This window comes from Saccopteryx bilineata, chromosome 4 (genome assembly GCF_036850765.1).
Source record: "Saccopteryx bilineata isolate mSacBil1 chromosome 4, mSacBil1_pri_phased_curated, whole genome shotgun sequence".
In the NCBI taxonomy this organism is placed as follows: Eukaryota; Metazoa; Chordata; class Mammalia; order Chiroptera; family Emballonuridae; genus Saccopteryx; species Saccopteryx bilineata.
This window is the reverse complement of record NC_089493.1, coordinates 252,109,422-252,181,510: the sequence shown is the minus strand read 5'-3', so window position 1 is coordinate 252,181,510 and position 72,089 is coordinate 252,109,422.

Genomic DNA, 72,089 nt, shown 5'->3' with positions numbered 1-72,089 from the left:
CAAGTGACATCTAGAGAAAAGTGAGTGTAGCTATACTTATATCTGACAAAACAGATTTCAAAGTGAAAAAGTTAACAAGACATAAATATGGACAATTTATAATTATAAAGGAATAATATATCAAAAAGACATAATATTTTTGAATATATATGCATATAGTCAGGGAGCACCAACATATTTTAAAGCAACTAGACAAAATAAAAAAAAAGGGAGAAAATGGAAAAACACAATTAGAGTAGGGGATTTAACTACCTCATTGACAGTACAGATAGATCACACTGTGGAACAAAATTTTTGTTGTATCCACAAAAACACTTGTTCTTACCTAATTGGAGTGTGCTGATCTCAAATCTGACATTACTTTTTCTCTGTAAGCTACAGTTTTTTTTTTAAATTCAAGACTTTAGGTTTTTATCTTACTGTAAAATTTTCAACATTTAGTTTAACATAATGAAGTAGAATGTCTTCTTGGGCATCATGTTTGTGAAAATATAATAATTTATATAATACATTAAAAACACTAATACACTAAAAGATATGATTGCATCAGAATTCATCTACAATTACAAAATAGAACATATTAAAACACTTATTTTAATTAAAAATTTGCACAAAACTTATTAAAATTCTATTCAGGCAATAATTTGCGTTTATAGCTCTTGTGTTTTTGTACTTGTTGAGGACAATCTCGTTTGATGTTCCAGCAGTAGTCTGCTCATCACTAACATTCCAAGATTTTCCGGGAAACTTATCAAGGTGACTGTTCAGGAAGTGAATCTTAATGCTCATGTTACATCCAGTGTCGCAGAAAACCAACAGCATCCTTTGAACCAGAAGTTTATAGTTTTCTGCTTTTTCATTGCCAAGGAAACTCTTTGTAACTGCCACAAAAGACTGCCATGCTGCTTTCTCCTCCTTATTCGTCTTCCTGGCAAATTCTTCATCATGTAGGAGGGTTCAAATTTGAGGTTCATCAAATATCTCTGCTTTTATCTTCTCTAAAGACAAGGCAGGAAAAGCAGAAATAATATGTTGAAAGCATTCACTTTCTCTATTCAAAGCCTGAACAAACTGCTTCATTAAGCCAAGTTTGATGTGAAGTGGGGGAAAAATGATCCTGTCTCGATTAACTACAGGTTCATTCACAATATTTTGCATCCCTACTTCCAGAGCTTCACGTTTCGGCTACTCCTTCTGTGTCTGGTGTTTCTCCTGAGCTTGGCTGTCCCACAACACAGAAAGCAAGGATACTTCGTGAAACCTTTCTATTGTCCTAGCAGGAAATTTACCATTTTAAGATCCACACAAATGATCCAGTTATGCTCCTCATACTTCAGAAAGTCGAGGACAATTTTTATGTCATTATAATCTTCTCACAAATGAGTTAAATAACCAATTGGAACTGCTCCATGAACATTACTGTTGTGTAGGAGAACACATTTGACTCCATTTAGAGCTGTGAAGAAATAGCTTCCTTTCTGTTGAACTGTAAGTGGTAACACCTAGCTAGCTGAGAAGACTACTGATATCGTAACAGTAAACAAAGTGTTTGTCTTCGGAAAAGATGTTTACAAAAATGTGTTCACGCTTCCTGAAATGGGATACTTTGGCTGATCAGTGAAGTACATTCTTTTCTTGAAGCCTGGAGGCTAATAACTCAGCTGCTTTCTTTGATATGCCCAAATCTCTTACTAAGTCATTCAATTCGGGTTGGCTAAACTGCTGAGGGGTTAATGACTGCTAGGCATCAGAAAAAGACCTTTCAGATTCTACAACCATTTCCTCATGCATCTTATCAAAATACACTTGATTACCATATTCACTTTCTTCATCCTTAAAAGAAAGAAAACCATTGAAAACGGGAACAAAAAAAAAGAAAAGAAAAGAAAACAGGAACCAGGAGTGTCTCAGAGTGTGGGATAGGTCGTATTGCTGAAGGAATATTAGGAAATGCAATATATGCCATTTTTCTTGCCGATGCCCTTTGTATGGATCAAGCAGAAATAACAGTCCCTGCTGTGGTCCTTAGGTTCACGCCAAACCATGGGAATACCAAAAGGCATTCCTTTGCATTTTCCTTTTGTCCAATCACGAAGCATTTCCTCACAGATATGACACACAATATAATGAGCCCAATTCTTGTCTTGATCGCCAAGGGGAACTTGAAAATAGGCAATATATGCACGTGTCACAAATAATGAAATATTGTGCCTTTGACGTTGAAGTATGTAACAGCCACATATATAACAGAAGGTGTCAGGACTATTGTTACATTTACATCTACTCAAAGAAGCCATGATTCAATCTTAAAACAAAATAAGAGGGTGTTTTTATCAGATAATAATTTTTTACATTTAAAAACAACTACAATTATGTAAAAGTGATGTTTGTAAAACATGAATTGCCTTGTGGTTATGTTCAATCCAAGAGTCATTGCCCTTTAACTCCAATTTAAAAACCAATGCATGCCATTAACTGTAACAAAAAGAAATTAAAATTGCATAAAAACTAGAGCATGCACCAAAAAAACGGATTTCAGATTTGGAATCAGCAAAACAGAAATATATAGAAACAGTTCTAAAACCTCATGCAACAGAAAATGAAAAAAAAAATTTGTCCCAGTGCATTCAAACAGAAAATTTAATTTTAAAATTTCCACCTTGAATGATGCATTATACCAAATATATATATAATCAACATTTACAGAACCTTTCATCCCAGAATAGCAGATTACACATTCCTCTTTAGTGCACATGCAACATTCTCTAAAATAAACTACATGTTAAGACACAAAACTAGCCTCAACAAATTTGAGATAAGTTAAATCATACCAAACATTTTCCAACTACAATGCTTTGATATTGGAAATCAACTGCAAAAAAGAAAATGGGAAAGATTACATATACATGGAGACTAAACAACATGGTTCCAAAAAATATTGAGAAAATAAAAGATGAGAACAAAAGATATATACTAACAAAAGAGAAGGACAATCTGACATATCAAGACTTTTGAAATTCAACAAAAGTGGTAATATGAGGTGCATTTATATCATTATAAGCTTATTTCAAGAAAAAAAAAATCCCAAATAAACAACCAAACATTACATCTTTTTTTTTTCATTTCTAAAGTACATAATTTAATAAGTGTGATAGTAAAATCATCATCACAATCAAGATAATGAACTTATATTTACATCTCTCCAATGTTTACTCATGATCTTTTATAAAACCTCTCTTCTGTCCTCCCTCCCTTCAGTCTCTAGGCAATTACTAATTCATTTCTATGTCATTATAGATTAATTTGAAATTGTTCAATGTCTATATAAATGGAATAATACAGTACGCACCCTTATTTTGTCTGATTTCTTTTTTTTTTTATATATAAATAAATTTTTATTTTAATGGGGTGACATCAATAAATCAGGGTACATACATTCAAGGAAAACATTTCCAGGTTATCTTGTCATTTAGTTATGTTGCATACCCATCACCCAAAGAGAGATCGTCCTCTGCCACCCTCCATCCAGTTCTCTCTGTACCCCTCCCCCTCCCCTCCCCCTCTCCCTCCTTCCCTCCCCCCACCCCCCATAGCCACCACACTCCTGTTCATGCCTCTCAGTCTCGCTTTTATGTCCCACTAATGTATGGAATCCTGCAGTTCCTGTTTTTTTCTGATTCGCTTATTTCACTCCGCACAATGCTACCAAGACTCCACCATTCCGCTATAAGTGATCCAATGTCACCATTTCTCCTAGCTGAATAATATACCATGGTGTATATGTGCCCCATCTTCTTCATCTAGTCCTCTATTTTTTTTACAGTGATTAAAAGCCTTTAAGCAAACTCTTGGCCAATACAGCAAGAATCCATAAATGAGTAGTGTCCTTAACATGTTCCCCAAGTCCAAGTTGGCCCCCTCACCCTGCCAAATCCCTGAAAAATGCAACCCAACCACAGTTCAGTCTGTTAGGAGCTGTCACAGGGAGCAGGAGTCCAGGAAAGTTCCCCACAGGAAAAGTCCATTACATCTTAAAAAGCTAGACAAAAAGGAACCAGTGTAGCCTAAAGTCAGCAAAGAAAGGAAATAATACAAATTAGAGAATTAAATAAAATAGAGGACAAAAAGATTATACAAAATAATAATGTAACAGCTCATTCTTTGCTAAGATTATAAAATTAATACCTCTGGCTAGAGTCACTAAAGAAAAAGAAAAAACTTAAAATCATAAATGAAAGGAATCATGACAGACACCATGGAAATATAAAGGATCACACAAGAATACTATGAAAAACTGTCACTGAATTTAACAAACTAGAAGAAATGGAAAAATTCTCAGAAATATAATATATAACCTTCTTAGACTAAATGACAAAAAACTGGAAAATTTAAATAGATCAATCAACAGTAAGAAAATTGAAACAATCATCAAAAATCTATAAAAGTAAAATCCAGAACCAGATAGTTTCACTAGTGAATTCTATTAAATTTCAAAGCAGATTTAATACCTATCCTTCTCAAACTCTCCCACAAAACTGAACAAGAGGCATTTCTTTCTAACACATTTTATGAGGCCAACATTGCCATGATACCAAAACCTAGGAAAATAACATACAAACACATGTATCTCCCCCCCCACACACACAACAATAGTTCAATATCTCTGATGAATACCGATGTAAAAATCCTAAAAAAAAAAAAAATACAAGGAAATCGAATACAACAATACACTAAAAAGATAAGACACAACAATCAAGTGAGGTTTATTCCAGGGATACAAGGATGGTTTAATATATGCATATTTATCAGTGTGATACACCACATTAACAACATAAAGGAAAAAACCATTACCATTATCAATAGATGCAGAAAAAGCATTTGACAAGATACATCCATTTAGATAAAACATTTAATTAAATGGATATAGAAATAAACTACCTCAACAGAGTTAAGGTGATATATGACAAACCCTCAGCTAATATTCTTCTCAATGGTGAAAAACTGAAAGCTTTTCCTCTAATATCAGGAACAAGAAAAGGATGCCAACTCTCACCACTGTTATTCAACATAGTACTGGAAGTGGTAGTCAGAACAATCAGGCAAGAGAAAGAAGAAAAAGGTATCCAAATTGGGAAAGAAGGAGTAAAATAGTCACTTTTTGCAAATGAAATGATTCTTTATGTAGAAAACCTTAAAGACTCCACAAAAAACTGTTAGAAACAATTAGCAAATACAGTAAAATCTCAGGATACAAAACCAATGTACAAAAATCCAGTGTGTTCTTATGCAGTATACTAACAGTAAAATTATAGAAAAAAATGAAAATAATGATTTCTTTTGCAATTACAATAAAAACAGTAAAATATATACTTAGGAATAAATTTAAGAAAGGATGTAAAGGACTTATACACTGAAAGCTGCAAGACAATTAAAAGAAATTAAAGAAGACAGAAAGAAATGGAAAGATTTCATATTCATAAATTGGAAGAATCAACATAGTTAAAATGGCTATGTTATCCAATTAAATACACAGATTTCACGCAATATCCATCAAGATGCCACTGACATTTTAAAAAGAAACAGAACCAAAATGGAAATCACATAATTTATATGGAACCACAAAAGACCCTGTATAGCCAAAGCGATACTGAGGAAAAAAGAAGAAACCCAGTTATATCATACTCCATGACTTTAAATTGTACTACAAAGTGACAATAATCAAAAGAATACAGTATTATCAGATAAATAGACACACAGACCAATAGACCAGAATTGAGAGCCCAAAAATAAATCCACATGTACATGGTCAAATAATTTTTGACAAAGGAGCCAAAAACATACAATGGGGAAAAGAAAGCCTCAACCGGTGTTGGCAAAATTGGAAAGTCACATGCAAAAGAATAAAATTAGTACGCTATCTGTTGACATACACAAAAACTAATTCAAAATGGGTCAAAGAACTGAATATTAAATCTAAAACAATAAATTACAGAAAAGATAATATAGGTACTAAACTTGGTTTTAGAGAGGATTTTAGGAATTTGACCTCAAAGGCAAGGAAAGTAAAAGCAAAAATAAATGAGACTCTACTAAACTAAAAGGTTTCTGCACAGCAAAAGAAACTTAACAAAATAGAAAGACAACTGACTGAATGGGAGAACATAGTTGCCAACAGCAGCTCCAACAAGGAATTAATATTCAAAATACATTAAAAAAAAACTTATACAACTCAACAACAAAAACCCCAAACAATCCAATTTTTAAAATGGGCAGGGGGCTAAGCAGGTACTTCTACCAAAAAGACATACATGTGGCCAACAGTTTGTGAAAAGATGCTCAACTTCACTAGCTATTTGGGAAATGCAGTTCAAAACTACAGTGAGATACCACCCCATACTCGACAGAATGGCTGTTATCCACAAGTGTTGGAGAGGTTGTGGAGAAAAAGGGACACTCATTCATTGCTGGTGGGAATATCAACTGGTACAGCCACTATGGAAAACAGTATGGAGGATCCTCAAAAACTTAAGAGTTACCATATGACCCAGAAACCGCATTTCTGAGTATCTTCCCAAAAAATTTTGAAACAATTTATTTGACAAAATATATGTACCCCTACATTCATTGTGGCATTATTCATGGTGGCCAAGACATGAAAACTAAAGTGCCCTTCAATAAAATGATTGGATAAAGAAGATGTGGTACATATAGACATTGGATACTACTCATTCATAAGAAAAGATGAAATACTACCATTTGAGGTAACATTGATGGACCTTAAATGTGTCATGCTAAGCAAAATAAATCAACAGAAAAAGTCGAGAACCATATGATTTCACTCATATGTGGGATATAAAACAAACTCACAGAAACAGACAACAGTATGGTAGCTACCAGAAGGGAAAGGGGTGGAGAGGTAGTAAAGTTGAAGGGGTCAAATATATGGTGACAGAAGCAGAGTTGACTTTGGTGGTGGATATGCCATGCAATATACAGATGATGTATCATAGAATTTTATACTTGAAACCTGTATAATTTTATTAAGAAATGTCACCCCAATACATTTAATAAAATTAAAAAAAATTTAGAAAGTTGTTGAAAACAAAAGATAGATTAGATTACTAGATGATATATAATAGGTAGAAAGGTGAAAATCAGACATTTTTAATTAATATTTTCAGACCTAAAAATCAACTGTTATTAATAATAAATTAAAATATAAATAGTATAAGGTATACATATAGCTACAAAATTAAGTGCTCCAAATTTCAGGTAAGGAATCATGCACCTGAGTTAAGGTAGAGAAGCTGTGCAAAAATGGAGACATCTCATTGGTGGGAGAGCAAGGTCCTATGCCTATTTAAATGTGTTAAGCAGAAATTGAAATAAAAATATTTTTTGGTTTTCATAAAATTAGAAATATGTATGTCAAAGTACGCATGCATATATATTTATGTATGTGTTCATGTATATTTTTGTCTGACCTACATTACCACCTCTCTGTTTATGATGACCTAAAGACTCACTGATAAATTCCAGAAAAAATTGGCTTTGTAAATGTAGTAATATAGTTATGGTTTTTACATAATATATTCTCCCAAATTACATACTGAAGCCTTTAGTTTAATAGTAAGTAAAGAGATTATCCAGAGTCCAAAACCACATTTATGTTTAATTTGGAAAGGCCATGTGTCATATTCAAATACCACATGAGATGCTATTAGATAGTTTTCTCATTACCAAATTACCATTGTGTTTCATATTTGTAAAATACACAGAGGAAAAAATGATTAAGGGAGAAACCTAGAGTATAAGAAACAGACAATGAGTGTTTTCCCAAAGCTGTGTAGCCTCTGTAGGATTACTAAAACTAAAATTTGACATTGTTCCTAGACATGGAGGTGTGACTAGTAATAGCCCAATCCTCCAAAAATAAAATAGAAAATTATATGAGGCAACTACCCATAAACAATGGACAAAAGGGACACAAGATTTCAACCCTGGAGAGACTGGGAGTACATTGAATAAACCCCACAATAGGCCTGGCTTTCTGACTGGTGGTACTTTCTAGAACACAGGAAGCAAAGGATAAGGAGAGCACCATTGTCTCATTAAACTGAGGAAACACAGCTTAGAGATAAAAGCTACTAAACTGACTATAATTATAGTGTAGGATTCTATATACAAAGAGCTGAATAGAGAGAGTGTTAGAAATGTTCATGGAGGTCCCCTTAATTTGATTATATACCCAAAAGACACGAAAGCAGAGCTCAAACAGGTATTTGTACATTCGTGTTCACAGCAGCATCACTTACAGTAATCAAAAAGTGAAAGCAACACAAGATGCTCTTGATATCCAAGCATTCATTAAAAAAATAAATGGATAAACAAAATGTGATACAAACATATAATAGAATATTATTCAGTCTTAAAATACAGTGTGTCCGTAAAGTCATGGTGCACTTTTGACAGGTCACAGGAAAGCAACAAAAGACGATAGAAATGTGAAATCTGCACCAAATAAAAGGAAAACCCTCCCAGTTTCTGTAGGATGATGTGGCAGCATGTGCGCATGCGCAGATGATGACATAACACCGTGTACACAGAGGAGCAGCCCACGGCCATGCCAGTCGAGATACAGACGACACAGAGGAAAGTTCAGTGTGTTCTGTGGCTCGCTAAATTCAAATCCGTGACCAAAGTGCAACGTGAATATCGACACATTTATAACTAAGCGACACCACATAGGAATAACATTACTCGGTGGGATAAGCAGTTGAAGAAAACCGGCAGTTTGGTAGAGAAACCTGTTCTGGTAGGCCATCAGTCAGGGACGAGTCTGTAGAGGCTATACGGGATAGCTACATAAGGAGCCCTAAAAAATCTGTGCGTGACCCCACATCAAACTGCACTTAATAGGTATGAAACTGGGAGAGTTTTCCTTTTCTTTGGTGCAGATTTCACATTTCTATCGTCTTTTGTTGCTTTCCTGTGACCAGTCAAAAGTGCACCATGACTTTACGGACACACTATAGAAGAAAATTCTGACACATGCTGCAACACGAATGAAAGTTAAGACATTACATTAAATGAAATAAGCCAATCACATAAGGACAAAAACTTTATGATTCCATTTATATGCCTGACCTGTGGTGGTGCAGTGGATAATGTGTTGACCTGGATTGCTGAGGTCACCGGTTTGAGGCTGTGGCTTGACTGGTCAGGGCATATATAGGAAGGAACTACTATGAGTTGATGGGTCCTGCTTTTCCCCTGTCTTTCTCTCTTTCTCTCTCTTTCATTCTATCTCTAAAAATAAATAAATAAATAATGAGATGATTCTATGTACATGAATTATCTAGAGTACACAAATTTATAGAGACGGTAAGTAGAATGAGGGAGGGGTAAATGGGGAGTAAGTGTTTAGCGGATACAGAGTTTCACTTAGGGAACTTGGAAAAGTTGATGAACAGTGGTGATACTTGCATAGCAATATGAATGAACTAAATGAGTATGACCTATACATTTACTAGTTAAACAACTAGTTTAATATAATAATTTATTAATATTTATTAAGTTTTATTAATAATCTATTATTTAATGATAATAAGAATAACTATACATTACAACTAGTAAAACATCTTGTTATATATATTTTTAAATGACATAAAATATAAGTTTCTTTAAAAGGAAAAGTATACTACAGTCATAGAAGTTTTGGAGAGGGAAAATTTAAGTTATAGAAAGGGGTTTCCCAGGCTGAAATGTATAGGGGTAGGCAAAAGTAGATTTATAGTTGTAATATAAATAATACAATATAAATAAATAATAATACAAGATTAATCAGTTTCACATACAACTGTACAGTTACTTTTGCCCACCCTACATACACTTTCATGATAAGGATGGAGAAACTGCAGTTCCCTGGTGAGGCATCGGCATTTCCTATTGAGAATCAAACACAATTACCTAAACTGAAAAAAAAGCTCAAATATAATTGACAAGGAAGACCATGCGGAATACCAAAAGACAGTTTTATACATCTAAAACCGTTTTTCAGTATGCAACATTGTAAGAGATGAATATTAGAAGTCATTGAAAAATTAAAGTCATAAGTCTTTCATTCCATGAATTTCTTCTTTAAACAAGCATATGTTAAATACTTATGTTGTGTCATGCATCATTTCGGGGGGCTAGGAATACAGAAGTGGAGAATTGAAAGAAAAGAGTGCATGTGAGAAAGGAGTGAGGTGTGAGAAAGAGAATTTCTGGTAATAAGCTCTGGAGATAAAGGAGCAAAGTGGTGAGAGAGGGCTCTGAGTGGCTTATCGTCTTCAGAGTCACAGCAACCCTCTTATGGATAGTGATCTGTGGGCAAAGATCTGAAGATGATGAGGGAAAGAGCCATGTAAATAACTGAGGAAAAGATATTGCTGGCTGAGGGCAGGAATTGCTAGGCAGGAATTTGTCTGCTGTGTTCCATAAACACCAACAGACTAGAGGAATTGGAAAGTAGTTTGTAAGAAACCGAAAGATTAGAAACGAAGCCAGATAGACAGTAGGGAAGCCAGGACTTTTTTGACCATTGAAAGGACTTTTTAAAATTATCTTTGGTCGCAATTATTTTGGGGGTAGATTTTTAAAATCAAACTAGGGCAAAATTAGGTAAGAACTTAGGGAGTTATACTAAAATTCCCTGAACAGTTAGTCAATGGTGAGTTTTGGGCTAATTTGATATGTGTAGACTTTTTAAAATTTACTATTATGTCAAAAAGAGCATGTGACGGGAGGGGGTGGGCCATGGAGAACAGTCAGGAGACTATTATAACATCCAGGTGAAACACAATGGTGAATTGAATCATGAGGGTAGAAGCAGTAAACTGTGATTGCCTTCAGGGTATGTATTTAAGGTGGAATCTATAGGATATATATATATATATATATATAGACTTGCTGTGGAATGTGACAGATAAAAGGAATCAAGGACAACTCCAAGGTTATAATCTGTGCAACTGGAAATATACATTCACCATCAAATGAGTTGAAGAGGAATGTGAGATAAGTAGATTTGTGGAGGTAATATCAAGAACATTTATTTGGACTCACAGTTTGATATATAAAGTACACAGTTGTATTTACGTGTCCTGAAATCATGGGAGGGGTCTGAACTAGTCACATAAATTTGGGAGCTGTCAGTGTACAAATAGCACTCAAAGCTCTAAGAGCATGAAATCACTGAGCAATGGCTGGAGAGGGAGAGAGACGGGGGGCAGAAAGAGAGAACAAGAATAAAAAATAAAAATAAACAGAAACTGAGCACTGAAGCAGTTTAAAGTTGCAAAATATGAGAAATTTACTTGTTTTTAAGTCAAAAGAATTCAATTTACTTGTTTTTAAGTCAAAAGAATTTAATTTAGGATGAACTGTGAGAAAGCAAAAACGTTATATGCAAAATTTCCTGAACAGTTATGGAAAGCAGACATACTACAATAAAGAATTGCACTTCGAGAGGATGATGCTGTGATTTTAAGGAAATTCTTAGAAAAGCTGAAGTTGGTTATCATCCCAAAATAAACAAAATTTCAGAGTTTATATCAATTTAGCAAATATTTATATGTGTCTACTAAATAAAATGCAGAGGAATGTGCTGAGTGAAATAACAGGTTTACAGTCTCCATACCTAGGAAATTTACACACTAATATAAGAGGTAAGAGATATATTCAGGGCTCCGGCCTGCTGGCTCAGCAGTAGAGTGTCAGTCTGGCATGTGGAACTCTCAGGTTCGATCCCCGCCCAGGACACACAGGAGAAGCGCCCATCTGCTTCCCCACCCTTACCCCTCTGCTTTCTCTCTATCTCTCTTACAGCCAAGGTTTCATTGGAGCAAAGGTGGCCCAGGCGATGAGGATGGCTCCATGGCCTCCACCTCAAGTATTAGAATAGCTCCGATTACCGCAAAGCAGTGCCCCAGAGGGGCTGGGCATCGCCCCATCTTGGGCATGCTGGGTAGATCCCGGTTGGTGTACCCAGATAGCTATTGTTTAATTCAGTGTGTAAAAAGTGACTAACAGGCCTACTGTTACAGGGAGGTTGGATCTCTTTTAATCAAATATAATTTAAGTCTACTTAACATAAAAAAAAAATGAACTCACTTAACTGAAAAAGATTTCATGGTGTCACTGACTTTGATCTCAACATTGTTGTAAGAATCCAATCTTCTTTACAACTCTACTTTCTGTTTAGGCATTCCTTGTAAATAGGATGGTTGATTATGGTGGCTTCCAGAAATCCAGATTTATTTCTTCTTTGATAAAATTTTAACAGAAAAAAAAGAGATTTCACCCCCAAAAAATATTCCAACTAGTAATCTGGGACTTAGTCTAATGCTACCTATGGGACTTAAGTTTATGCTACCTATGAAGAAATCATTATGTCTGGGTCAAGGGTGGGAAAGCATGGAGTGTATTGCTTGATTTAATCATCTGTCACATACACATGAACTGGAGTGGTTTCAAAAGAATGTCGGATTACTATTATGAGAAATAAGGAGAATAAATGCTAAATGGCCAAAAAAAAAATCCCATTTATACATGCACACACACTTATGTATAAAAATTACACCTATATATATTATGTGTGAGTTAGTGTGTTTGTGTGTGTGTGGATGTAGATACATAGGCACACACATATCTCCAGTAGCAGCAATTTCAAAGGATATCAAGAAACTTGTAGAATTTGAGATAAGACCTTAAGAATTTAGGTAGATAAATGCACCAGGAAAAAAAGAAGACACTCCACGTGGAAGGAATTATAAAGCAAAGGGACAATGGCAAAAAGTCTGAAAACATGTTCAAAAATGATCAAGAGGAAAAACTGATTAGGGGTTGGAAATATCTATATCTATATATCTAATATAGATAGCTGATAGATAGATAGATAGATAGATAGATGATAAATAGATAGATGATAGATAGATAGATGATAGATAATTGATAGATGATAGATAGATAGATGATAGATGATAGATAATTGATAGATGATAGATAGATAGATAGATGATAGATAGATGATAATTGATAGATGATAGATAGATGATAGATAGATAGATAGATAGATAGATAGATAGATAGATAGATAGATCTCATATAAAATGATGCTAAAAAGCCTTGACTGCCAAAGTGGAGGGTTGGCACTTCATTTATTAATGGAAACCCCTTGACATTTAGGGAGAAGTAACATGATGTATTATTTAGAATACATTTGCAATGAATAACAATAACAACAACAAAAACAATTAATAGCAGCTTATGTCATAAAACACTTATTGTTTACTTTAGAAGTCCAAAGGAAGGCATTTCCAAGTTTTAAGATTAAAGGTACCATGATGTGAATAGAGAAAATGCACAGTGGTTTCAAATGTGAGTCTCCCAACAAAACTCACTAGAACAGATGCTCCAAGTTGCTGGACTGATTTATAACAGAGCTGCTTCTCACAGGTGGGATTCTAAGTACCAGGCTCCAGGGCAAGTTGCTGTGGGCATTTATTTATTTAATAGTTAATAATCTACCTAAGCATTGGTAGGGCAGCCAGCTAGGGATAACAGTGAGTGTACCAGGCTGTTTTGGAACAAAGCAGACCAGATTGTTTCCCGTTTCCTAAATAAACTAACTAACTAAATAAATAATAACTACTTTCTCTATCATCTTTTATATGGTGAACTTTAGGATATGGCTTCAGTTTCTTATATCTCAGAAAAAGTAACTCCCCCTTATGAAGCTTTGTCTTTCTCAGGGAGAAAAATGTATTCCAATCCCATCATAAATCTGTCGACAATCTATTTGGCCAAAAGTGAGCTGCATGCCCACCCTAGACAAATCATTAGAAGGGGTAAATAGGTTGCCATTATTAGACTAGACTTATCATGATTCATACTCTGCTTGGGCATTTTGCTCCTCTAAGTCAATCACAGTTCTATTAGCAGAGAGAGAGAGAGACAGAGAGAGAGAGAGAGAGAAAGAAAATCAATGGCTACTAAACAGGTAACCAATAGAATGCAACACGTTTGGAAAGATAAAATTAACCTGGAATTTGTGTGCAGAATGGACAAGGAAGTGAGTTTAAAAAGACAGAGATGGAGTGCCTATTGGGACAGGGTATCAACCAGAGCCTTTGGAAGAGAGTAACTGTCTAAATGCGCATAATGTATAACCTTGGAGGACATAGACCACCATTTAATGTGAAGTTATAAAAGAGAGAGAGAGACGCACACACACACAGATTGTTTGATTCCTTTACTTTCCTCATATCCCCAGGAGACCACTTACAATTGTCTAACGTGTCTCCCGATTTAATTCCTATAGAACACTTCTGAACCTTCCTTCTCTACTGTTCACCTTCCCTCTGGCTTCCCTGGCAAAGCTAGTGCAAAAGCAGTCCTATTTCCATCTTTCGCTTTCTAAAATTTATCTTCACTTTCGCCAGCTTAAGGCAACATTCAGCACTTGGCATTTTGCCACCTTGGTTATTCTTTTCTGCCTGAGTTTTTAATTCTTTCTTTAAAATAAATTAATACCCATTGGGCAATATGGAGATTTCAAGTGGTAAATGACTGACATGGCAAAAATACTGTTAAGAACAATATTGTGGAGTATGAGTAGTGAGCAAAGTAAACACAGATAATAAACACTCGGCTCCATTCTGCTCTCTATTGTCACATACATTATTTTTTAAATAAATGATCATGGTTATGCCCAGATCCTGTGTGCCTATCTAACGTTGTCCATCCACAGAGTTACAGTGCATAGAACACTCACACAGGCCCCATGTGGTTTTTTAACAAATGGGAATAAGGCTTCTGAAACTAGTGCTTACTGACTGATCCAATAATTTGAATCATATGTCTATACTGCAGCACAATCAATCCATTTACTTTGCAAACTCTTCCACATGTATTCAAACACAGTTTTCTTTTTTTTTAACAAACGAATCTTTGATCAAAACTTGATTCATAGAAGCAATCAGATTTCACCATTAAGTTTACTGAGCAAGTAATTTATGTGCACAAACCACAGCCAACTTTATAGGGTGTGGCAAAATGGCTTTCAATGATCAAAGATTAATGACCCTAGGTTAAAATGTGCAATGGGTAGCAGTCACATAACCGTAAATTGTAGCATACATATCTCAGTTAATATTTTAAAAATGTGAGTGCTCATATATTTCTTTGAAGTAATACCTGATATTATTTTATTTTTAATTGAAAAGTTTCTTCTTAATTTTATGACAAATGAGACTGACCAAAGCACTCATAGCTACTCTGCAATGTTAATTTCAAAAGAAGGCAATAAATTCTCCAAAGGGAATCCTCAGATCTTTAACTTCCTATTGCTTTATTACTATAAGGCCCAAACCAAATAACATAGGTTTATTATTGAGGTATCTTTCTACAGTGTGTCCATAAAGTCATGGTGCACTTTTGACCGGTCACAGGAAAGCAACAAAAGACAATAGAAATGTGAAATCTGCACCAAATAAAAGGAAAACTCTCCCAGTTTCATACCAATTTAATGCAGTTCGATGTGGGCTCACGCACAAATTTTTTAGGGCTCCTTAGGTAGCTATCCCGTATAGCCTCTACAGCCTCGTCACTGACTGATGGTCTACCAGAACGGGGTTTCTCCAACAAACTGCTGGTTTCCTTCAACTGCTTATCTCACTGAGTAATGTTATTCATATGTGGTGGCGCTTCGTTATAAACGTGCCAATATTCACATTGCACTTTGGTCACGGATTTGAATTTAGTGAGCCACAGAACACACTGAACTTTCCTCTGTACCGTCCACATCTTGACTGGCATGGCCATGGGCTGCTCCGCTGTATACACGGTGTTATATCATCATCTGCGTATGTGCACATGCTGCCACATCATCCTACAGAAACTGGGAGGGTTTTCCTTTTATTTGGTGCAGATTTCACATTTCTATTGTCTTCTGTTGCTTTCCTGTGACCTGTCAAAAGTGCACCATGACTTTATGGACACACTGTATTATTTAAAAATATATATATCTCCTTTGTTTTAGTTTTAGTTTTATTGTCCTGAGAACATAAAAATAAGCTCTGAAAAAAATATATAACAAATATTAATTTTAAATATGGATTGTCTCATGGACTAATATATTTAATATAATTTCCTTTGCTATCTGACTTTAATATATAATAAATATATATTTTATATGACTTTAATATATTTCATTTAATGTTTTACTTCTTGGAATTAAAAGATACTGTGTCCCTAAGTTGCTGCATTAATAAATCTTTCTGCCAACAAATAAAAACGAGATGAAGACTAAAACATGCCTTATGTAGCCGCTTTTAGCTATATCTTGGATTGAAATACTAGTCATATTTTATTAAAGCAGTATGATGACTAATATAGAGCTTTTTAAATTATCAACCAGTTAGAAAACCAAAGCTTTTGTCAAGTTATTTCTTCCCAATGACAATTAAAATATACAAAAATACAGCAAATATATATTTTATAATATACAAATTAAAATGCTTTTTATGCAAAAAGAATATCTGTTTCTAAATATATAGCACTGAGATTAAATATCTAACATTTATTAAGTTTAAGGAGGTATCTTTTGTTTTGTTTTATCCCTGTTGACAAAATACTCAATATGCTAGTTTATATAACATATACAGTTTAAAGACAATTCATCAGAAAAACAAAATACACCAAGCTGAACTAATTATGTTTACAAATATACTTGTTCTTTCAGCACAATGTCCCTGGATACCAAAACATTACTGAAGTTCTTTATGTTGTACATGTTTAACCAAAGACATATACTGATCTAATCCATTTCCCATCAGAATTAACAAACCATTTTATTGCATCAATTACAAAATAAAACAAAAGAGCAATTAAAGGCATTACCCATGTAATCTTCCAAGACACAGTAAAAGATGAAGAACTTTGACTACTGAGCTTTCAAGTAAAAAAGAAAGCTAAATCCTTTTGTTCAGACTACAAAGAATAAGCAATAGAACAAAGAAAAATAACTGAAAAATGGACCTTCAAATACATTGCTTATAATTTTGTTTTGCTTCCTTTAAAATAACAAAATCCTATTTTTAAAACTGAATACAATAGCCTGACCAGGAGGTGGCGCAGTGGATAGAGCGTCGAATTGGGATGCGGAGGACCCAGGTTTGAGACCCCGAGGTCGCCAGCTTGAGCGCGGGCTCATCTGATTTGAGCAAAGCTCACCAGCTTGGACCCAAGGTTACTGGCTCGAGCAAGGGGTTACTCAGTCTGCTGTAGCCCCACGGTCATGGCACATATGAGAAAGCAATCAATGAACAACTAAGGTGTTGCAACGAAAAACTGATAATTGATGCTTCTCATCTCTCTCCGTTCCTGTCTGTCTATTCCTATCTATTCCTCTCTCTGACTCTCTCTCTGTCTCTGTAAAAAAAAAAAAAAAGAAAGAAAAACTGAATACAATAAAAATAAATAGAAGGGCAAGCTTAATTGAACCAAAGCACAATTGGCAACCTACACTTTTTAATAGGCCTGATTCTCAGGTGGTAGTAGCTACTATTTGTCTTTTGGATATAGTATTCCAGTTAAAAATCTCTTAAGAATTTTTTCTCTACCCATGACCTTTAACATGAAGTGATTTAAGACAATGAAGGGTCGGTTTACTTTCCCTATCTACACATATTTTATATTTATGAAAAGAAGAATCAAACTCAATCTACAGTCAACATACTAAAGGAACTTTAACATATAAAATATGTTCAATTACTTCAACTCAGGGCTAAGCATAGATAATGAACAGGAGCATACTTCTATTCACATTTGTTCATTTATTCAATAGATACTTATTGTGTAACAAACACAGAAAATTACAGGCTTAGAAGAATATACTGATAAATAGGCATGACAGGTGCCCTCTAAAAACTTTTAATTTTACCCTCAATTTTATACAGGCCCCTTTCACACATTCTTTTGTGCAGTTTAAAGTCCTTGAAGCAATAGCCAGAAATTCTATTAGGATAAATAAATGTTTCTTAGCAAAAAAAAAATAGCAATTATTAATTTTTTTAAATTAGCTCTGACTTCTTCTTAGGTGACCAGAGAATAAGGAATCAATCCACTTATTGCTTTTTTTATGGTTCCCTCAAGCCTCCAAAACAACTTCTTAGTTCTTATTCTATTTTTGTGATAGTACTTCTTAAACCCCTACCTCAGCTTCCATATTCCAAACCCACTCCTCAAATATTGCTGTCCAAGGGACTCAAAATTGATTTTCTTCACTTTTAATGAGAACTAATACTTGAAATTCAAAGAGTCAAGGCTCTTAAACCAAATTACTGTCAACACACCTGCTGTACTGGGAAGTAGGACAATTTTCTAGAAACGTGGTTATTGTTACTTCCAAAATAATCTAATACTTATTTATCTTAAGAGTGATAGCTCTCAATTTTAAATAAGTTGAGTGACAGACTTCACATACATAATATCAGATATATGATTCTAATAAAAACGCATTTCAGTAGAATGATAATCCATACAGAAAATAAGCAAACATGAAGTTCTTGTAGCAACTGAGTGAACTTTCTCTGATAAATAAAAACATTTTAAACTGTTCAGATTTATTTTGAGTCGGCTTTGGAATCATTTAAAAATCATGAAATATGCAAGTCCTGTGCTAGTCCAGCTGCTTGATTTTTCTGGATTATTTATAAATCACTTTTGTTCAAGTAAAATTACCTTCCTTGCTAAATTTAAATTTCTAGATACTTCCAAAATATTTTTAAAACCAGCAACTGTTTTTCTCATTTGGTACTTGGCATATCTTCAAAAACTTATCTAACACTTGTAGCAATGTCTCAGAGATTTGATCAAGCATGTTTTGGTGATTTGCTTTCCCACTATAGTAGCCTCTGATTTCTAGCAGACAGTATGTCTGCAAATAAGCTTCACAAATATGAATGCCTAGTTATGCACAAATGTGCCCAAATCCAAGAATCACGAAGTGGTTAAACGGCAAAGTCCTAAGCAGCTGCAGCCAACAGTGGTAAATATAGTAGAAAGAATAACCTTAGAGAAATTTCTTTGATTAATGGGCTGAGAGATATTGAAGTAGTGCTCTTTCTGCCAAAAGTCAGAGTGGTCTAATACTGGTGATCAAACTTAGTTGTTCATCAGAATTACCTGAGCATTTTAAATCTAGAGATTCCTGGGCTCCATGCCCAGCAATTTGTTCCATAGGCCTTGGGACTAAAAATCTGTGGGGCTCTTTTTTATAAAATTCCCCAGTTAGGAAAGTTTCTTCAATTTCCTGCTAAGACAGAATTAGAACAAATATAGATATTGGGCTCAGTACTTGGGTTCAGTATGGTGATGCTACTTATAAACTTGTGACTTGGACTATGTATTTAACCTCTCTTTGCTCTTGTTCCCCTGTTTAGAAAACTGGTTAATTTTAATATCTATCTCATTAGGTAATTTTGAATATTCAGTGATTACTATCTTATTACTTGAAGAGTGGCCAGCAGATCAGACATATATACTATATTTACTTTCACATGTGGCATGTTACCATATGAGAAGCACTGATTTAAGACATGTGAACATCTTAGAATAATAAAAACCTTATAAATTTGCTATTATTAATTATACACAATTATTAATTATACACAATCACATAATACTACATACAAATACAAATTATTATATAAAGTAATAACATTAATTATATATAATTTTTATATTTAATTCATAATACATTGCTATTAATTATATATACTTAATGATATATAATTATATACAATTATATATAATTAATAGCAAAATCATAAAGTCCTCGCCATTCTAAGATGTTCACATATCTTAGATCAGTGCTTTAAATTTACTATTATTAATTACATATAATTATATAATTGTTAATAGAATGAATTTATAAGTACTATTATTATGCTAAGTAAAGAAGCCAGTCAGAGAAAAACAAATACCATATAATTTCACTTACATGTGGAATCTAATGAACAAAACAAACTAACAAAATAGAAACAGAGAACAGTCTGACAGCTGTCAGAGGGTAAGAGAGTTGGATGCTGGGTGAAAACAGTGAAGCAATTAAGCAAAGAGAAAACAACCTTACAGAAACCGACAACAGAATGGTGATTACAGGAGGCAAAGGCAGGTAGTGGGAGGTAGAAGAGCGTCAAGGGGGATAAATGGTGATGGCAGGAGACCTGAGTGGGGCTGGTGGATGTATGGTGCAGTATGCAGATGAGGTAGTAAGGAATGGAACACCTGAAACCTATGTAATGTTATTAACCAATGTCACCTCAATAAGTTCAATTTAAAAATTAAATGTTGTTAAACATTAACAGTTTTAAGGTCTAAAAACTTGGCCAATAGGTATAAAAACCTGACACAGGCAGTGTCCAGATGAACTCGTGGGGGACAAAAGAGAATGAAATGGAGACTAGCTTTGACCAGAGAAGAATGTGACTGCCTGATGCAAAACTAGGAACGGAAGAGAAGATGGAGAAAGAATGGCAACGGAAACGTAGCTCTAAGTAAGTTTCCCTCACAATTGTCTCTCTGCTGTGGGATATAGAAAATCCAATAAATAATCACACTGTGGTAAAGGTTTCTTTTTTATTTTTTAATTAAATGTATTGGGGTGACATTGGCTAATAAAGTTATATAGGTTTAAAGTGTACAATCTGTGATATAACATATATTATACTGTATATCCACCACCCAAAGTCAAGTGTCCTTCCATCACTCGATACTTGACCCCCATTACCTTTTACTAGCCCTTCATACTGCTGTTGTGTAAATCAATTTAGACAAGATTTAAATCAAACAAATCCTATCAATTTTATTTTCAATATAGTTAAGTTAGAACAGTAATAGTTGGTACACTTAAAAGTGTTTAAGCAATCTTTTAAGTGACTGTGCTTAAACTGTTTCCACGGCATAGGGAATAAAAAACCCTGTGGGTCCTGTCAGATAACAGAAAACTAAGTTGTATATTTGAAGAAAATATTTCAGGCTTACTTCAATTGAACCAAACTTTTGACAATCAATCAAATCAAAAACAATTTTTAGTTGTAGCTAAAAAGCTTTGAAAGAATTCTTTCCTACCTAGCATCTCTTCACTCCTTTATATATACTGATGTTCATTTTAACAGAAAGCAAAGGCTAAGTATGGCAAGCAGGTTCTTCACCACAGTGTCAAGACTCCACTTGACTTATTCCTCTGTCATCTCATCTATAAGCAGACGTCTCCAAACACCTATACTAAAATCTTTAAAGGAGATGTTGAATGGTTGGAACAACACACACACACACACACACACACACACACACACACACACCACAACACATTATTTTTTCTTACAGAAGGCAGCAAAGTAGGTAAATATAAAGAATTAAAGTCCTGCCTAACCAGGCGGTGGCACAGTGTATAGAGTGTCGGACTGGGATGAGGAAGGGCCCAGGTTCGAGACCCCAAGGTTGCCAGCTTGAGCGGGGGCTCATCTGGTTTGAGCAAAAAGCTCACCAGCTTGGACCCAAGGTTGCTGGCTCAAGCAAGGGGTTAATCAGCCTGCTGAAGGCCCGTGGTCAAGGCACATATGAGAAAGCCATCAATGAACAACTAAGGTATCACAACGCGCAACGAAAAAGTCATGATTGATGCTTCTCATCTCTCCGTTCCTGTCTGTCTGTCCCTATCTATCCCTCTCTCTGACTCTCTCTCTGTCTCTGTAAAAAAAAAAAAAAAAAAAAAAAAAAAAAAAAAAAAATTAAAGTCCTGACAACTGGGGTTTTTAGCATGCTAGTCTCCTACTTCCAGCTTGGGAAGAGGGCTCCGTGAACTGCTAGTACTCAGAGACAGGCAAAAGAGGCACAAATCAGCACTTAAAAAAAAAAAAATTCATATGCAAATTTTATTTTAGTTATTTCTTTTGTTCTTTAAATTTTTTACTTTTCAACTACAGTGTACATTTAATATTCTTTTGTATTAGGTTCAATAATATACTTTACAAAGTGATCCCCTCAACATTTCTAGTATCCATCTAGCACCATACATAGTTATTACAATAATATTGACTATATTCTCCATACTGTACTTTACATCCCCATGACGATTTTGTAACAATTAATTTGTTCTTCTTAATCCCCTCACTTTTCACCCAGCTCCCTCACCCCTTCCTCTTTGGCAACCAGAAGTTCATTTATATCCAGAACTCAGGAGTTTGTGAGGCTATATGCTTAACTTTCTTAAACAAGCTTGCCTATTTCAAGAGGACTGTGACAGAGTCTAATTATTTAGGGAAAAATGCTAGAAACTCAGGCTCTGAAGGTCAACAATTGCTTTAGAATATTTTAAATGTGCTACTTTATAACAAATACAATGAAAATAAACATTTAAATCATTACTCCTTTAGGAAGAAAGCATATTCTTTTTTGAAATTTTTATTGATTGATTTTAGAGAGAGAGGAAGGGAGAAGGGAGAGGGAATGACAGGAAGAGAGAAATAGGGAGAAAGGGAGGGAGAGAGAGACATCAATATGTTGTTCCACCATTTATGCAATCTTTGGTTGATTCTTACATGTGCCCTGATCAGAGAACAGATCCACAATCTTGATATATCAGGACAATATTCTAATCAAGTGAGATACCCTTCCTGGGCTGAAAAAAACATTCTTAAACTAATCAATTAGAATCAGTACTTTCCAAAGACAATTTCAACCACCGGTTCAAAAGTTGTTTGGGTTAATTATACTGATATTAACTCCCAGATCCAAAAATCTCTGGGAAAGCACCACAAAGTCTCCGAAGACACTGCAGAAGGAATTTTCTAGAACAGCCCAACTACAGGCACCCAGAATTTGAAGTCAAAGTCCATCAAAAATTGGGAAAATAAAGTATCAGTTTGGGAACAGAAATCTCTAAAAAGTCCTTAAATTGTAAGGTACAATCAGTGTGCTTGAAAGACTAAATGCCAGTATTGAGGATATTTTTCTGGAGTTCTAACCCAGCTCTTGCCTCTAATACCTTGTAGCTTCAGGCAAGTCTCTTGAGCTCTCTAAGCTTCAATTTTGTCAAATGTAAAATGATGATAACAAGGCCTAACCCACAAAATTGTGAAAATTAAAACACATTACACACTTTAAAATTTTTTTTAAAAAAACATTAAATCCTCATGTTGTGAGCTATTACTTATTAAATTGGATTGGAAAAAGAAGAAAACTTAAGTGATCATGAAATGCCCTATAATTTGTCATAAGGTAGCCAGATATACTTCCAAAAAAAGCAGAATGCCATTCTCTATATCTATTAAGCAAATAGTCCTGAGGATAGCCTATACCAGAGAGAAGAAATCGGGTTTATGATGAGGATAAATATAAACCCTGTTGTCAAAAAGCATTTATTATGAAATAACTACTCACGGAAATCAAAATGAAGATAACATTTATAAGAATTGGACAGAGAAATCTGGTTCTTTCCAGATTTGTTTCTTGCCTTAAGCCCTCATAGCTACTGCCAGTCAAAACACTTATTTATAAACCTAAAGATCTTACTTTCTTAGATCTCAGTACATTTTTATCTGTATATTCAAATAGAAACTCAGACTTCTGTAACTTAAATTTTAAGCAATAAATATATAGACCAGAAGTCCATAGGCAGATTGAATAATAAATGTTTTATCTTCTGTTTCCTGTTTACCTAAACATATTAATATTTTTTAACCCAAAGTTCATTATAAAATAAAAGCAGTGCAATGTCACTCCTCAAAAAAGTAGAAGTAGCTTTTTGTCATCAAAGTTAATATTCCAAAGTTAAATTCAGAAAATAAAACTTTGAAATAGTGTCATCTACATAGAAGAACTTTTTAAATCACAATGTTTATACAAGCCTGGTATAAAAATGTATTTGACTCTACCTCCTGCAGACTTGATAAGAAATACATGATTAAAGCTCATATTTGTATAATAAAGATCTTATTAAGATCTTTGTGTACAAATGAGTCTTGTGTTATCTCCTGGCTCTCCTGACCTAGACAGCCCCTGTCCCCATTATTTCACAGTGTATAGTACATGGTCTTCAAGAGCATCCCTGGCAATTCGCCCTCAACTCTCCTAATTACAGGATTCTTCAGGGACAGAGCTGACTCTGTCCCTCCACCTGCTCATGTTCTCTTTCAGTCCCACTAAGGAAGGTCTTTTACACAGCAGGTCAACTTCTTGAGGTATCCAGACCGCTAGTGCTTGTACCTCCTTCTTCTGCCTGGTTTAAAATCATGGGAAACCCTGGCATCCACCTCCCTCGCTTTCGCTCCACAGGAAATTGGAGAAAGAAGGAAGATGTTTTTATGCCATTCTGCAATTTCTTGACATTTCTTTCTCCACTGGCACAAAGATGGGTCCAGAGAATCTGGACCTCAACAAAAACCCACCCTGAAAGGAAATAAGATTTCACTCCCTGAATCTTGCAAACATAAGGCGAGAAAAGGAAAAATAATAAAGAAATAATGCCTTTTGATAATCATTTTTTTAAACCTTTTTTTCATAAAATTATTTATCTCTGCATTTCTGGTATTTGTCCCTCTTAACAAAAGGGGAAAAACATATAGGCTTTCTTCAAAGCTTGATGCAATTTGAAGGGTCTGAACTATGAATCAGATTGATTTTGATTTTTCCCTTCTTTTCATCATGAGCTGTCCCCACACTATTCCCTATCAGATGTAGACAAGAGGCCAATTCTTTTGATTCCATATAAACGTTCAGAGAAGAACTGAACAATTGATGATAAATGAAAATCTTTTTATTAACCTACTTAGTGCAAAATAAAGTCAAGTGAAAAAAGTGTCCTGGGGTCCTAAATGTTGAGAAAAGTGTAATCTTAGAGAAGCAAGCCTCTACAATTCCCAAATTAATTTTGTTCTGAATTATACAAATTACTCATTATAGAGGCTCAGACGGATTCAGTCAGAGGACCAATTTTGGGACTACACTGAAGGCACTGGTATCCAGAAGATGGAGTACAAATGGACAAGGAAGAGCCTCAGCATTAGTGAGTGCTACAGCTCAACATGGAGAGCTGGTGAGACTCTGAAAGAAGAGACCAGGAGGTAAGGGTTAACATATCCCAATTACTTGCAGGCTGGGCTTCCACAAAATTCCATGGAAGCCAGTCACTGCCAAATTTTCAAGATAATCCTAATAAAAGCTGAGGTGGCAGCTTGGACCACAGCTTCTGTAAAGCTATAAGTCTCAAACCTCATTTCCTTAATCATTCAAGCAGGAAGGCCCAATGAATAAATGTTGAGGTTGAAAAGGGATGGAGGACAGGCTCTGGCACATCATACTGCTGCTGTGACACAGGGCTTGGACCAAGGCTTTGAATATGGCTAAAGAAAGGCTGGCACTTCTTTAAATATGTTGCTTAAAAGCTCCACTACACAAGGGCCAGATTCCTGTATCAGAATCTGAAGACCAGCCTTGCTAGATTCTTGCCCAAGATTTTGATGGGCAACTGAGTACCAGTAACCCAAATAAATGTCATTCCTCTTAGATAATAACATGGTCTTGCTATTCAGCTATTCACTCTTTTGTGTTCAACACAATTTGTTCATTGTTGGTAGAAGTATAAATGAGTACAAATAGAACAAACTTCATGTAAAGTAAGTTAACATTATATATCAAAATGGTATATATTTTGATCCAGAATTTCAACTTGTACAAATTTATTATATATACGTATTGGCCAATATGCAAAATGATGTCTGTACAAAGTATTCACAGTAACACTTTTTTTTTTTAATTTATTGATTGATTTTAGAGATAGAGTAAGGGAGAGGGAGAGATATAGACAGGGAGAAACACTGATCTGTAAATGTTCATCACAAGGGATTGTTTAAATACGTAATGCTACACATACACATATACATACACACACACAATGTAATACCTTGCATCTGTAAAAATTTGAGCTTGGGCTCACCTGCTTAATAATGGGATCACAGACATGACCCCATGATTACTGGCTGGAGCCCAAAGGTCACTGTCTTGAGCTCAAGGTCACTGGGTTGAGCAAGGGGTCACTGGCTGAGCTGGAGCCCCCTGGTCAAAGCACATATGAGAAAGCAATCAATGAACAACTAAGGTGCTGCAACAACAATTTTATGCTTCTCATCTCTCTCCCTTACTGTTTGTCTGTCCCCTACACCTTCTCTCCTTCACTTAAAAAAAAATAAGTCTCAGTGATGAAGTGATGAGGAAATCAAGCCATGTATTTTCCCAAAGCTGTTTAATGATGCCAAGTGAATTTTACAACTTTTGCAGATTAACTGTGAGACTAAAGTTTCAAGACTCATGTTTATAATTTTGAATGAGCTATTGAGGCCCCAGAGAGTTCCATCTCTTAAGATAAATTATTCAGGAAATTTTAGCTGCCTGGTATATATGACATTTTGAACTCAAATCTTTAAGGACAAAGAAGAATGAGATAAACATCACTTGTTTTGGCCAAGTTTTTTAAAGTCATGATGCTGTGCTAGAATTACATCCTGTGTTATAACCACATTCACCAAAAACATGGTAAAACACAATGTTAAACAAAGGAGAATGGAAAAAGAACCCCCCAAATCAAACAAAAACAATAAAATTAAAAACAAAAACCCACAATGGAAAAGTGAACTAAGAGTTAAATGGTGTGAAAACAAGAAGCCTTGGGCAAATGCCATAGGAGGGTCAGAAACCTGAAGCTAACTAAGTCTTGGGTCCTACCAGGTAGGGTGGCCGAGATTTAGTCTGTCTTAAGACAAGATCATATAATAGGAGTGATTTGAAATTTTAAATAAACAAATTTCTTAAAATGTAATTTACCAAAAATGGTTCAAGACTAAAAATCTTAACTATATCTATAAACATTAAAGAAATTGGATCAACAATGAAAATATTTTCATAAAAACATTTGACTAAATAATAGTGTCTATTCAAAGAGTATCTATTCAGTGAAATGTGAAATAATACTATATATTCAATGAATAAATCATTTTAATACTTTATAAAATTTTCTAGACATTTAGAAAATTAATATATGTGACATGTTCACACAGCAAAAGTTTTATCTAGTGAATATACATAGGAGAGGGATTTTGGACCATACATTTTTGATTGAGATAATTGTTTTCCAAAATACTTGCGCTTATTTATGTTCTACCCAGTAGTATGAAAGAATTCCAATTCCATTATCTTCTTAGAAAGATATCACATCATCAGATGTCCTCATTTTGCCAATCTTTTGCATTTAAGTTATTCATTTTGAACCTCATTTTCTTTGGTTTCCTAGGCCCCACGTTTAGAGGTATGTGCAAAGCTTTTGTATTTAATCCACTACCACCTGAGTGGCCAGCAGCTCTGCCTTAAACCTCTTCCTTTTTCTTTCTCACAAAAACCAGCTACCCTTCAATTTAAAGCTTTTTTACAAAAATAATAACATGAAAAGTTATTACTGTTAGGACCTAAATTTTTGGTGTTATTTGTAACTAAGAAATTTATTTGCCGGCCTGACCTGTGGTGGCGCAGTGGATAAAGCGTTGACCTGGAAATGCTGAGGTCGCCGGTTCGAAACCCTGGGCTTGCCTGGTCAAGGCACATATGGGAGTTGATGCTTCCAGCTCCTCCCCACTTTCTCTCTCTGTCTCTCTCTCCTCTCTCTCTCCCATTCTGTCTCTCTCTCTCCTCTCTAAAATGAATTTAAAAAAATTAAAATAAAAAAAATAAAAAATAAATAAAAAAAATACTGAAATTTATTTGCCATTATATAGACCTGGTAAGTCTCTAATATAACCTATTAAAACCAAGCATCAGCAACCATGTAATAAAATTATACAATCAGTTCGGCCATAATGCTTATTTGGAAAATGTAAATTTGTTCCAACATGATCAATATATTAGGGAACAATTTGCACATGACACAAGTTTTGCATTTGCTTATGTACAAATTCATTTGTGAGAAATACTAAGTGGACACAAAAAAACTGTATTCATCTAAACTGAGTCATGTAGGAACACACAAATACCATACTCAACTCCAGATCTTTTTCAAAAAAATTTTGTTTCTTAAGTGAGAAGCGGGGAGTTATAAAGACAGACTCCTGCATGTGCCCCAACCAGAATTCACCTGGCAAGCCCTCTACTGGGTGATGCTCTGCACATTTCCGGCCGTTGCTCCATTGCTCCTCAAGAGAGCTATTTTAGTGCCTGGGGCGAGGCCATGGAGCCATCCTCAGCACTGAGGCCAAATTGCTCCAACCAAGCTATAGCTGCAGGAGGGTAAGAGAGATAAAAAGAAGAGGGGGAGGGATAGAGAAGTAGATGGTTGCTTCTCCTGTGTGCCCTGACCAGGAATCAAACCTGGGGCATCCATGTGCCTGGCCAATGCTCTACCACTGAGCCAACTGGTCAGGGCCTCACCCCAGATCTTCAAGCCAGTATTACCCCTCACTCACTACACAATCTATTTTAACATCAAATTTAACAAATAACTGTTATTCTCTTGCTTTGCACCAGGCACTGTGATAGGCACTAGTGATCAAGGGTCCTCTGTGATCATGAAACTCACAAACTAATGCATAAAAATCTCATAATAACTACTTTTATAGTTACAGTAATAATTACTAAGTTATTAGTGCATTAAGTGCTATGAAATAAAAGAGTATGATGCTGTGAGGATATGTTACAGGAACTCTAACCTAGCTTAGGGGATATAGTTTAAGGAGAGTCAGAGAAAGCTGCCTTGAGAAAGTAACCTTTATGCTGAGATGGCAAAGGTGAATAAAAGCCTGACAAAGGTATGAATTCTACAGCAAGAAATGTATATGAAGTCTCTGAGGTATAAAGAAATTTGGCCGTTCTGAGAAATAAAGTGAAGGCCAGTATGGCAGAAGCACAGAGAGTAAGAATTATGGCAAAATGAGAGGAAATAGTAGATTAAATGTACCTCCCAAAAGATACGTCCACGTGGAACTTGTTAATGTGAGCTTACTTGAAAAAAGGGTCTTTGTAATTTAATTATGAACAGGGGTCCCCAAACTTTTTTACACAGGGGACCAGTTCACTGTCCCTCAGACCATTGGAGGGCTGCCACATACAGTGCTCCTCTCACTGACCACCAATGAAAGAGGTGCCCCTTCTGGAAGTGTGGTGGGGGGGCCGGATAAATGGCCTCAGGGGGTCGCATGTGGCCCACGGGCCATAGTTTGGGGAAGCCTGATTATGAAAATAGTCTAAAGAAATCATCCTAGATTAACCCAGTGGACCCTAAATTCAATAACATGTGTCATTAAGTGACAGAAGAAGAGAAAACAGAGACACAGAGGAGAAGGTGATGTGAAAATGTAGTCAGAGATAGAATGATATATCCACATGCCAAAGATACCCAGAAACCGCCAAAAACTAGGAAAGGGACATAAACAGTTTTTCCTTGGAGCCTGCAGAATGAACCAGCTCTGCGGATACCATGATTTTGAACATCTCTCCAGAACCGAGAGAGAATAAATCTCATGACAATTGTTGTGGCAGCCCAGAAACTAATGCAGAGGCTGAATCATTCAAGGGCTTTATAAATCAGGTAACTATGGCAGGTAGCTGCTAGAGGGCTTCCTATAATCTCTGTTTCCAGGTTTTCACACCCATGTGCAACCTGATGCCCTTGAGCTTGCCTTGAGATCAGGTATATTTCTGGGGACTGGAAATTTTGTTTTGTATTTTTCATTATATTATGCCCAGAGCTTATTACAGTGCCTGCCACATAATAAATATCCAATAAGTATTTAAAGAATAAGTAATTAATTACTTTGCTTAGAGAACTGGAGAGCTGAATCGTTATGGCTTTCAAGAGGGAATAAAGAAAGGATCATTAAAATTGCCAATATTTTAAAGAGAGAAAAAATTTTAAATAGAGTATACAAAATTGAATAGCAAAAATTGGCAACAAAATATTAGAAAATAGAATTCAACAGCACATTACAAAAATCATACACCAGCCTGACCAGGAGATGGTGCAATGGATAGAGCATCAAACTGTGACGGGGAGAACCCAGGTTGGAAACCCTGAGGTCGCCAGCTTGAGTGCAGGCTCATTTGGTTTGAGCAAGGCTCACCAGCTTGAGCCCAAGGTCACTGGCTGAGTAGGGGTCACTGTCTCTGCTATAGCCCCTCCCCTCCCCCCCCATCAAGGCACATATGAGAAAGCAATCAAGGAACAACTAAGGTGCCGCAACAAAGAATTGATGCTTCTCATCTCTCTCCCTTCCTGTCTCTCTCTCTGCCTCTGTCTCTGTCACACACACACACACACACAAAAAGCAAACACCACTATCAAGTAGGATTTATCACTAGGATGCGAGGAAGCTTAAGTGTGAGACATATACTAACAGAAATAAAATTAAAATTATAATCATCTCAATAGATATAGAAAAAAAACATTTGACAAAATTCAACATCCTTTCATAACAAAAACAGAAATCTCTAAAAATTGAGTATAGAAGAAACTTATCTCAACATAAAAATGATGGCCATATATAATAAACCCACAGCTAACATTATACTCTAAGATAGAAAGCATCTCCTCAAAGATCAGGAACAATTCAAGGGTACCTATTCTTACCACCTCTATTCATCATATTACCAGAAGTTCTACACAGAACAATTAAGCAAGAAAAAAAAAAAAAAAATAGAAGGCAACCAAGTTGAAAAGTAAGAAGTAAAATTGTCCCTGTTTACAGATAAAAGATATATAGTCAAAACCCCAAAGTCACAAAAAATTGTTAAAACTAATTAATAAATTTAGTCATGTTGCATGGTACAAAATTAACATACAGAAAATAAGTTGCATTTCTATACACTAACAGTGATCTCTTTGAAAAAGAAATTATGAAAATAATCTCATTTAAAATTACAACAAGGCCCTGGCCGGTTGGCTCAGCGGTAGAGCGTCGGCCTAGCGTGCGGAGGACCCGGGTTCGATTCCCGGCCAGGGCACATAGGAGAAGCGCCCATTTGCTTCTCCACCCCTCCGCCACGCCTTCCTCTCTGTCTCTCTCTTCCCCTCCCGCAGCCAGGGCTCCATTGGAGCAAAGATGGCCCGGGCGCTGGGGATGGCTCTGTGGCCTCTGCCCCAGGCGCTAGAGTGGCTCTGGTCGCAACATGGCGACACCCAGGAGGGTCGCAACATGGCGACGCCCAGGATGGGCAGAGCATCGCCCCCTGGTGGACAGAGCGTCGCCCCTGGTGGGCGTGCCGGGTGGATCCCGGTCGGGCGCATGCGGGATTCTGTCTGACTGTCTCTCCCTGTTTCTAGCTTCAGAAAAATGCAAAAAAAAAACAAACAAAAAACAAAACAAAACAAAAAACATAAAATTACAACAAAAATAATAAAATACTTAAGAATTAATTGAACCAAGGAAATAAAAGATCAACACACTAAAAACTATAAGCATCTATGAAAAAATTAAAGAGAAAGATATTTCAAGTTTTAAAGTAAGGATTTAATATTGTTAAAATGTTTATACTACTCAAATAAACTTCAAAGTTAGTCAATCCTTATTAAAGTTCCGATGTCATTTTTTACAAAAGTAGAGCAATCCTAAAATTCATATGAAACCACAAAAGACTCTGAATAGACAAAACATGCTTGAGCAAAAAGAACAAAGCTGGAGGCATCACACTTCCCAATTCAAACTATATTACAAAGCTATAGTAATCAAACAGTATCGTACTGGCATAAACATAGACACAAAGATTAACAGAACACAATAGAGAGTCCAGAACTAAACTCTCTATATATGGTCAACTAATCTGTGACAAGGGCATCAAAAGCACACAATGAAAAAAAATGGTCTTCTTCTGTAATTTGTGCTGATAAAACTAGATACTCACATACAAAAGAATAAAACTGTATCCCTAACTTACACCACTCACAAAAACTAACTACAAAATGTATTTAAAACTTGAAAGTAAGACCTAAAACTGTAATACTCATATATATATATACTGTAATACATATATATATATATATATATATATATATATATGAAAAAAGCTCTTTGACCTTGGCCTTGGTGATAATATTTTTGATATGGCAACAAAAACACAGGCAACAAAAGCTAAAAAAAAATAAATAAATGAGTCAATGTCAAATCAAATGGAATAATGCAGCATTGTTCACAGTGGCCAGGGCATGGAAACAACCAAAAAGCCCGTCAATAGATGACTGGATAAAGAAGATGTGGCACATATACACTATGGAATACTACTCAGCCATAAGAAATGATGACATTGGATCATTTACAGCAAAATGGTGGGATCTTGATAACATTATACGAAGTGAAATAAGTAAATCAGAAAAAAACAGGAACTGCATTATTCCATACAGAGGTGGGACATAAAAGTGAGACTAAGAGACATTGATAAGAGTGTGGTGGTTACGAGGGGAGGGGGGAGAGGGAGAGGGAAAGGGGGAGGGGGAGGGGCACAAAGAAAACTAGATAGAAGGTGACAGAGGACAATCTGACTTCGATTGATGGGTATGCAACATAATTGAAAGACAAGATAACCTGGACATGTTATCTTTGAATATATGTATCCTGATTTATTGATGTCGCCCCATTAAAAAAATAAAATAAAATAAAATAAACAAACAAAAAAAAACAAAAAAAAGAAGTAAAGCAAGAAATAATAGAAAAACATGAGCATGGTGTACGAGTGATTGAACTGGCAAGGCTGTATGACAGCAATACATCTACAATTTGTACCATCCTTAAACAAAAGGATGCCATCAAAAGCACAAATCCAGCCCTGATCGGTTGGCTCGGTGGTAGAGCGTCGGCCTGGCGTGCAGAGGTCCCGGGTTCGATTCCCGGCCAGGGCACACAGGAGAGGCGCCCATCTGCTTCTCCACCCCTCCCCCTCTCCTTCCTCTCTGTATCTCTCTTCCCCTCCCACAGCCGAGGCTCCACTGGAGCAGAAGATGGCCCAGGCACTGGGGATGGCTCCTTGGCCTCTGCCCCAGGTGCTAGAGTGGCTCTGGTCGCGACAGAGCGACTCCCCAGATGAGCAGAACATCACCCCCTGATGGGCATGCCGGGTGGATCCCAGTCGGGCGCATGCAGAAGTCTGTCTGACAGCCTCCCTTTTTCCAGCTTCAGAAAAATACAAAAAAAAAAAAAAAAAAAAAAAAAGCACAAATCCAATGAAAGGAACTATAATTCTGTCCCAATTAAGGACAAATATCCATAAGAAATGGAGAAGCGCCCTGGCCGGTTGGCTCAGTGGTAGAGCGTCGGCCTGGCGTGCGGGGGACCCGGGTTCAATTCCCGGCCAGGGCACATAGGAGAGGCGCCCATTTGCTTCTCCACCCCCTCCCCCTCCTTCCTCTCTGTCTCTCTCTTCCCCTTCTGCAGCCGAGGCTCCATTGGAGCAAAGATGGCCCGGGCGCTGGGGATGGCTCCTTGGCCTCTGCCCCAGGCACTAGAGTGGCTCTGGTCGCGGCAGAGCGACACCCTAGAGGGGCAGAGCATTGCCCCCTGGTGGGCAGAGCATTGCCCCTGGTGGGTGTGCTGGGTGGATCCCGATTGGGCACATGCGGGAGTCTGTCTGACTGTCTCTCCCCGTTTCCAGCTTCAGAAAAATACAATACAAAAACAAACAAACAAAAAAAGAAATGGAGAAGCTTCTGCTGGTGTGAGTGAAAGAGAAAGAGCTGGCAAGAGATACAGTGATGGAGACTGTAATATGCAAAAAGGCACATATTATTTACAGTGACTTGAAGAAGAAAGAACCATCAACCTCAAAAGAGGCAGCAGAAAATATGTTTAAGGCAAGTCACAGCTGGTTTGAAAATTTCAAGAGAGATCTGACATCAATTCGGTGGTGAGGCATGGTGAAGCTGCAAGTGCTGACCTTAAGGCAGCTGAGGAGTACATCACGTTTTGCTGCACTTATCGCAAAGGAAGGCTACATCCTCCAACAAGTGTTCAACTGTGACAAAACAGGATTGTTTTGGAAAAAAATGCTCTGGAGGACTTTCATCACCTCAGAGGAGAAGAAGCTGCCAGGCCATAAACCCATGAAGAACTGTCTGACCCTTGCATTGTGGGCAAATGCTAGCAATGACTGTAAAGTAAAGCCACTGCTAGTGTTTCATTCCAAAAATCCTTGAGCCTTTAAGACTCACAAGATTCTTAAAGAAAAACTGCAGGTTATGTGGCGTGCCAATGCTAGGGCATGGGTTATGCGGCAGTTTTTTATTGAATGGGTAAATCTCTTCTTTGGTCCTGCAGTGAAGAATATCTTCAAGAAAATAAAATCCCAAATGAAAGCATTACTAATCCTTGAAAATGCTCCAGCCCACCCACCTGGTCTTGAAGATGACATTCTCGATGAGTTCAAATTCATGAAAGTCCTTTACCTCCCACCCAACACAACTTTATTCTTGCAACCTATGAGTCAGCAGGTCATTTCCAACTTTAAAAAGCTTTACACAAAGCAATTGTTCCACTGCTGCTTTGAGGTGACTGAGAATACAATTTTAACCCTTTGAGAGTTTTGGAAAGATCACTACAACATCGTGATATGTTTACGCATTATTGACTTAGCATGGCAAGAGGTTACAATAAGAACCTTGAACTTGGCATGGAAAAAGTTATGGCCTGATGTTGTTGCAGACAGGAACTTTGAAGGATTCGAACTAGAGACCGAGACGGAGGTAGAAGTGTTGGAGGAGATTGTGTCCCTCAGAAAATCAATGGGTCTGTGATGTAAACGAGCTCATTGAGGAACATGAGGAGGAACTCTCTACTGAGGAGTTGAAGGAGCTACAGATGATTCAAACATACGGAGCGTCTGCAAGAGATTAGTAGTGAGGGGGAGGTAGAGTCGGAGGAAGTGATTTCTACAAGTGAAATTAAAGACATGCTGGCAATGTGGGAGACGCTTTCAAGTTTCATTGAAAAGAAATACCCAGAAAAAGTTTCAACTGGTCGTGCTTTGGCACTTTTTAATGACACTTGTTTGTCATATTTCCATAATATTTTAAAAGGCAGGCAAAAGCAAACCTCTTTGAATAGATTTTTATTCAAAAGTCCTGCAAGTGAAAGTGCCGAATGTGCAGCCAAAAAGGCAGAAACAGGTGGTGATTAAATAAAAAATATGTAATGTTGAGCTTAGGTTAAGTTTAAAGTTAAGAAAGTGCATTATTTTACAATTAAGTTTTTGTGGTATCATTTTAAGTAAAGAAAGTGCAGCTTTAGTTTTGTTTAGTTTACCTTTAGTGTTAAGAAAGTGAAGTTTTAGTTTACGTGTCTACAGTGCCTGCATCGCCTCCTCCCTCCCTCCTCCTCCACCATTCACCTCCGTTAGCCGCACTCGTCTGTCTCCAAGGTAAGAATATAGTACTAAATAACATATTTTTTTCTTTTATTTCATATAGTGTTATGCATTGGTAAAGTATACATGTGTGTTTCTTAATTAAAAACATGTCTTTTTCATAATTTAGGATGGTTTGGGGATGTTTCACAGGGCTGGAACAGATTAAGTCTATTTCAGTTTTTTTAAATGGGAGAAATTTGTTTGATATATGAGTTGACTGATTTATAAGCTCAGTTACAGAATGAATTAAACTCATATCTCAAGGTACCACTGTAGTGCATTACATACCTGAAATGTGCTTAAAGTGTTTTCACCACACACACACACACACACACACTTGTAACTATGTGAGGTGATGAATGTGTTAATTAACTTGATTGCAGTAATCATTTTACAATGTGTGTGTGTATCTATGTATATATAATCATCATGTATATCTTAAATAAGTACAACTGTATTTGTCATTTATACCTCAAAAAATTGGGAAAAACATTTTTCCCAAAAACTTGGGAAAAACTACTAGGTTTTTTGTTGTTTTATTTTACATGAAATGATGCATATGAAAACCCTTATTAAAAAATAAAAGTTATACACATATTAGAAGTTATTACCAGGAAACTGAACTAAACCAATGATTCCAATTTCCTAAGTTTCAAATACCTATAGATTTTACAAACTGGTTGTCAATCTTCCTCATTCTCCCACACTTCCAACCTCACCCTCTTTTGCTTCCTCAAGCTTGACTCTCAGCAAATGATATGTCTCCTTCAGAATAATAAATAAAAAGACTTTATATGAAATTACCTAACAGGCTACCAAATATATAACCTTATTCAATTTCTCCTCTTTCCTTCTTAATCATAGCCAGTTTCTTCTCCAATTTTCTATTAACAGTTTATGCCTTGTCAGAAATCACATACTTGTGTTTATTCCACCTCTCCTGTATTTTGAAACTTTTGGTGCATGTTGAGTTATCCTTATCAACATTTCAGAATAACTTGGCTCTTAGTCATAAGTACAACCATAACCAAAAGATTAATTACAATCACAATAAATACTGCTCTCCCTGGAACTACTTTTCCTGCCTATTCACCTTATTACCCTTCCCTACACTGCCAAACTTCTCAGAGAGTTGTCTGTACTTATCGTCATCAATTTCTCAATTCTATTTCAGTCCATTTCCTAAACCTATCGTTGGAACTACCACTATTCTCTATGTTACAAGAGTCACCGATGGCCACCATGCTGCCATAAACATTAAACACATAAACAGTAAATCTGGTCAGTTTTCATCTCACTTCATTTCTCAAAATCTTTGACACACACTTTGTCTTCTTTGCTTTTAGGAAGGGGGAAAAAGTAGGTGTCAGCTTCTCTCAATCAGAACACAAAATAATAACAATATTATACTTTGTCATGTAAAAATATTATGGGGCAAAACCAGAACAGACATTTTTACACATAAATAAACTGAGGCTTAGAAATTTTAATTATTTTCCCAAGATGACAAAATGTATGAATAGCTGAGACTCAAGTCCTTTTGAGATTTGAGTGTAACTCAGCTATGGTTTATAAATTGTATAGCATTTTAGATTTACTAAAACTTTAGTATATACTTCTATTCAGCAATCTGCAGAAATCCCACTTCCTCCAAATAATAGCATCATATTTGACTAAAAGGCTGACCACCAATTTGTGTAAACAAATAATGAATAAAAATTTTCAAAAGCTATTTTCATAGTTAACTATAGTAGCACTAATCTTAAAAAGGATACACTCAATAAAGTTACTGCTGGTCAATTAAGCATTGATAGATGTTCCATGAAATAAAAACTATTTCTTCATACAAATTATATGTCTTGTTGCAATGGTAAGCACCAGTTAGCCATGAAATAGAAAGCTACCTGGTATTAAGCTACTTTACAAAATGGCACAAAGAGATTTCAAAGAGATGCATCTGTCAGAAATGTCCTCTCAGCAGGTAAAGGTGGACATTTTTCACAAATTGATCATGCTAGATCCTGGATTACAGTTTTTATACCCATTTATTAGATATGCTTTGAGAGATTTAAAAAATGTCTCAAAGGCCAATCACATCTGTCACAGGCACCAGAAGCTAAAGAGAACTTGACGTGATACATAACAGAGCACGACGTGGACCAGCTACATGAAGAACATGGAATGAAGTCTGAGAAAAATCAATGTCCAGAGAAAAGTGCACACAACTGGTGATACGTGCCAGGCAGAGCACAGGTGTGAAAACAGCTCTATGAATATAACTGAGTCCACGATCCACTGTAGAGCCTTTCGTTTGATCCATTTTCTCAATCTTCACCTTTTATCTTGTTGCATTAGTTGGATGCATTTCCCTTGTAACAGTAATTAAAGGAAAGTTATGTGTGTCCTTTTAAAAAGTCAAGGAATAAATCATTACCCAACTGAACCAATTCTGAACCCCTTCAGAAGACAGAAAGGCGTATAAAGGAGATTAAAATATCAGATTTATTGCTGATAAAGACCAGGTTGCATAAAATAACTGAGGTGTGCAATAAAAAAGGGTTTTCAAAGGTTGAACTTTCATTGGCTGAACCCTAAAAAGAGAAAAACCACATTCAAATGCAATTTTCTGCTTATACTTCATGAACTAAGTACCAACTTACAAATATAACCACATTTCTGCTTTATTTTCATGAGAACACTTAATGAAGGAGCAAAAAGCTTACAGAGTGACCTAGAAATTCACAATGAGCTGAGACAAAGCAGAGCCTTCCTGGCAACTGCGATAACCGCAGGCAGCCCGCACGGTACTGACTGACACCGGCTTCAGTCAGTATTAAAGTGTGTGTGATTTCAGAGACACGAGTAAGATTTATGATGCTCCCCTGGATGCTGCTGGGGTTTGCGGATTCTTGCTTGGAAAGGATAAAGGCAGCCATCGAAAGAGACAGATGCCAATCTCTTCCCATGTCAGTCAGCTTTTCATACAATTTGACATATTTTAACAAGGCATAGTACCGTACTTTTTGTAAAAAGAAGCAGTTACCTTAAAGTAGTGTGGCTTCGAAGGTTATTAAGCCAGAGAGAACTGTCTGTCTACCTCTCAATTCAGTATGGCCCGTCAAAGGTCAAACTTCTGATTTGGATTAGGGCTCCCTATATGGGGGGGTGAGGACAAGTGATAGTTCCTAAAGCCAGCCAAGAGTAAATAAAGCTTCTAATAGATATTCTGGATTCCTTAAATTCACATTAAAAAAATGGAATGAAAAAAACATTACTTTCAAACTCATCTGATCTCACTTTTGTAGCATTTTTATAATTTTCGGGAAAAAATACTTGATACATATCATGAGCTATTTCTGTAATTCTGGCTCCAGATATCTATGAATAGCAGTGGCCACAGATATTTAGCTACTAGTCCTCTGCAAGAGAGTGTGCAGCATCTGCTGACATAAGCCTTTATTCTTGGCTTTTATTTCTTCCTTCTCCTCCCAGAGAACTGTTACCTCCTGGAACCCTGATAAACTCCTTTCTCAAAGAACACCTGTTTTCACGCACCTGTAACCTTGTCTTTCTTTTTACAACTAAATTAATGTCTTAAGAGAATGAAACACTTTCCCCTTTTTATGCACATCACTCTTTGTCACAAAGTTTTATTTATGACTTGCCTCATTCTAAAGGGGCTTTTAGAAATAGTACAACAAAAAGCATAGATATAGAAGTATAATATATATATATATTTAATTCAGAACTAAATTAAAGACAGAAAGAAAAATCAAATCACCTGGGCCAAACCATTTACTTCTAATTGCTGTGATGACGCTATATTTAGCTCAGATTCCTGCCAGACAGGACAGAAATGGAGGAATAAGCGATTAAGTTTCCATTACCAAAATGGAGGCTAAATCCTGACTCTAGGTGGTTTTTCTACTATATACCATTAAATTAACTTAGGCAATCGGAAGTCTGCCTTATTTTGTCCCCTTACAGAATCATTCTCATTAAGATGTACTTTAATGGTCTACTGCTGGTTTTCCTTAAAGTTATTTACAAAAAAGTACCTATATGAAAAGAAAGTCTTCCTTTGAATATGCATTATGTCATTAAATATCTTAGTATTCAAAGATAAATGTAAGAAATTTATTTTACATTTCAGTACCATGAAATTCTTCTATTTATATAAGTACAGTATTAGTGAATTAATATGATTCCTTAAATCTTGAAATCATATAATTAGATACCGATGGTATTCCATTATCTTCATTGTATATATATTGACACACCAGTAACCCCATTTCATAGCCATATTCCATTGTCACTGGACCATCTTGAAAGCTTTTGAAGAGGTTAATAGGCTTCAGTTTGCAAAAGTTAGTTGGCACTGATGAAGTTAGAGTTTCATAAGAAAGGAAAATATTTGCTGTCTTAAAAGAAAACATTTACAAAGGAAGAGAAAAGATAATTCCTAAAGGAGTAAGATTTTAGTACATAGCATGTACAGATTGATGCTAGTTATCTAGAAATTACTAGACTCGGGTAATATTACTGTATAAGGGATCTAAAGATATGCAGATTATCTCCTAAATTTATAATACAGCAGGTAAATTCCATAAGTGACTAGTGGGAAAGTCCAGACTACACCCAAGTCCCTGTACTAAGGGGCAATATCCCTCCCCCTGCGGAGTTCTCAGCTCACCCTAGCTGCCAAATACTTAGAAAACAATATTTCTTCCCATGTAAAGATCTCATGCAGCACAAATCCACACAGAAGAGCCTCCTCGATCATATATTTCTTTCAAGTTTTCAATTGGGTCTGTTTTCTAATAATATAATTTTTTTTTAACTTGGAGATTTGGTTTTGGAGACTCCTAAATTTTATAATTCAATATTGTGAAAAATTAATGTGCTGTATTCTTTGTAGATGGAGAAAAAGAGCTTTATTCTCTTTAATGAGTCAGACAAAGAAACTACAGTGGTAACTTGTTAGGTGATTTTTATCAGTTTAACTAAAGTAATCAATAAATCAGTAATAAAGATGGTTCAATCAATGGGACTGACCAATTTCACTAATCATTGAAGCAACTAAAATGTATTAATCACAATACATATGTAGTCCTTTCTTATATTCCTTTACCTAGTTGTCTCTTGGTATGGTGCACATGCATCTATTATTGTACTTATCATATTAATTTGTGAATTTTTGTTTATCACTAACTATACTAAAAGGAAAATAATCTTTATATGATCAAGTCTTATATAATATTTTTAAATTTGATTTTGCTTAGTAAATATTTCATAATCGCCTACTTCATTTGAGGCACCATTTTAGCTCCTAAATTTATGGGTTTTATGGAGGGGCATCCACGACATTTCAATTTATAATATCATTACTGTTACAGAGGGATGCACAGAAAGTACTGAGAACAACCGTGTAGGGCTTAGGGAGCTTTATAAAAGGCAGTTATATCTCAGCTTAATGTAAGGAAGCAGACAGGTAGCAAGGTAAACAAAGGTATGAGAAGTGGAGAGGAAAGTGTTCTAGGGAAAGAAAATATAGCCACTAAAGAATCATAAAGTGATTTACTTATTTCACTCAGTATAATGTTACCAAGGTCCATCCATGTTGTTGTAAATGATCCGATGTCATCATTTCTTATGGCTGAGTAGTTATCCATAGTATATATGTACCACATCTTCATTATCCAGTCATCTATTAAAGGACTTTTTGGTTGTTTCCATGTCTTGGCCACTGTGAACAATGCTGCAGTGAACATGGGGCTGCATGTGTCTTTACGTACCAATGTTTTTGAGTTTTGGGGGTATATACCCAAGAGAGGGATTGCTGGCTCATATGATAGTTCTATTTTTAGTTTTTTGAGGTACCACCATGCTTTCTTCCATAATGGTTGTACTACTTTACATTCCCACCAACAATGGATGAGGGTTCCTTTTTCTCCACAGCCTCTCCAACACTGTTATTATCTGTCTTGTTGAACTGTATGATTCCATACATAGGTGGGACATAAAAATGAGACTAAGATACATGGACCAAAAGTGTGGTGGTTACTGGAGGGAGGAGAGGGAGGGAGAGGGGGGAGGGGGGGCACAAAGAAAACCAGATAGAAGGTGACAGAAGACAATTTGACTTTGGGTGATGGGTATGCAACATAATTAAATGTCAAAATAACCTGGAGATGTTTTCTCTGAACATATGTACCCTGGTTTATTAATGTTACCCTATTAAAATTAATAAAAAAAGAATCACAAAGTGGGGTAGCTTAGGAAGACAAAACATTGTCAGTAGCATAAGAACAGTAATTCTCAACCTTTCACTATACTAGAATCACCTTGGGAACTAACAACTCGTGTGAAAATCAGAGCCCATCAAAGTAGCATAGGTATTTTATCAAGTCTTCTGGTGATTTTGACACAGTCTAAAATCTGAGAACCATTGTAATAGAACACAAAATGCTAGATGAGGAAGATGTGCAAAAGGACAAGATAGAAAATCAGTTTATATCTACCTGTAGTATAGATAGTAGGTAGGCAACGCAATATGCCTGTATTTAAGATACTGTTAACTATGAACAGAATAGCTTTGAGATGGAAAAAATTCTAAAACAAGAGCAATGAATGTTCAATGACAACAGCACAGGTGAGAGATGGTAAGGGCATACACTAGGGTTTGGATTGTGGGGATGAAGAAATGGTAAAATACTGCAGTGCTACTCAGTCATAAATCTGTATTTAGTAACACCTAGGCGAGGTGTATACAGTACCCATCAGGACTGGGTGGGAGCAAATGAAGAAGAATTCTTCAAGTTTACCAAATCATAGAGGACAACAATGGAAAATAAACCAATAGGAATAATATTTAGTAAAAACTGTTGATTCCGCTATAGTCAGCCTATAAAAGCCAGAGGACTGCAATATAAATTGATCATTTGAGTAGAAACTATTTTTGGAGTTGGATTTATTTTTAAAAAATTTTAATGAACACAAAGAATAGGTCTTGACTGTGTAAAGAACAGTAAAACGAAGATCCCTGACGTCACCATTCCGCTTAAGAAAGAAAACAGGACCAACATATCTGAAGCCTCGGTGCCCCTCCTCAGTCAGAGCCTGTCACTTTCCTAACTGCCTCAAGGTAATCATTCTTCTAAACTTGTGTTTCTCATTTTTTCCTTTTCTTTATGGTATAACTACAATGGATGTATACTATTTGTTATTGCTTAGTTTTCTTTATTGGATTTTATAAAATTACTATCTTATTTAAAGTCTTCTACAGCTTTTTCTTTTCTTTCAACGTATATTTGAGTAGATTAGTTGTGATGCGTAATACCTCATTTCATCAATTTTCATTTTGTTGAGTAGTCTATTGCAGAGTGACACTATTTATTTAATCATTCTCCTACATTAGACATTTGAGTTTTTTCCCATTTGTTAATCATAGCGATGCTATTTTAAAATATTTTTTAGATATTATTTTTAAATTTTTATTTATTCATTTTTATAGAGAGAGAAGAGGAGGGAGAGGGGGAGAGCAAGAGAGAGAGCAAGAAAGAGAGCGAGAGAAGAGGGAGGAGCAGGAAGCATCAATTCCCTTATGTGCCTTGATCAGGGAAGCCTCGGGTTTTGAACTGGTGACTTCAGCATTTCAGGTCAATGCTTTACACACTGTGCCACCGCAGGTCAGGTGCTATTTTGAAATATTCTTGCACATGTCTCTTAAGAAACATATGAAAGAGTTTCTCTAGGATGGTGGCTTTTTAGGGGAGGGCGGCTGGAAATAGAGACCCATTATATGGCAACCTAGTACACATGCATGTGTGCACATACACTCAGAACCTAACCCAGGGGCCCCCAAACTACGGCCCGCAGGCCGCATGCGGCCCCCTGAGGCCATTTATCCGGCCCCCACCACACTTCCGGAAGGGGCACCTCTTTCATTGGGGGTCAGTGAGAGGAGCATAGTTTCCATTGAAATACTGGTCAGTTTGTTGATTTAAATTTACTTGTTCTTTATTTTAAATATTGTATTTGTTCCCGTTTTGTTTTGTTTTTTACTTTAAAATATGTGCAGTGTGCATAGGGATTTGTTTAAAGTTTTTTTTTTTATAGTCCGGCCCTCCAACAGTCTGAGGGACAGTGAACTGGCCCCCTGTGTAAAAAGTTTGGGGACCCCTGACCTAAACAAATGTTTCTTAAAATAATATTTACCCTAAGAACGTAGGTATATTCTAATAATTCCTAACCTATTGTATTCTATTATATGATATACTATATTTCATTTTAACATATTGATATTTAGTTGCTGAATTAATTTTAATACCCCCTTAAAAGGGGGTAGCAACCTATAATTTGAAAAATTACTGCTGTAGAGTATAAACCTAGAAAAGAAATTGCTGGTAAATATACCTCCATATGTCACAGCTTTACACGATAATGCCAAATTGTTTTCCTAAGAGGTTGTAGAAATTTATTCTCTCATTATCAGTGTATGTATGTTCCAAAACTTATTTTAACCAGTCTGTTTAGTGTAAAATAATATTAATTTGTAGTTAGGGCTGAGATTGATTGTGTTTTCACATTTTTCTTAGCAGTTTGCATTTCTTCTTCTGCTTTTAAATTCCTGTCCACGTTTTCTCCTCAGTTTGCACTAGATTGCTTATCTATCTCTTTTGGTCTGCAGAAATTTGTTTTAAATATATAGTTTTATGCAAATCTTTTATTGTTTTTTTCATCTGGTATAACATTTTGTTTATTATAAACTTGGATATAATAAGTCATATTGCAAACTGGTTAAATTTATCTTTTATTATTATCTTTTTTTTCTTTTTATTGAATTTAGTGAGGTGATACTGGTTAATAAAAATATACAGGTTTCAGGTGTACAATTCTATAAGACATCATCTGTACATGGTATTGTGTGTGTGTTCACCACTTTTATTATTAATGCTACTTTTGTCTTTCAAACTACTGAAGGCAAAATTTATTAATCAAAACATGATCCATACATAACCTTAGCTATCTAAAGAAATAATCCTACCTAAGCAAGACTTGGTAAACACCAAGAAATCTGAGAATATAATCATTTGTAATGCTACTAGTCTAAGCTCCCACATATTAACATAAGAATGATCTTTGGCATGTGTGTAGAAAAGTAAATTGATAGTAAGATTTTGTTTGAGCTTATTGAGCACTGTCAGAAAAACAGACTATATCCACAATTACTGGGTCTTTTAGTCATTATAAGTGTAAATTTTATTGTGAGAGATCTGCCTTTCTCACAGCTTGCCTAAAGTAGATTTTATGACAATCCACTAAGCCTAGGTAAATCACTGTTCATTAAAGAAATATAAGCACAACGATTTTGTTCCTTCGGTGCCTCAGTAGCACAGAGAGGTTACCTTATATTACTGACACCAACTGTCTGGTCAGAAAATAAATATATACCTCATTGTAAAGTTATTAGTGTTGTCCACCTATAAGAATTATCTCTTCTGAGTTAATCTGTGTGTGTGCCAAAAGCTTGATCATGTTGTGGTTACACAAAAAAGCTTAGTAAATCTGAGGACCAAAAACTGGATTCACCAAGAATTATCATCCCCATAAAAATACTTTCAGGAGAGCTGCTGACCACTGATTCCTACTCTCTATTGAGGATCACAACTGAATCATCATTTGGGACAAGCATGTGTTTATCTGAGTAAAACTGCAGATATCAGTTATACGAGTTGATGATCTTTTTGTTTGGTTTGGCTTACAATTTTGTACCACAATACCTGCAAGTCTAATTACTCTTCAGGGAAATACACATTTCACATTTATACATACAATTCTCCCTTAATTTCATAGACTGTTTGTTTGTGTATATGTGTTTGTGTGTGTTTTCAAATCAGAATCTTTTAAATAGGTAGAAATAAAAATCTACTCAGGAGTATTTCATTTTTAAGATCTTTATAAATAAACTTTTGAAACTCTTCTTTCTAAGGAGCATTTTTTCTTCACATTCCTCCTCTTCCCATAAGTAATGTGCCGCCACATCCACATTCTGGCACATCTCTAATTATAAGGAAGACTACAGTTCTCTCTCTGCTTCACATTTTAACATTATTTTTAGATGCTGGCTTTCACTTGCATGCCTTTCGTTTTCTAAGTGATTCTCTCATCTAAAATCAGAGATAAAATTTCAATCTAATGTTGCCTAGCTAAAAATACAGGGAATGCAGTACTTTGTATGCACATCATATGAAGTAGCAGAAAATATCTGACTAGATGGAAAGTGACCAGGACCCACGTTAGAAAATCAGAAAAGCAAACACGTGAGACTTTCTGAATATATATTGTCTTCAGATACACTGAACTATTTTCTTTGGGAAATAAAGGTTGTTAAATTCCAAATTTAAATATCCAAGTGAAAATTTGAAATTGAAAGTATGTTTTAACAAAGTTCAGTTTTGCATTTCTGGATTCTAGAATTTATTTCTGGATTCTGGATGTTGACTGCTCTTCTCATTTCCAAATATTTCACTTTATTGAAGGTTTGAGTCATTCCCTACCATCACTGAGGAGTGCTGCTGAAGACATGGATGCCTCAGGATTCAATCAAAGCAAAGACTGTACATGTGGATTAGAACAAGAGGAAGATGAGAATTATCTGTTTGCATCTAAGAACATCTTTAACATAGCTAAATTCCTCTATGATGCAAAAATTAGACTTGCTTTCTAGTTTATACCTGTACTCTAAGCCATTACTTTACATCTTTTAGTTCAATGTCTGGTTTAACTGAATTGATCAAGTGTTTAAACAAAGAAATGAAACTGAGACAAGAAAAATTACCTAAATGTAGTCAGTTCAGTTTAATTTACCAGATGAAGTTTCCAATAGCAATTAAGTTCATATGTATCACTGTCAATGAACTTCAAAAAAGTTCTTCAGGTTCAATATGCAATCTAAGCTTCAAACAAGAACATAAACTACATTAATGTTATTCTTTTCTCATTCCACTAGTTTGATTTAAGTAGGATCTGAAATATGTCTTAGAGTAGATAATTCCAGTTCATCTCCTCAGTGTGCAAACAAAACTGAGTTCTTCATCAACCTACAACGAGTGACATATTTATGGTCACCATACATTATTCAACTTGTGTTTCTTTGTTCAAATATTAAATCATTTTCTATTACCTAGCAAGAAATAGATGTAGGTTTTATTTTGACTGTCGGGTGGCAAATTAATATAAAAACAAGTTAAGTTATCAATTATCCTGACAGGTGTCTTGCTTCTAAAAGAAAGCCAATTATTTTTCAAAACACGTATTTCAAACTTGTTTTATCAGCTTCTGAAGTCACTATGTCCTTAATTTAAAGGCAATTGTTTTAATGACAGCTCTCCTGTTCCTGTGGAAAGTCCAGTGACATGTGCTGGGCCAGTACTGCCTTGTATCCTCCCAGCATATGTTACCCTGACCTCATTCTGTCCTGCCAAAGGCCCCTCAATGGCTGCCCAGCGGGGTGCAGCAATTGAAGAGACAAGTTTAAAGTTAATTGAAACATACACGGACACTGAGAAAAAAATAAAAAAAACATATTCCCTGGAAAAATGATCCTATCCTTTTGTCTCCCACGTATTTTAGGTTTAATTTGAACTAGGAGAAGGAGATGGCTACAACCTAACTAATGATGTTACTTAACATTGAAATGAAAAGGTATGAAATGTTCTCTATCAAGAAAATGAAAATCTAGGACCAGAGGCATAACTGGCATAAAGCAAAGCTAAAACCAGCCTACTTACTACTCAAGACATTCTTTAAAGAAAATATGGATAAGGAATAATCTCTTCTACATTTAATGATATTTTTATTATCCTATAGGAGCTCCTGCAATGAAAACCAAAACAAAACACATTTTCTTTAACATAATCATTTTTTCATCATAGAAAATCATCATGACTGATTTTCTTCAGTTAACTCTTACAATGTTCCACACAGTTCTACAAATACAAAGCTTTATTATTTTTAACTAACATGTATTTCCTTAATGTATAGAAGTTTACCTGACTCGAAGAAGAGAGAAAACAGTGTTAGATGCAGAATTGTTTCTGAACAGGCAAATTTCTGATCCCTTTTCATTCCCACGACCCCATAATCAGAACTACAACATGTACAGAAATGAGCCAGTTAGAATTTTTACTATTAATACTAGCTTGCATCTTACTCATGAAAATGCCATTTTTTCATACTGAATACTGTCCTTCTGTGCAGCTATTATGTTTCTAATAACAAAGTCCAACATACAGATTAAAGGAAAGATTTATATTGATATTGTCTCTTCTCTTCAATTCACAAACTGACCTCAGCAGCATCAACTCCTAACCTAGCCCTCCCTCACTAAAGTTTAGTCAAATCTTCATGATCCCTTTCTTATTCCACTAAATAGTATCTCAAACTGAGATACTTGTTTACTTAACTTGAATTTGTTCTGTCTTCCCTTCATCAAGGGTTAAGATTTTCCTGTAAGGTACCCTTTCTTCCTTTTGTACAAGCCTAAGAATACCCCTACCAAACCTTAGAAAAATCCCTATTCAGGACCACATGATAGATTTCATCAACAGCTATAAATATCTCATGTAATTTGGAGCACATGGCCTGGAAAAAATGGGTCCCCTACTAGGACAACAGAGTCTAGGGCTCATGGTGGGACAAGAAATTTATCAGTTGCCTACATGGTGATATTTGAGAACATTCTAGAAAACTTCCTCCAGCCAAGAATATTCCCATCTAATGCTAGACGTCAGCTGACCAATTCTTCTTGAGAAAAAGAAAGAACTTTGTATCATAAAAAAGCCAGAGATGATACAAAAGATGGCAGCGGAGTAGGTGGACACACAGACGCCCAGCTCTCAACACCAAACTGGAATACAAATCAATTTAGGAAAAATCAGCATGAAAAACCAACACTGAACTGCAAGAACAGCTCTCAAAAACCAAGAAGCAAAGAGGAAGACACAATAATCCTGGTAAGGAGTGCCTGAATCTCCTCTGCTTACAGGAACGGAAGGGGGGGGGGTGAGGCTGAGAGCCCAGAGAGGATTTCACAGAGGAAAAAGAGCAGAAACTACTGCTCACAGCCACTTACCTAGCGACCAGGGAGCAAGGTGGGTTGAAAAGACCAGCTTATCTCCCAAGTGGAAAGGACAGGGAGAGGGACAGACTGTGAGGGGCTAAAGTATGCAAGAAATGAAATAAAAAAGCTGACTCATTTGTGCTGGAGGCGGCCATAGCTGGGGGAGGGACTGAACCCTTCACAAAACAGAGCTGTAGTGCTTCCGGATCAGAGATCTCCAGACATCTATCCAGCTCCAATCAGCGCAACAAGACACAGCTGAAAACAAGAAGTGGGGAGGAGGGGCAGTAACTCAGGTCTCCATGGAGATCTGAGATACACCTCCCCCTACTGAAGCTGAGAAAACACCCTACCCCCAGTGAGATTAGTTGGTGGAAGAGACCTTCAGTGTCTCAGGTTACACCCACAGCATTCCTGGTTACAGTTTCAAGGAAGCCCCCTGCTGAGATCAGTTAACAAGACTATCACCTGTTAAGAAAACAAACAAATCAAGACTTCAAAGCTGCCCAAATCCGAAAGTGGATTACAAATAATAGCTGATACCAACCCAAGAAGATCTAGAAATAACACAACTGAAAACTGGAGGCAGACTAAAACACCATTATGAGAAGACGAAGGAGTGCAACCCAAATGAAACCACAAGAGACACCTTTAAGAGATGAGCTGAGTGATATGGAAATAATCAAACTTCCAGATGCGGAGGTCAAAATAATGATTGTAAGGATGCTTAGAGATCTTAGAACAGCAATGGAGGGGCAGTTTGAAAACCTAAATAAAGAAATAGCAAGTATAAAAAAGAACCAGTCGGAGATGGCAAATACAATATCAGAAATAAAGACCACAATGGAAGGAATTAAAAACAGGATAGATAGAGCTGAGGATTGAATCAGCGAGTTGGAGGACAACTGGAATGAAGGCATGAAAGCAGAGAAGAAAAGAGAAAAGAGACTCAAAAAGTCAGAGGAAACACTTAAGAGAGCTCTGTGACAACATGAAGAGAAATAACATCCGCATCATAGGGGTTCCTGAAGAAGAAGAAAAGGAACAAGGAATAGAGATGTTGTTCAATCATATCATAGCTGAAAATTTCCCTAAATTAATGCAAGAGAAACTCTCACAAGTCCAAGAAGCACAGAGAACTCCATTAAAGAGAAACCTACACCAAGACACATCATAATTAAAATACCAAAGCTAAGTGATAAAGAGAAAATATTAAAAGCTGCAAGAGAAAAAAAAGTTATCACCTACAAAGGAGCCCCCATAAGGATGACATCCGACTTCTCAACAGAAACACTTGAGGCCAGAAGGGAATGGCAAGAAATATTCAAAGTAATGCAGAACAAGAACCTACAACCAAGAATACTTTATCCAGCAAGGCTATCATTTAAAATCGAAGGAGAAATAAAAAGCTTCCCAGACAAAGAACAACTCAAGGAATTCATTACAACCAAACCAATGCTGCAGGAAATGTTAAGGGGCCTGTTGTAAACAGATCAAAGTGGGAAAAGAATATAGCAAAAAAAGGAATACACCTTTAAAGAAGAAAATGGCAATAAACAACTACATATCAATAATAACCTTAAATGTAAATGGATTAAATGATCCAATCAAAAGACATAGGGTAGCTGCGTGGATAAGAAAACAGGACCCATACATATGTTGTCTACAAGAGACACACCTTAGAACAAAAGACACACATAGATTGAAGGTAAAAGGATGGAAAAAAACATTTCATGCAAACGGAAATGAAAAAAAAGCTGGGGTACCAATACTTATATCAGACAAATTGGACTTTAAAACAAAGGATATAGTAAGAGATAAAGAAGGCCACTACATAATGATAAAGGGAGTAATCCAACAGGAAGATATAACTATTATAAATATCTATGCACCTAATATAGGAGCACCCAAATATATAAAACAGACTTTGATGGATTTAAAGGGCGAGATCAACAGCAATACTATAATAGTAGGGGATTTCAATACCCCACTAACATCACTAGATAGATCCTCAAGAAAGAAAATTAACAAAGAAACAGCAGACTTATTGGAAACACTAGATCAACTCGATTTAATAGGTATCTTCAAAACCTTTCACCCTAAAGCAGCAGAATATACATTCTTTTCAAGTGCTCATGGTACATTCTCTAGGATAGACCACATGTTAGGGCACAAAAGAGCTCTCAACAAATTTAAGAAGACTGAAATTATATCAAGCACTTTCTTCGATCACAACAGCATGAAACTAGAAATGAATCACAGCAGAAAAGCTCAAAAATTCCCAAACACATGGAAACGAAATAGCAGGGTGTTAAATAATGAATGGATTAAGAATGAGATCAAAGAAGAAATAAAAAAATTCCTAGAAACGAATGACAATGAGCATACAACAACTCAAAATTTATGGGACACAGCAAAAGCAGTGCTGAGAGGGAAGTTCATAGCACTACAGGCACACTTTCAGAAGCTAGAAAAAGCTCAAATAAACAACTTAACCCTGCATCTAAAAGAATTAGAAAAAGAACAGCAAGTAAAGCCCAAATGTAGTAGAAGGAAGGAAATAATAAAGATCAGAGCAGAAATAAATGACATAGAGGCTAAAGAAACAATACAGAGGATCAATGAAACTAGGAGCTGGTTCTTTGAAAAGGTAAACAAGATTGATGAACCTTTAAGTAGACTCACCAAAAAAAAGAGAGAGAGGACTCAAATAAATAAAATTAGAAATGAGAGAGGAGAAATAACAACTGACACAACAGAAATACAAAATATGGTAAGAAAATACTATGAAGAACTGTATGCCAAAAAACTAGACAACCTAGATGAAATGGACAAATTCCTTGAAACATACAATCTTCCAAAAATCAATCTGGAAGAATCAGAAAACCTAAACAGACCGATTACAACAAATGAGATCGAAACAGTTATCAAAAAACTCCCAACAAAGAAAAGTCCGGAGCCCGATGGCTTCACTACGGAATCCTACCAAATATTCAAAGAACTAACTCCTATCCTTCTCAAACTATTTCAAAAAATTCAAGAGGAAGGAAGACTTCCAAACTCCTTTTATGAGGTGAGCATAATTCTGATTCCAAAACCAGGCAAAGACAACACAAAGAAAGAAAATTATAGGCCAATATCTCTGATGAATATAGATGCTAAAATCCTCAACAAAATATTAGCAAACCGGATCCAACAATATATGGAAAAAATCATACACCATGATCAAGTGGGATTTATTCTTGGGAGGCAAGGCTGGTACAATATTCGTAAATCAATCAATTTGATTCATCACATAAACAAAAAGAAGGAGAAAAACCATATGATAATTTCAATAGATGCAGAAAAAGCATTTGATAAAATCCAGCACCCATTCATGATCAAAACTCTCAGCAAAGTGGGAATACAGGGAACATACCTCAACATGATAAAAGCCATCTATGAGAAACCCACAGCCAACATCATACTCAATGGGAAAAAATTAAAAGCAATACCCTTAAGATCAGGAACAAGGCAGGGGTGCCCCCTTTCACCACTCTTATTTAACATAGTCCTGGAAGTCCTAGCCACAGCAATCAGACAAGAAGAAGAAATAAAAGGCATTCAAGTTGGAAAAGAAGAAGTAAAACTATCATTATTTGCAGATGATATGATATTGTATATAGAAAACCCTAAAGTCTCAGTCAAAAAACTACTGGACCTGATAAATAAGTTCAGCAAAGTGGCAGGATATAAAATCAATACTCAGAAATCAGGAGCATTTTTATACACCAACAATGAACAGTCAGAAAGAGAAATTAAGGAAACAATCCCCTTCACAATTACAACCAAAAAAAATAAAGTACCTAGGAGTAAACTTAACCAAGGAGACTAAAGGCTTGTACTCGGAAAATTACAAAACATTGATAAAAGAAATCAAGGAAGATACAAACAAGTGGAAGCATATACCGTGCTCATGGTTAGGAAGAATAAACATCATTAAAATGTCTATATTGCCCAAAGCAATCTATAAATTCAATGCAATACCAATTAAAATACCAATGACATACTTCAAAGATATAGAACACATATTCCAAAAATTTATATGGAACCAAAAGAGGTCACAAATAGCCTCAGCAATCTTAAAAAAGAAGAATAAAGTGGGAGGTATCACACTTCCTGATATCAAGTTATACTACAAGGCCATTGTACTCAAAACAGCCTGGTACTGGCATAAGAACAGGCATATAGATCAATGGAACAGAACAGAGAACCCAGAAATAAACCCACAGTTCTATGGACAACTGATATTTGACAAAGGAGGTAAGGAAATACAATGGAGTAAAGACAGCCTCTTTAAGAAATGGTGTTGGGAAAATTGGACAGCTACCTGCAAAAAAATGAAACTAGATCACCAGCTTACACTACTCACAAAAATAAACTCAAAATGGATAAAAGACTTAAATGTAGGCCGTGAAACCATAAGCATCTTAGAAGAAAACATAGGCAGTAAGCTCTCCGACATCTCTCGGAGCAATATATTTGCTGATTTATCTCCACGGGGAAGTGAAATAAAAGACAGGATAAACAAATGGGACTATATCAAATTAAAAAGCTTTTGCACAGCTAAAGACAACAAGAACAGAATAAAAAGACAAACTACACAATGGGAGAACATATTTGACAATACGTCTGATAAGGGTTTAATAACCAAAATTTATAAAGAACTTGTAAAACTCAACACCAGGAAGACAAACAACCCAATCCAAAAATGGGCAAAAGAGATGAATAGACACTTCTTCAAAGAGGACATACAGATGGCCAATAGGCATATGAAAAAATGCTCAACATCACTAATCATTAGAGAAATGCAAATTAAAACCACAATGAGATATCACCTCACACCAGTCAGAATGGCGCTTATCAACAAAACAATACAGAATAAGTGCTGGCGAGGATGTGGAGAAAAGGGAACCCTCCTGCACTGCTGGTGGGAATGCAGACTGGTGCAGCCACTGTGGAAAACAGTATGGAGATTCCTCAAAAATCTGAAAATCGAACTGCCTTTTGACCCAGCTATCCCACTTTTAGGAATATACCCCAAGGACACCATAGAATGGCTCGAAAAGGAGAAATGCACCCGCATGTTTGTGGCACCATTTTTCACAATAGCAAAGATCTGGAAACAACCCAGGTGTCCGTCAGAGGACGAGTGGATTAAAAAGCTTTGGTACATATATACTATGGAATACTACTCAGCCATAAGAAATGATGACATCAGATCATTTACAATAACATGGATGGACCTTGACAACATTATACGGAGTGAAATAAGTAAATCAGAAAAAAAACTAAGATGAATCCATACATAGAAGGGACATAGAAATGAGACTCAGAGACATGAACAAGAATGTGATGGCAACAGGGGCACAAAGAAAACCAGATAGAAGGTGACAGAAGACAATTTAACTTTGGGGGAGGGGTATACAGCACAATCAAATGTCAAAATAATCTAGAGATATTTTCTCTCAACATATGTACCCTGATTTATCAATGTCACTGCATTAAATTTAATAAAAAAAAATAAAAAATAAAAAAAAGAAGATTATATACCCTAACTTACAAATTTGGAGCAAATGTAAGCGATGTGTATAAAATGTAAGGCATATACAGTACTCATTAAATTGAAGCTTTAATTATTATTATTACTCTTATTATGTCTTAACACTTTAGTGAAAATGAATGTAAGATTCTTATTCCTATGTCCAGGATATATTTGGGGCAACAAAAGATCCCCTGGTAAATGACTGTGGGAGTCAAGAGCTGATGGCCAATGAAGGGGAAAGAAAATAGCTCAAAAAGTACATGTAGAGAGATGCCAAAGACTACAAAGTCTACTATGTTAGTCTCACAATCAAAGGTAAAGGTAGAACAACTTTTACTAAGTTTCAAATATAAGCCACCACATTCCCAGGATTTTTTAATCAAAATATATGATGCATAAATAATGGAATACCTCCAAAATATCTGAGGTACTTATTTTCATTTTGCAAATGAAAAAAAAAACCCAAGATATGGAATTTCAGGAAATTTAATTAACTTTACAAGTTCACACAGCAGCTAGTAGTCCAGGTCTCTCTGATTCTAAAACTCATTACCTTCTTCTTTGTTGTGCCGCCTTCCAGCAAGAAATTGAGTGCTGGCTCTACTTGAACTTTGGACTCATTGTTGATGAGTTTCTCAGCTCTATAAAATGTCCATAATATCGTCTTACCTTTCTAGGGTCATAGAAGACAAAATTAAATATAGTACATGAAAGAGCAGGTTATTATTATAGAAAATATTAACTTAATATCATTGTAAAATATTAGGTTAACAAATTTATTAAACCTCAAAGTCCGCTGATCTTTAGTTTTATACTGTGACCCTATCCCCATAACTCCTTTTAATTCTACTATCTTGACTTATTCATTTAGCAAATATAATTGACCACCTACTATATTCTACAGAATTACCTGAGAGCTATAGCTCTACCTGCAGTGAGTTCAAATCTACTAGTGGAGGGAAACACAGAATTACAAATTATGGCTCAAAATGTTAAGGGACATAAAGAGGCATAAAATAGGCTTTTTGAGAATGCAATAAAGATACTACTTCTACCTGAGGACATGCAGAAGCCTTTCACAGAGGGAGACATATGTAACTGTCATTGAAGGATGATTAAGTATTTGTCACATTAGTTCAGAAATTTCTGAGTTAAAATGAGGAAATGTCTTTCTAACAGCTATTTTTCCCTGCCAATAAGCTGTGTAATATATCCTCTGATGTTCAGCTGGAAAATGTGACTACTTTTGGAAAGGCCTGAAAACTGGAATCAAAGTATTTTAAATGGATGGTTTTATTTGTGTACTGACAGAATTCATACATCTAAGTGAAACGGGTGATTATGAGAAAACATCATTTTACACTGTGTTAATGAATGCTTGTGTTAGGTTATGGTAAAGGAAGCATTTCTGAAATGATTCCTCAAAAACGTCCCATTCTAATACCTAGATCCTGGGTACAAATTCACTTTAAAATAAGGATCCAATGTAATCACATGAATCTTAGAAGCAGAGACTGTCTTCGGCTGGTTGCAGAAGAAAAAGAGATCAGAAACCTGAGAAAAACTCATTGTGCCATTGCTGGTTTGAAGAAGCCAGGCAAAGAGAAATGTGGCTAGCCCTTAAGAGCAAACAGCAGCCACAGCTGTCTGTAAACCAGCCAGAAAGCAGGGACTACAGACACACAGCCATAAGGAACTAAGGAACTGGATTCTACTAACAACCTGAATGAGCCTGGAAGCAGACTCTGCACCCCCCCCACCCCCCTGCCCAATTCTAAGCCTGTGGAAAAGCCCAGCCAGCCAACACCTTGATTTTGACTGTGTGAGACCCTGAGCAGAGAACCTAGTCAATCCCAGCCAGACTTCTGACCTACAGAAATATGATAATAATGGTGTTGTTCTAAACAAGTCACTAAGTTTGTGGTAATTTTTCACTCAGCAATAGAAAACTAATAACTTAACATTTTCAATATCCTATGAAGAGGAAAGGTTTAGGAGTCCCCAAACTTTTTACACAGGGGGTCAGTTCACTGTCCCTCAGACCGTTGAAGGGCCGCCACATACAGTGCTCCTCTCACTGACCACCAATAAAAGAGGTGCGTGCCCCTTCCGGAAGTGCAGCGGGGGCTGGATAAATGGCCTCAGGGGGCCACATGCAGCCCACCGGCCGTAGTTTGGGGATACCTGTTTTGGAGTGGTTTTTAGTGAGAGCTCTTAAAACTAGTAAGTAGTGGCCCTGGCCGGTTGGCTCAGCGGTAGAGCATCAGCCTGGCGTGCAGGAGTCCCGGGTTCGATTCCCGGCCAGGGCACACAGGAGAAGCGCCCATCTGCTTCTCCACCCCTCCCCCTCTCCTTCCTCTCTGTCTCTCTCTTCCCCTCCCACAGCCAAGGCTCCATTGGAGCAAAGATGGCCCGGGCACTGGGGATGGCTCTGTGGCCTCTGCCTCAGGTGCTAGAATGGCTCTGGATGCAACAGAGCGACGCCCCAGAGGGGCAGAACATTGCCCCTTGGTGGGCATGCCAGGTGGATCCCAGTCGGGCGCATGCGGGAGTCTGTCTGACTGCCTCCCTGTTTCCAGCTTCGGAAAAATGGAAAAAAACAAACAAACAAGTAAGAAGTAGTGATTTGTTACTCTTTTATTAGAAGAGGGACGTGGCAAGTGTACATATTCTGACCTGAGTGATAATCAGTAATGGCCCTAACAGTCCTACAAAAAATAGTAGTTTTGCCCTCAAGAAAACAGGGTAAAAATCTTTGATTTATACTCTTTTATTTTGATTCTTAATCTTTGAAGTTCCCCCAGTAGGGCCTTTATTCTTCCAATCCAAATGCATGTTATTTAGAGTCTGGGAACCCAAGACTCTTTGGTCTCACACCACCCACTCTTACCCACTTGCTATACCAAAAATAGAAGGTTGAAAGTGGGTTGCAGCTAGAGATTCCTGGAGTAGCATATGTAACTGAATGTTTTTTCCTAAAGAAATCATGGAGTTAAAATGCCTGTTGAGCAGGAACACAGTCAGAGGTTTCAACAGAGGGATGAACTGTGTCCAGATTCTTCTTTTGAAGGAAGACTGAAACAAGAGGAGTATTTCCAGTACAAGAAAAAAAGAAGGAAAACATAGAAATGACCAAAAAAGTACACTTCATAGAATTATACTCATGTGCATCATAACAATGTTTCAGTCAATGATGGACAGACTATAGGATGGTCCCAGAAGATCATATAATGAAGCTGAAACATTCCTACTTCTTAGTGACATCATAACTGCCATAACGTCACAGTGCAATGCATTATTACTCCATGACGCTGGTGTAAACAAGCCTACTGCACAGCCAGTTATATAAAAGTAGAGCACATACAATTATATATAGTACATAACACTTGATAATGATAATAAATGACTATGTTACTAGTTTCTGTATTTACTATATTATACTTTAGGGTGTACTCTTTCTACTAAAAAATAGTTTGCTGTAAAATAGTGTGCCATGTTATGCTGGTAGCCTCATATCTCATGTTTACCACTTCTCTTGATGGCATCGTTTTGTCTTGTGCTTAATATAATCTCATGCTGTTTTATAAATCTTGTGTGCCTTTAGTGTGCCATGTTTAATGTGTACAGCAGTGCACAGGAATGTCCTCGGCCTTCAGTCAGTCACCACTCGCTCACTGACTCACCCAGAGCAACCTCCAGTTCTGTGAGCTCCATTTATGGTAAGTGCCCTATACAGGTACTATTTTTTTAATCTTTTATACTGTATTTTAACTGTACCTTTTCTATTTTTAAATATACAAATGCTATTGTGTCACAATTGCCTTCAGCAGTAGTTTTCAATTGTTTTAGACTTGAGAACCAGTGAAAATAAAATTATTTCAGGACTGCTAAGGCAGAAATCACCCTGAGCATAAGTGAATTCAACTAAGATCATTGGATTTATAACCTTCATAAAATATCAACATAGTTGACTCTTTCATGGACCAGCACAAAATTTCTGGCCAACCAATTTGAGAACTGGTGGTTGCAAAACACTGGCCTGCAGAATTCAGTTCAGTAATATTCTGTTCAGGTTTGTAGCCTAGGAGTAAAGAGTTTTACCATATATCCTAGTTGTATGGTAGGCTATGTCATCTAGTTTGTGTAAGCACACTTTATAATGCTCATAGAAATACAAAATCAAACATCTAACAACACATTTCTTAGAATACATACTCATTGTTAAACAGCACATGACTATGTAAAAAATTAGAATGGAATGTGGGTAAGAGATTAAAAATTGAGGTGAATGAGTTGGCCAAGGGTCCAAATCACATAGGAAAGAAAGCAATGTAAGTAGCAGCATTGTTAAATAGAGCATTCTGGCTACAGTATAATAAAAAAAAAAAAAGTGTCAAGGGGCAAAATTAGAAACAAGATAAATCACAGCCACTCAGATGACAAATGATGCTAACTTAGCCAAGGGTTTTCAGTGGTCAGAAGTAGTCTCGTTCAAGATATATTTTGGCCTGTCTAGGTGGTGGCACAGTGGATAGAGCATTGGACTGGGATGCAGAGGACCCAGGTTCAAAACCCTGAGGTCGCCAGCTTGAGTGTAGGCTCATCTGGTTTGAGCAAGGTTCACCAGCTTGAGCCCAACGTCTCTGGCTTGAGTAGGGGTCACTCGCTCTGCTGTAGTTCCCCCCACCATCAAGGCACATATGAGAAAACAATCAATGAACAACTAAAGTGCCGCAACAAAGTATTGATGCTTCTCATCTCCCTTCCTTCCTGTCTGTCTGTCTCAATCTCTCTCTCTCTGTCATAAAATAAAGATATATTTTGAAGGTAGATCTAAAACTACTTGCCCCTAACAAGTTCTGTCTGCCATTCCGTCCTCCCCAGCATTTGTGTGGAGGGCATACTGCAAGGAAGATAAGACTGGAGAGAGTAACCCCAGCCTCAGAAGGCCACTGACGTTTTCTGGACAAGAGACAATGAGAGGTAGAATTAACATAATTTTATTTTATTTTCTCAAGGCTTTCTGAATCTTTCTTTACCTTTGTAAGTAGCTACCATGTGGTGTCACCTGCCTCCCTTCTATGAGTCACTTAATGAGAATAGCCCATACTCCTCATTAGCAATTTGTTTTTCTATGACAAGGTGACAGTTTTGGTTCATTTAACAAACAACCAATTTCCAACCATTGAAAAACCATCTGGGAATATCATTCTCCTGAGATAAAATTGTTTTCTAATTAGTCTCTTTTATAGGAAATATGTTCCTTCCTTCTGCATAATGCTCATGTCTGTCTCATGAGCAGAGACATTCTACAGGTTGACCTCCATGATGCTCACTTTGGATGCCTGTGGCATTAGTGCAACCTAATGAAATGCTACTGCCAGGCATTCCAAATAACCACTGAATTAATCGGCTTTTAACATATTCCACAGACAAATTCTTAAACACACACAATACCAACTATTCAAACTATAGCTTTGCCTTGATGATTAAAGCTTCCAAGTCATAAAGCACTATGTTGACTTTGTTCTTTATATTGACTTTCTTGAGATGTCAATATAAAGAAATTCAATGTAATTTCAAGACAATTTTAGCTCAATATTTAAATTTCAGTTTCACCTGGAAATGTCTTATCATTTTAAATGCATTAATAAGATATTGACAGCCTGACCAGGTGGTCGCTCAGTGGATGAAGCATTGACCTGGGATGCTGAGGATCCAGGTTCAAAATCCCGAGGTCACCAGCTTAAGCATGGGCTCATCCAGTTTTAGCACTGGTTCACCAGCTTGAGCATGGGATCATAGACATGACCCCATGGTCACTGGCTTGAGCACAAAGGTCACTGGCTTAAGCCCAAGGTTGCTGGCTTGAGCAAGGGATTACTGACTCAGCTGGAGCCCCTAGGTCAAGGCACATATGAGAAAGCAATCAATGAACAACTAAGGTGATGCAAGTACAAGTTGATGCTTCTCATCTCTCTCTCTTCCTATTGGTCTCTGTCTCTATCTCTCTCTTTCTCTCCTCTATCTTGCTTAGAAAAAGAAGATATTGATAGTAATTCATGTCTAGTAAATAGTCTTATTTTTCTCCTTTTCTTATTCTGTTATTTATTTATTCACACATTCATTACAAAAAATACCAAGTACCTACCACTTGCACTGAATTTGGTCAGGGGAGTGGGGTAAACATGAAGATAAGGACCTTATTCTAATACAGCTTGTAGTCTAATGAATTTAATTCAAAAATATTGCAAAAAGAGCTCTGTATTTGAAATAAGATGTCTTTCAGTCACCATTCTTTCATTTTAGGCTCTAGAGTTGTTTCACATTTCTGAGTCTTCTAAGTACATTGAGAGGTGGAAGTAAAAGAATTGGGAATAGAAATGAAAACTGCAAAGCAAAGAGTGCAATAACTTTCCTTAGAAATTTGCCTGAAATCTTCATTGCCTTGATTGATCAGACTCTTCCTTTCCCTGGGTCCCCTTCTCCACCTGGGAGGTGAATGTTAGCTTCCAAGGGACTTCCGATTCAGTAGCCACCACAGAACTATAGGGAAACATAGGACCCCCATTCTTATAGGTTCGTAGTTAGTCCTTTTCCCTCTATCCCTCTCTCTCTGTCTCACACACACAAACACACACAGCTTCTGAATTACTCCTCAAATACCCCCACATTGGTCCAGGGTATATACATACCCATATACAAATACATATATGAGCAAATTGGGCCTATATATGCGAGTTGAGCCCTAAAAACCTGCCTCTAGAAAATGCAAATTCAAGTTCAGTTAAACCATAGTAAGCAACGAACAACTTTAAAATATTGGCATCAGTTAAAAAATCTTTTCACTTTAAGTTTTGGTCCAATAGAAAGAACTTTACTAGATTATTTAAGCAAAGAAAATAAAAGCAGATGATAGAAAAACTAAAAATTTTATTTTTTCATTTCATTAGCTTTTATAAATATTATGTATACTATCAGAGAAATATCTATCTTTGTTAGATTATAAAGTATCACACTTTACAGCGTTACACCAGCATTCTGGTAAACATTCTTGCTCTTAAATGCATTAAATACCTCAAGCACTACTTCTAGTGTTATATCTTTTACTTTATTAAGAAATCTGATATCAGCAATGTCTTGACCTAAAGTTGTACTGTTTGTACAATGTTCTTTTGTAGACATTGATAGAATAATATAAACTTAGTAATTCTTATTTTAAAAATTAAATCTAACATTATAATTTCAAGTGATAAATATAAACTGAAGAAAAGCAGAGAGATTACCTCTCCAAAGTCACAGAGTTGGTTAAGTAGCAAGGTAAAGATCTGCTATCTATCCCCTGCCTTACTAGAAAACTACTTGTAGTGCATATCTACAAAAACACTAAGGAATAATTGTAACTGCTTAATTCAAATGAGTAAAATGTGTATTTATTAAAAGGAAGAAATATAAATTAGTATAACAATGAAAGACCAATGCCCCTATAGATTGACAAGGTAAGTAACACAAAGTGTTTGCAAAAAGGGGTGGAGAGGGAGCAGGTGGAATAGACAACCTGATAAAGTATTGGTGTTGGATTAAAAATCTTTTTGGCGGCAACAATTATAAAAATTCAAAACTGCTTATACCATTTCAACTAGCAATTTCACTTCTCAGGATTTGTCTTAGAGACAGACTTAAACATATGCCCAAATTCATGAATAAGCATGCTCTTTGCAGCACTGTTTGAAACAGAAAAACACTGGAATACCCGTGTATATCCACCAACAGTGATCAGGTCACATAAGTTATGAAATAACCATAAAATGGAATAATCAATAGCTGTTTTGAAGTTAAATAAAGATATACTAGCTTACTAGTTATAAGTAAGTAAACCAATTGCCAAAGCAGTTAACTCCTCATATTAGTCACAAAATTAAACTCTATTTCCAAATTTTCCCAACAGACAGATGTCGCCATGTAAAGAGAGCAGTGGTATGTGCCTTTCTGGTCCTCTCCCACAGAAAGCTGCCATTCTACCTCTCCACTCCTTCTCTCTGTTTAAGACAGAGGAACACACACCTGGGAAACCGCGCACTCAAACATGCAAAGCTGCTACTGGTAGGGCCCAGGGAAGAAAGTTTACGACGGTCATGTAAGGAAGAGATAAGCTTCTAATAAGTTTTCAGAATTCATGCTGCAGTAGCAGCTAGCATTACCATAACTCTAATGGTATATTCATTTAAGAGCTATGCGGGATATGCTAAGAAGGAAATGAAAAGTATGAAGCATCACAAGTAGTATGTTCACATTTGTGCTTTAAAAAACATAGGTAAGTTTTTTATATGTGTAAATGGCTCATTAAAAGTTTAATATAGCCTGACCTGTGGTGGCTCAGTAGATAAAGCGTCAACCTGGAAATGCTGAGGTCGCTGGTTCGAAACCCTGGGCTTGCCTGGTCAAGGCACATATGGGAGTTGATGTTTCCAGCTCCTCCCTCCCTTCTCTCTCTCTGTCTCTCCTCTCTCTCTCTCTCTGTCTCTCTCCTCTCTAAAATGAATAAATAAAAATTGAAAAAAAAGTTAAAAAAATTAAAAAAAAAGTTTAATATAGAAGATAAAGAGTAATCTGCTCTGTATTTCTGTCTTCATAGTGCCTTTTCTCATCACAGAAAGATCCCACTGCTTTTGGATTGCTTTCAATTCATAACAATTGTCTTTTTTTTAAAGTAATTATGACTCATTTTCACACCCTCTAAAATCCAGTCTATTCTAAATCCAAACCACATCGAATGCAACACTTGTTCCCCATTGCCCAGTTCAGGTGTGGGATACGGTTTGGAGCCATACAAGGAGGACAGAGGACAGGATGCTGACTCTCTGCTTCCTCCCCTGTCCTCGGTCTATCACAGCATCCATCTTCTCCACTCCCCCTCCCTCTGCTGCTTCGGGGTGTCCTCCACTGTCAGAGGTGAGGTTGGAAGAAAAATGACTAAGGTCTTTTATACCATTGATATAATCTGGCCATATAAAACTGTCGGTACAGCAGGCAACCAAGAGCTGGATGTAACTTAGGGTGAATTGGGGCTCTTCCAAAAACAAAACAAAACACCACCCTGCATTATCTCTGATTGTGTCTTGCCCGCTCCAGTTGACATTTTTGTGTAACTACTTCATTTGCTGCCACTATTGTTATAACCCAAAGCCCTCCATTACTAAAATCTTCTCATCACCTACTCCAACCAACTTGGTGCAAGAAACTCAAGAGGCTTTAAGCCAAGTTACCTTCTTTGGTGTCCACTTGGCTTGTGATAAACTCACACATCATCCGACACCCAGTGGTAATCGTGCAGGTTTGCTCTACTGCTGCCTTTGTCCTTACTCCGACTTCAGGATGCTCAAGGCAAGAAGCAGACTTTTGGGTCCAGGTTTGTGAACATCCTATGCCCAGCAGGGGAAAGAGATGCGGACCTCCCCTTCTTGTAGATTTCCCTAATAGCTGTGAGTGATCCTTTAGAGATACACAAGGCTTGGTCTAAAGAGAGCCGGCTCCTTTTTTTTGTTGTTTGTTTGTTTGTTTGTATTTTTCTGAAGTTGGAAACTGGGAGGCAGTCAGACAGACTCCCACATGTGCCCGACCGGGATCCACCTGGCATGCCCACCAGGGGGTGATGCTCTGCCCATCTGGGGCATCGCTCTGTTGCAACCAGAGCCATTCTAGCGCCTGAGGCAGACCGCGCTGGGGCCAACTTTGCTCCAATGGAGCCTTGGCTGCGGGAGGGGAAGAGAGAGACAGAGAGGAAGGAGAGGGGGAGGGGTAGAGAAGCAGATGGGCGCTTCTCCTGTGTACCCTGGCCGGGAATCGAACCCGGGACTCCTGCATGCCAGGCCGACATTCTACCACTGAGCCAACCAGCCAGGGCAGAGAGCCGCTCCTTTTACCCTCCTCCAGGGTAGGAAACAGAGAAAAGACACACAACTCTACACAAAGCCCAATCTCTTCACTCTATCATACAGACTTTCTTTATTTCCTATCAAAACCTAGCTTCCTTTTATATACCCTGAAGGTAGGGAGGGTTACAATTAATAATTGCTAGACCAGTTGTTTTATATTTTAGTAATCTAGCATAGAAATTATAGCATATTCCTTCAGGAACTAAATATTTACACTTTATTTTCAGTTTAGAAGCTCTGTTAAAAATTCCAAAACCATAGAAAAGAAACAACTTGACCTCCAAATATGTGTGTGTGTTTGTGTGTGGGTGTGCTATATGAAAGCTTGTACAAAATACAATGCTTTGGGAGGGAGATCAGAATCTAGGGTGAAAATGATACTTCTCATCGGAAATTCTTTTATCCTGTTCAATTCTCTAATAATGTGCAAGTGTTCTTTTTTTATTTTTTAATTTAAAACCCAGGTAATGTTTTAAATAAAGGACATGAAGATTTTCACTTGAAGTACTTTACACTGAGTTATAATAAAGGTCCTTGGCCATTTTAGCCAAAAAAATTAATGCACTTGGAAAATCATTGCTATATCCAAGGCTTTATATATTGGCAGGTTCATTCCCCCCAAAAATGGGTATGAACGTGGTAATGACTGTCCTAGAAAATAGTGGAAAGCATCAGAAGCGACCCTTGAGACTGTCCTACAGAAAACGTGACAAATGTGTTGTCTACCCTGCCAAAACAGAGCACACAGCTTCTGAAGGTAACTGTTCACTGTTTTCATTCCCTTCTGCCAGTGGTGAATAGGATCAGTGATACTAACAATTCCCTTATCTGGTACCAACAAAGAACTTGCACCTTATGCTGTTACCAATTTTGAACAACACATTTGAATTTTCAGCTAAAATACATTGTATTTTACTCTGAAACTTGGAATGAAATAAAATTATTCTTGATGAAATAAGACATTGTCATCAACTCTACTAAGAGATTCCATTATTTCTTAGTTTTTCTATTACTGTTCATGAAATTTAGCCCAAAATCTATACAAACAAACACATAATAATTTCATTTTTTTATCTATTGGGTTGGGGAATAAGTTCATAGCATTTTTACCGAAGACTTTTATTTAAACAAAAAACAATAATTATATCAATAAGTTAATCAATTATATATTCACCGTTGCTGTTTACAACTTCTTCCCACCTCTCGACCAATTTGTTGATGCCGTTCCGCCAAAAATCGCCTGGTCTGGTGTCAAAGAAGTTGTTGAGCCAGTTTTTAAGGACCTCTTTGTTATTGAAGGTAACGCCCTTCATATGGTTTGACAGGGAGCGGAAAAGATGGTAATCAGTCGGTGCAAGGTTCGGAGAGTACGGCGGATGCTGAAGGACCTCCCATTCGAGCTCTTGGAGTGCGGCTTTGACGACTTGTGCAACATGGGCCTGGCGTTGTCGTGAAGGAGTATGGTTTGACCATGTCGATAGGTCTTTTCAGTCGAATAGCCTCATTCATGCGGTGTAGCTGGGCAATGTAGAGCTCCTTGTTGACCATGGCGTTCTTTTCGAGCATTTCCCAGTTCTTCATCGAATTCAGAAGGCCTTCCGCTGCGGCACGTGTCGACGTCAAAGTCGCCATTTTTGAACTTTGCAAACCATTTCCGTGCTGTAGACTCACCTATGACACCTTCTCCATACACATCGCAAATGTCCTGGGCTGCTTAGGCAGCTTTTTGACCTCGATGAAAAGCAAAGAAGAGCAGGTGTCGAAAATGTCGATTTTTGCCTCCTGGGTATTCCATTTCTAAGCCTCAAAACTAATAAAAAATTAAATAACTCAAAAATACAATTAACATAGTTTTGTAGAGCAGAAAGAGTTTTATCGAATGAATACTTACCCTTTGCCAAACAGCAAACAAATCGTTGTAAAATAAAATATAAAAACGCCACGAACTTATTCCCCAACCCAATATAATAGCAAAAGAGATCTATGGTAGAACTTTCACTTCTTAATGGACGATAATGAATAGCCAGCTAGCTCTGGGCAGCCTCAAAAATAATTACAAAGATTTAGGAGAAAAGCTTAAAAATAATATGAAATACTAAATCCGAAAAATAATCTATTGTTCTAAACTGATAAGCAGGAAACAAAATGTAGAATACATGTGCTTATAAAATCAAAAAATCAAAAATTTTGGTAGCTATTCATACCTAGTAACCCCTAGAAAATGAGGAGGCAGAAATGTGGGCTCAGGACCCTGGTTTTGTTTTAGGAGAGAGTTTACTCCAGACCAAAGCTGGGAGCTGGGTTATAGAAGACTGTACATCCTAGTTTAGGCCAATGGTACTAATTGTTCAGCGATTCCAAAGGGTACATATTGTTATCCAGCAAGCTAGATGTGTTTTATCCTACTTTACAGTGTGTTTTGTTTATATGTTGTTTGGCTGGTTTAATTGACATTTAAACCTCAGAAGTTCCCATAAAGAAAATTGGCTTCAGCATGGAAAAAATAAATAGAAGACCTTTTAACAAACTTGCCACACAATTCCACATGGCAATGGGAGGCTAAAACATACTAGCTGTGGCCACCCTTAGCCTCATTGATGTGGAGACTCAACAGGCTTCGCTTACATATGGAGCCTTCTCCCAGCCCTGTCAGCACCTGAATTGAAGAACTATGATAAAAATCTAATGGTTTAAAATAGCACTTTATAAAACTCTACAATGATGTTATAATTTAGAAACTTATTTAGGGTATCATAATGGCAGAAGGCAAATATGGCACATAGCATTATCTACTGTACTTTATTTGGCTGAAATTATACATAGAAAACAGTAACAAGCCAAATATCCTGCTTTGTTAATTTATGTTATCAGAAGACATATAAACACATTGCCAAAGATTTAAAAGTATCAGTATTCAAACAAGTTGTGTGCAGTGGGAAGATTAAAATGTAGTTGCGATAAAATAAAGTCCAATAATGAAATGACTGCTCTGCTTTTTAATAAATTAGTTAAAAAGGAGTCCATGGTAAGTTTAAAGGAAAGTGCTTACAGACAAAATTCATTACTGCATCAGGCATAGCTAAACTATAAGGCTGGAGATATGAAATCTAGGGATACCCAAAATATTATGGGGGAACATCAATTGGTTAATTTCATAATATTTGAAATTAACATTTGCTAAAAGGCTAGATTTAGACTCAGGGAAATTCAGTGACTAACTCCATTCCCCTGCATTTTTCTTCACTCCATGCTTCTGTAGGTGTGGGTAGCAAGATGTATGTAGAAGCACTGTGCCTTATACCAAACAAATGCTAATATTCAGAGACATTAAAGACCAAATGTTTCAATAGATTTCTCCTTAAAATGAGGAATTTTTACAAAGAAGTGCATAGCAACTTCCTTTCTAGTCCCATGTCCTAAACTAGCTGAAGTGTCCATTCTCGAGCTTTCTTGGTGGCAACACTGTCACTAAGGACTTAGACCTGAGAGCTTATGCCTGAGGAAGCTAAAAACTAATAGTTGCCTGAAATTGGTTGCTCTATACTCGGGCTGCACTTTAGACTTAATTGTGGAGCTGTTAAAAAAAAATATTCCAATAAATCAGGCCTCATCTCCTTGAGTGATATGCAGGCATCTGTGATTTGTAAAAACTCTCCAGATTCTAATTTACAGCTGGGAATGAAGAATTGACCTAGACTAATTAAGACCCACCTCTGGAGGTAGGATCCACTTCCAAACTTCCTAGTGACTACACAAGAGAAAAAAAAAAAAAGGTGTTTGGAAATCTACCTCAGTATCCAACAAAATATACACAAACACAAAGAAAACCTCAATTCATTTCAAAAAACAGAACTATAGACCATATTGAACATGGGATGGTAAAATTACATAAGGTTATATTACATGGGTAGCTTAGGTAACAATTTCATCAAGAAAACAAAAATGAAATTATAAAGAGACCCTCAGGAAAACAATGAGTATCAAAAGAATTACATGTAAAATCAATTTATTCTATCTGAACTTGATATTGGTGGATCTGGACAAAAGTTCTAAATGTATTACTTCGTCAAAAAACCGGTACTCCCCAATATGATACAGCGTTCACAGAGGCTCCCTTCCTCTCCTTTCCCTTCTGGCAAAAGCTGCCCAGAATCTTTCTGTTCTACATTTATCATACTGACTGGTGTCTTCTGTTTCAGAGTAGTTCACGTTGATAACACATATTTTTTTTTATAAAATCAAGTTTTATTTATTTATTTATTTATTTAGTATTTTTCCGAAGCTGGAAACGGGGAGAGACAGTCAGACAGACTCCCGCATGCACCCGACCAGGATGATCCACCCGGCATGCCCACCAGGGGCGACGCTCTGCCCACCAGGGGGCGATGCTCTGCCCCTCCGGGGCGTCGCTCTGTTGCGACCAGAGCCACTCTAGCGCCTGGGGCAGAGGCCAAGGAGCCATCCCCAGCGCCCCCGGGGCCATCTTTGCTCCAATGGAGCCTTGGCTGCGGGAGGGGAAGAGAGAGACAGAGAGGAAGGAGAAGGGGAGGGGTGGAGAAGCAGATGGGCGCTTCTCCTGTGTGCCCTGGCCAGGAATCGACACATATTTTTGATAAACTGTAGTTTTCTATTTTTCTTCTGTGCTATAGTTATAAGATACTAATTATTTAGAAAGAAAAAAAAAGGAGCAAGGGAAGGAAAACAAAAGCAGGGAGGGGTGAAAAAGAAGAAATCTTGATTAAGTACAGAGCCAGCTGGTATTGGCTACTCTTCATTTTATTAACACTTAGTAACCTTGCTGTAGTCAAATAGAAAATTGGCTCAAAAACACTTCTTGGGACCTTTAGCTTGAAGATCTTTGTTTTCAGTGAATAATGAATAAAATTAACAAATAAGGCTCAAGCAGAAATTCAATACAAACTTTTCCCAAGTTGTTCTTCCCAACAAATATGATGATTATGTAAAAAAAAAAAAAAAAGTATGTATTACAGAGCAGACATTAAAGTGAGGAAAGGTACGAGGGATAACGAAGGGCATTATGTAATAGTAAAGGGGTCAATTATACCAGAAGATATAAGAATCCTTCACGTGTATGCACCTAGTAATGGCATCAAACTATGAGGCAAAAACTGATAGAACTACAAGGAGATGTAAATGAGTCTACTACTAATTAGAGACTTTAACAGTCCTCTCTCAGAAACAGATCCAGTCAGCAGAAATCCACTAAGGATATTGAACTCAACACCATGAACCAAGGGATATAATTAACACCTATACATTAATTCATCCCAAAACAGCAGAAAACACATTTTTCACAAGCCCGCATGCAACATTCACCAAGACAGACCAATCCTGGGCCATAAAACACAGCCTAACAATTTTAAAAAAAATAGAATTCATAAATAATATCAAGCTCTCACACCACAATTACAGAAAGATAACTGGATAACCCCCAAATAGGTAGAGATTAAACAACACATTTCTAAATAACACATAAATCAGAGAATAAATCTCATGAGAAATTAAAAAGTATTTTGAACTAAGTGAAAATAAAACACAACATAAGGATGAGTGATATCAGCACCGTGGTAGTATAAGACATTCTTCATTTTGTCCCGCACCCAATAACAAAAATTCAGCATTGATCCATACAACAGACAGACATACCTCGATCCTGACTGTGAACAGTGAACCAACTCTAGCTCCTCTCCGCTATGGTCCCATGAACTCCTGTAAAACATTGACTTAGACAATCACCCACAAACAAGAGAGTCTTTGTGGATGTTGAAGCTTCCAGCATACCCCTGGAGAAAAAGATATATGACTTTAGTCACATTACAGTAAGAGGTGCAGTATGCTTTTACCTGCATCATTCTTTACCCAAAGCAGCCTGCCTTAGAACCAAGAGCAATCTTCCTCGGACCATGGTTTCTCCTGGGGCAGAAAGGGAAATCATGTGACTGAGCATCTGGCTTCTTCTGCTCTACAGGTCACTCACAAATGGGCTCATTTCTCTCTTCCATCATTCAAAGTACTAAACTATGAGCTAAATGACTGGGAAGTGGAAAAAGCAGCAGGCAGAACCTTTGTAGGGACATTTAAGGAACATAGATCCTACTAACCACATAGTTAGTAGATCCTACTGCACTCCATCAAGAAACCCACAAATGAGTCACTGGGAACACCCTACTATGGATTCCCTCAACTGGTCTATGGGCATCTCCAGCACTCTGCACTTCTCACCCATGTCTATTCACACCCACCTTTTAGCTGCTCCCTGTGTGCTCCTGATGGCAGCAGCAAGAAAAGTTATGGCAGAGGGTATGATAGGGTTACCATATGATCCAGATGCCCCTTTTCTGCCTATCTTCCAAAAAATTTGAAAACATCCCTTTGCAAAGATATAGGCACCCCTATGGTCATTGCAGCACTATTCACAGTGGCCAAGACATGGAGACAACCAAAGTGTCATTCCATAGATGATTGGATAAAGATGATGTGGTTCATATATACAAAAGAATACTAACCAACCATAAGAAAAGATGAAATACCACCATTTGCAACAACATGGAATGATCTTGAGAATATCGTGCTAAGCAAAATAAATCAGGCAGAAAAAGTCAAGAACCATATGATTCCACTCATATGGGGGATTTAAAACAGAAAGCAACAAATGAATAAGCAAGAAAAACAAGCAGACACATACAATAGTATGGTGATTACCAGATGGAATGGAGTGTTGGGGGACAGTCAAGAGTGAAAGGGGTCAGATATTTGGTGTCGAAATATTTGACTTTTGGTGCTGGACTCATAATGCAATATTCAAACGATGTATCACAGAAATTAACAATTGAAACCTATATCATCTTATTAACCAGTGTCACCCCAATAATTTTAATTGTTAAAAAGAAAGAAACAGATACTTTCCTACTTCCCTGTTTACCCTCCCTGAACTGTGTACAGGAGAAGCAATGTCAAGGCTGCTCAATGGGCCTGCAACCTGTGAAGTTTCATAGAACGCTGTGTGGATGGGTTTTGTGCTTAATTTAATGCCCTGGAATAGCCATCATAAAATACTTATTAATTTTGAACTAATGACTTTACATTTTCATTTTGCAGTGGCCTACAAATTATGTAGCCAGTCCTGAGCACAACGCATGTGTGTGTAAGTATTTGTATGCTTAAGAATATTGATATAAATTCCAAAGCTTTTCATGATTATTATCTATATGACTGCATATGGCTAAGGGAACTAATATGCTGTCATAAGTTGTCCCTTAAGAATTAGGGAAAATGATAATATTCTCTCCTATAAATGGTTTCATTTTCCCTAAACCAAGAAATTTGAATTAATCTGCTAACAGATTGTAATCAATTTAAGATAGTTTGATTTTCCAACATACTATAGTCAATGTGCATGAAATTGTATCGCATAATGTTAATTTTCTTTTATTACATGTGATCAAGTTTATGGAGAAATTAAATGTTTTCATCATTTTAACTAACAGATTTTTCTTAGTTCAAACTTCATTTTTTTCTTTTTTTAGATTTTTATTTATTGATTTCAGAGAGGGGAAAGAGAGAAAGGCAGGGAGAGGGAGGAATGAGAAGCACCAACTCGCAGTTGCTTCTCGTATGTGCCTTGACCAGGCAAGCCCGGGGTCTGGAACCAGCGACCTCAGCATTCCAGGTCATTGCCTTATCCACTGCACTACTACAGGTCATGCTCAAACTTCATTTTTTATGGAATAATCTTGATCACAAACACTAGGCTCAGATATTCCGCACAATCTTAAGAAATTCATAAATGAAATATGAAAGACCAAAGTAGTGTCACAGCTTCAGAAACTTACAAAAAATAAACAACACCTAATATATAATTTTACACAGTAGTTCCCAGCAGAGTACATTTCACTAATTTTTTAGTATGCCCATACAGGTGATGAAAGGATGGTGAGAAATTTTTCTGGATAAA